This window comes from Oncorhynchus tshawytscha, linkage group LG09, assembly GCF_018296145.1.
Source record: "Oncorhynchus tshawytscha isolate Ot180627B linkage group LG09, Otsh_v2.0, whole genome shotgun sequence".
NCBI lineage: Eukaryota > Metazoa > Chordata > Actinopteri > Salmoniformes > Salmonidae > Oncorhynchus > Oncorhynchus tshawytscha.
The window spans coordinates 32,503,559-32,575,647 of record NC_056437.1 but is presented as its reverse complement, the minus strand read 5'-3'; the positions used below and the strand labels follow the sequence as shown (position 1 = coordinate 32,575,647).

General features: G+C 41.7%; 4 protein-coding genes across 4 annotated transcripts in view; all 4 read right to left on the bottom strand.

The window, feature by feature from the left end:
- Window positions 1-10,503, bottom strand: part of LOC112257825 (protein Wnt-11) — a 20,176-nt gene extending 9,673 nt beyond the window's left edge. Inside the window, exons 1-4 of the mRNA XM_024431697.1 lie at window positions 10,295-10,503; window positions 8,729-8,924; window positions 6,889-7,133; window positions 4,233-4,510 (exon numbers count right to left, since the gene is read on the bottom strand). Coding sequence (XP_024287465.1) covers window positions 4,233-4,510; window positions 6,889-7,133; window positions 8,729-8,811 — 606 coding nt within the window. The 5' untranslated portion in view covers window positions 8,812-8,924; window positions 10,295-10,503. The remainder of the gene's footprint in view (window positions 1-4,232; window positions 4,511-6,888; window positions 7,134-8,728; window positions 8,925-10,294) is intronic.
- Window positions 10,504-19,487: 8,984 nt separating this feature from the next.
- Window positions 19,488-53,296, bottom strand: LOC112257822. The gene is made up of 14 exons (XM_042327847.1): window positions 53,075-53,296; window positions 52,424-52,545; window positions 52,162-52,269; window positions 47,996-48,240; window positions 37,215-37,335; window positions 33,487-33,597; window positions 33,266-33,314; window positions 31,196-33,009; window positions 30,930-30,963; window positions 29,000-30,810; window positions 28,800-28,848; window positions 26,778-28,585; window positions 21,796-21,832; window positions 19,488-21,682 (listed from the first exon to the last, which is right to left on the bottom strand). The coding sequence occupies exons 4-14, from the start codon at window positions 48,205-48,207 to the stop codon at window positions 19,488-19,490; spliced, it is 8,241 nt and encodes a 2,746-aa protein (XP_042183781.1). The 5' UTR covers window positions 48,208-48,240; window positions 52,162-52,269; window positions 52,424-52,545; window positions 53,075-53,296.
- LOC112257824 (52 kDa repressor of the inhibitor of the protein kinase-like) lies at window positions 45,964-48,002 on the bottom strand. The gene has a single exon (XM_042326820.1). It carries the CDS (start codon window positions 47,226-47,228, stop codon window positions 46,863-46,865), a length of 366 nt encoding a protein of 121 aa, XP_042182754.1. The 5' UTR covers window positions 47,229-48,002; the 3' UTR covers window positions 45,964-46,862.
- Window positions 53,297-53,670: 374 nt separating the features above from the next.
- Window positions 53,671-59,339, bottom strand: LOC112257823 (cytoskeleton-associated protein 2-like). Its single transcript, XM_024431696.2, has 7 exons — window positions 58,938-59,339; window positions 58,499-58,566; window positions 57,621-58,402; window positions 55,201-55,555; window positions 55,034-55,094; window positions 54,605-54,875; window positions 53,671-54,438 (listed from the first exon to the last, which is right to left on the bottom strand). Exons 2-7 carry the CDS (start codon window positions 58,541-58,543, stop codon window positions 54,162-54,164), a joined length of 1,791 nt encoding a protein of 596 aa, XP_024287464.1. The 5' UTR covers window positions 58,544-58,566; window positions 58,938-59,339; the 3' UTR covers window positions 53,671-54,161.
- Window positions 59,340-72,089: the final 12,750 nt, after the last annotated feature.

Sequence of the window (72,089 nt, the reverse complement as noted above, 5' to 3'; positions counted from 1 at the left end):
CCGGTCTGCCTGTATCCCGCTATTCTCGCACTCTTTACCATTTGTAGTGTGTGAAACTACACAATGTCTTGCAGGAACCTGCACAATGTTATTATAATACATTAGTCTGATACATTGTAGCTCCTTACCACAATCAATCAGTATGGCAAAATCTCTGCTCAGAGGGCCTTAGAAATAATTTCAGCAGAGAGAGAAGCTACAGTAGTGCGGAAGGAGCATCTTCCACTTTGGAAGATGAAGACATTTCAGAATATGAGGATTAAGTCTCTGTCAATTCAAAGTCTGACAGTGAGTTGGAAGAAGAGGATGAAATTGACCCTCAGCCAGCCCCAGAACCAGCCCATCAGCAGCCAGCCCGTGGGCAACCAGCTCGTCAGCAGCCTGCAGGAGGAGAAATATAGATGTAAAAAAAATGGTGACATTGAATGGTCTTCTTGCCAAAAGAATGAGCAACCCCGCATGGCTGCCAATGTGATAAGGATGCAACCAGGGCTGACGCGGATGGCGGTTACTCATGTGCAGGACATAAAGTCTTCTTTTGAACTGTTCATCCCAGACACCACCCAGAAAATCATTCTGGACACTAATTTGGAGGGCAGGTGTGTTTTTGGAGAGAGATGGAAGGAGATGGACAAAACTAATTTACATTTTTAGATCCAATGGGAAATCCACAGAATCCCTGTGGAATGCAGAAACTAACAGATAACATTTCCGTGCAACAATGTCTCTGGAAAATGTACACATTATTTCCAGGATTATCCGCTTTCGATAACTGAGCCACCAGACCAGCTCAGCGGCAGAGAGACAAGCTAGCTGCAATCAGGTCAATGCAGAGAGACAAGCTAGCTGCAATCAGGTCAGTGTGGGACACGTGGGTGGACTGCCTTCTCCTGTTTTACAACCCTGGGCCCAACGTTACTGTTGATGAGCAGCTAATGCCATTTAGGGGCTGCTGCCCCTTCAGGCAGTACATACAGTCTAAACCTGCAAAATATTGAGTCAAGATCTGGACTGCTTGTGATGCTTCTTCATCATATGCGTGGAACTTGCAAGTGTATACAGGGAAGCCAGATGGAGGAGCCCCTGAGAAGAACCAAGGGATGCGGGTTGTCCTGGATGTGACACAGGGACTCGGTGGACACAACATCACATGCGATAACTTTTTTACTTCGCACAAGCTGGGACAGGAGTTCCTCAAGAGGAAGCTGACGATGGTAGGAACCGTATGAAAAAACAAGCCAGAATTCCCACCTCAGGCTGACACGTCCCTAGTGTCCTACGTGCCAAAGAAAGGCAAAAATGTGGTACTTGTGCTACATAGGGATGGGAGAATCTGTGGCCAGGAACAACAAAAAACAGAATTCATAATGGATTACAATGCCACAAAAGGAGGGGTGGACAATTTAAACAAGCTGGTTACAGCTGCAAAAGAAGAGCCCTACGCTGGCCCCTTGTGATATTCTTCAACATCTCGGCTTACAACGCGTTTGTCATCTGGATGGCGTTGAACCCAGATTTGAACAGAGAGAAACTGAAGAGAAGACGTCTCTTTCTCGAGGAGCTGGGCAAGGCATTGGTAAGACCTCAAATCTAGAGGAGGCAACATATCCCAATGACCCCAGCTTCTGCAGCCATCGTGAGGAGGATTCAGGAGGAGGATGCTGGTGCCCCATCCGCCCAAAACACAGAACTAACAACTCCAATACCGGAAGTGTGAGTGATGTTGTTGCATGTGTGTCTGACTCTCCTACCTTGACCTGCTGTAACTATATATGTGTGTGAGTGAGATGTTAGTAAAATTCCTGAACTGTGTTTTCATCCTTGTAGATTGCAGCCGGTAGTAACAAGAAGAAGCCCTGCGATGTGTGTGGAAGAAGGACAGGAAGACACAGTACAAATCCATCAAGAGCAAGAAATACATTTGCTACACACACACAGTAAAACTCTGTCCCTCATGTGGTGTGTAGACCGGCCTTAACTTGTGTTCAATGGGGCTCATTTATCATTTCCATAAAATACTGAAAAATGTGTCCTTTCAATTTGTTGAGTTCAAAGCAATAAACATCAATAGTGATGAAAACTTTGTTTAATTTATATTTGTTTAAGATAAACATGATTTATTCCACCCGTGTCTTGATAAAAATAGATTTCTGTTAACAAAAATGCAATTTTATTTAAAAAAAACAACAAATAGCGCTTTTTTTTATATGTATGCTGTCTATATTGCTTGTAATTTATTTAAGTCAACATCTAAGTATTAAGTATTTTTATGTAAATTGTTATGGCTGTATTGTTTTAAAAACCCAATAATATTGTGGGTCCATTCATTGGGTGAATAACAAAAACAATGAACACCACACAAGAGTTAAGACTTGTGACTCGACGTTGACTTGAGACGGATGACTTGAAATGATCTGGCTAGGTTTGTAAAATGTTTTCACTCATTTTGTGGCACTGAGTCTCTGTGGATTTACTCTCCAAGCAGCCAGAGACAGTAGCCGCAGCTACGCAGAACGTGCAACAGATTGGTGAATGAATTGGACCAGCAAACTGTTAATCAACACAGGTCGGAAGAGCTAGCGCAGTGGTTCTCAAAGTGAGAGCGTTTTGGGAGGTCGCGAGTATAAAGCTGAATGGGAAAAATACATATTTTTCATACGTATTTTAATAGGCTACACATGCATATATATTATATTTTATATATTGTGTATATATACCTTTGCCTGTTTGATCTGGTTTCTAATATAGACCTACCCTACGGTATTATACCAAAAGATTGTCTCAAAAACATCTCATCTGTGCTTCAGAACCAAAAAGTTGCAGGTCTTGATTGTTGACCAATGACCAGTCATCAGCATTGACGCACAAAGGCGAGCGTGCATATCCAGAGATAAGTGACCAGAAATAACTTTTCTCCAGTTTTGCCTGACAAAAGCACAGTATGCCTACATTTATATTATTTATCCATATAATATACAGTTTGTAAATCAACCACAGAGGCATCTTTACCAGAACAATAATAGGCTACCTGCCGATTTCATTGATCATGTTCATATTTCAGATAGTCCTAGTTTGGGTGGCTACTGGCTATATCATGTTTAAGGCTTGCTATAACATCGCACTGCCTTCAATATTATGGGATGAAAATTTTACATATTCTGGCGACTTAATTACGTTATTTGTGAAAAAGAAAAGGGCTACCCAGTTCAGGTGTCAACGAGCATTCGGCAGGCAGGCGGCCCTCCAAAGTGAAGCACTAAGCGTGTAGTGCAGACAGACAATGCTTTCCAGACGATCCTGCAACCTCCACTTTTTACAGGTAGGCAGTATTTTGCTTGCCCTGGACTCCAGAGAAGTGACATAATATCCCTAGTTGTTATTGGCTGCTAACAGGAATGGTTGTAATGGCTGTAATGACAGGCTACATTTGCGCAGCGATTATGTGCCCGTGTTAGCGTATGTGCCTCGGGCATGTGTGTGTGTGGGTCGCAAACTTTTAAACAACTATTTTTGGGATCTTGCAGGTCAAAACGTTTGAGAACCACTAAGCTAGCTAGGAAGAAAATATTGCCATAAATATATATCTAGCTCCAAATATTGTTTGGTGATCAAAAATATGAACTGTTTACTTTGCAAGCTCACCAGCAATGGTGCATCAGTCATAAATGACTAGCATAGGCCTAGCTACTGTTCTTCTGGTATGTCAAAACGGCTTGAAATGTATAATTGACTTACATTATGAATTAGTTCGAATTAGTTGCAAAGTATGTTATAACATAATCAAAATGTGTTATAGACAAAATAATGAAAAGGGCTGTCTGGAAGCCTCAATAAACAGTCATTGCATGTATAGGTTTTATTTTTATACTTGACTTGAGACTTGACTTGAAAAAACGTGTGACTTGACTCGACTTGTTCTTGGAAAGCATGATTTAGATTTGACTCGAGACTTGTTCGACTTGAGACTCAGATCTTGACTCTTATTTTACCTTTATTTAACTAGGCAAGTCAGTTAAGAACAAATTCTTATTTTCAATGACGGCAGTGGGTTAACTGCCTGTTCAGGGGCAGAACGACAGATTTGTACCTTGTCTGGGATATGAACTTGCAACCTTTCGGTTACTAGTCCAATGATCTAACCACCAGGCTACCCTGCCGTCCCACCTCTGAATACTACTACATAGAATGAACAGTAAGTCATCAGTGATCGTGATAATAAGATTACTTTGTACCTGTCTCCCCACTTCACTGTTGTGCAGATGCATCAGCTTGTTGGCGTGGGAGCCTGCCTTCTTCATCTTCATCGGGGCATCAGAGAACTTGGAGCCCATGACCAGGCCATAGTGCAGGTTGTCTGCACATCCGCCCCAGCGGTAGCCCGGCTCAGGGATCTCCCCGGGGATGGGGCCGCATGAACACAGGCGCAGGTCCCCCGACGTGCACGCCTGCGCTATGGTGTGGCTGATGGCCGCCGCAGACAGGGCATACACAAACGCTGACTCCCTCGTGCCTGTTTGGAACAAGACAAGGCCTTTTGAGTGAGGGAAAATACATCAATGAGTATAATTTTTGTAGTAGAATCTAACCTTTATCTATTGTATCATTGAACAGTTTGCCAAGTGAAACCTCAGTAAGAGTAACATCAGATAGTCACTGGACAGATATGGTTATACAGCCGGAGTGGATCATATGGATCTAATGTAGGTGATGAAGTGTGTACACACAGAGGGCAGATATGTCAATGCTGGACGATGGAGGTGGGAGACAGGAAGAACCAGCCAGACCACAAAAACATCCCTGTATGAAGAAGACCACTAGTTTATTATTGGCCAGTGGCTTCTCAAGACTGGTCTAACAATTGACAGATGGAGCTTGTCTTCTCCTGAGGCGTATCATCGTGAAGCTATCTCCTTAAATCTTTGATTAGGAGCAGCTCTTTGTTGTGTTTTATATATATATATATATATCTTCACCCCAACTCAGTCAAACTGGAACTGACATTGGCTCTGCCTGGCTCAGCAAAGATCCCTTTGGCAATGGAAATAAACCCATCAAAGTAGAAGTACAGAACATGGAAAGACTCTCAGACAAATCACTGAAAGGAGTGTGCATATAATGAGACAATGATCGATCAAAATCTGTAGGCACGTACTGTATACATTACTAATGCTTTGTACTGGAAGGAGCAACTAAGAGCCTGCCTATTCATACAACGTATGTTCAGTTGAGTTCGCTGATAATATTTAAAATTTTGCAGTACTATAGAAAACCAGATGCGTGTAGGTAATGTGTGACATAAAAGGGATTTAAAACTGAGAAGGATGAGTTGTCACAAAAAAAGATGTCTAGATCCCTTCTAATAGTCACTGTCAAACTCAATACTATCTCTCACATGAAGAATGGAATCTATTGTGCCACAAAAGAGAGTCAAGGCACTGTTAAGCTATGAAGACAACCACATCAAGTACTTGGAACATAAAGAGAAGGACTTTGTAGCACGGATATTAGGGAGGTGGGTGGCTAGGGTGATAAAGGACAATTTTCTTTCTTTCAAGGGGACACAAAGAAGAATGGTAGCCTTTGCTTGGCCCAGTCTGCTCTGCCCTCAGAGCACAAAAGACCCCCAAGGACGATGATTAAGACTTTAAACTCTCGCTTGTAAATGATCTCCTGCAACACTTGAATTAGCTTTTTGAATCCCACCAAGGACACAGAGTTTCTACTGTGCTGATAATTTGGTCTGAGATGATCACTCCTAGTTCTATTGAAAAAAACGTTTGGGTTGCACACCTAGCACAATGGATCTCACACCACCATTTCAATCAATTGATCTCACAGCACCATAAACAGTAGGGGAGACTGGGGTTTGTTGTCTCACGGGTTTTGGTATTTGGCATTTTATTAGGATCCCCATTAGTTACTGCTGAAGCAGCAGCTCCTCTTCCTGGGGTCCACACAAAACATAAAACATGACATAATACAGATAATTAATAGACAAGAACAGCCCAAGGACAATCTAAATGGCACTGTGCAATATTTGTAAGGTTAACATGTGTGCATTCTTTGAATGAACCGATCCACCTGGTCTATTCATGTCAGCATGTCAAAACAGTGAGGTTAGGAGAATTTGTGTTTTACATAGATGAGGGGGGATTTTCTTTAATTTTTTTGTTTTAATTACGGGAGTATCCATGAACAATTATGTTTGTTGAAAAGAAGAGAGGGAGAGCTATATTTCAAAACTATTTTCTGAGTTCCAAGGTCCAGCCATGTAGTAACTGACATCTTTATTAGCATTGGGGTTGGTTGTCACTATCAACTGCATTATAATAAATCTCAAGCTCTTTTGTGCTATAAAAAGTTCCCTTCGTTGCCGCTCTCTCACACACGTATTTTCTATGTCCGTGTCACCCCCCCCACACACACACACGCACACACACACACACATGCTTGTGCAAACAAACACATACACACCCAAATTTACTCAAAATGTCATATGTTTTTCTCACGGCATAAAATGTTGAATTTGTTAGAAATATCCTTAGTTCAAAGAAAGGCTTTTTCTAAGATGATGTATGCCATATTGCTTCATTTCCTGTTACAAAAAGAATAAGCTACTAGCAAACATTGTGACAACCAACAACATACTGTGTGACGTCCTATCCCACGATGGGGCTGGTTGTCACAGGTGGACAGAGTGTGTTTTGATGGCTTGTAACTCCATGTTGGAATAAGATATGAGGGTCCCCATTTCAACCCAATACCTTGGTCTTTCTCCTAATATTGAAAATAGCCTTTTAAGATATACTGGTGCTGAGAAATACACACAAGAGTAAAAAGTGTGACAGCCAACCCCGGTCTCCCCTAGATTGTGACCAGTAGGCCTACCTCTGTCAAGATCTGGTCGATACCTCGAGGAGTCACTGGGGATATCAATAGAAGAACAGTTCCAGCGCATGTCAGCGAAGGTCTTTTGGCAGGTCTTCTTGACCTCGCGGGCTGCGGCGATGATGGTCTGCATGAGCTCCAGGTTGCTCCGACACAGTTGGGCTTGTGACGACACCAGGCCGGGCAGCAGCTTGCAGTGTTGGGTCTGGTTGATGTGTAGGGACGTGGGTGTGTGAGATAGGGCCCTGGAACAGAAACAGACGGAATTATAAGTACTTCATTATGATGGCTTCAACTCAGAGGTTTCTATACTGCAAAAACGTCATCTGAAAAATTCCAAGATCAAAATATTTCACGTTTTTGATATGAAATATGACATGATTTTATGAATGAAAAAAGCCGATGCCAGAGTTAAAAGTCATTTTCTCACTTCTAACATACATACATTTTTAGGCCCATAACTATAGTTATGATACATACTGAACCATTGTGCTTCAAACATGTTTTGAACCATTCAAACAGATTATCAGAACTGTTGGAACTTTTAACATTTTTGGCATTCGTACCACTTGACTTGGAAGATACAAAAATACCAGAGAGAGGATGCCAATGAAAATCTCTCAAGAAGTCACGTACAGGTAAAACATAACAGACCACAGCTTGGCATCAGACTATTCTCCTGATTTAGTTCAGCAGAGGAGGTTCCAGAACATGCCAAATGATGAATTCATCATAGGCAAAAACCCTGACCCAGATCTAACTGTCAGCACTACGTCTATCCATCTATCATCATTTACATTCTTCATTGTTAAAAGGATTGCATTCTACCGAGAATTTTGTTTGGCATAAATCATCTGATTACGAAATCTAAAAGGGGGGCACACATACTTGATTTGCACATAGACAGAACAGAAGATTAGTTCGTAGAAAAACCACCAGAGAACCTGGTCAGTCAGTGTCTGACTCTGTTTTCTATGTCTTGTAGCAGCACTGCGAGGGAGAGAGAGTTCCGTGAGAACCAGCCAGTGCCTCCTGCACTATGGCCTGTTTCGGATTAGGAGTGAGGGGAGTGGCCACTCCATGCCCAACGATAAGTTGTGACAGACTCCCCTGTGCTCGTGGTAACCCAGAGCTCACAGGTGTTTATGGCCGCATCTGGTTCAGATCCAGGCCCCGTAGAAATATCAAGGCTGGGAGAGACCCTTTCTACTATAGGATTTAGCACAATGTCATGGAATCTCCATCTCTCTCTCTGAGGCACATTTGCTGTTCGACTGTTATAGAAATCTTACAACAACTCACTCATAGGTTTCAGATGCTACAGATGGTAAAAAAAACATCCCAAATCATGTGCAGGCATAAAATGTCAATCAATCTATGAACCAAAGAAAAATATGTACCAAAGTCAATGAGGAATTTGTATATCTAAGGGCAAAACTTCCAAATGATGTCACTCTTGGTTATAATGATGTTTAACACACAAGCTGCTTGTTGCTTTCGAGTACTCTGTCCTAATAGAGTATTCATTTTTCACTCCATAATTCCCATTCAAATCTTCTCATTAACATTCATCAGGGGACAAATTGAGAACCTGGACTGAAATAATGCACAGCCTTTCTTTTAGATTACCGGCAGAAAATGTGGCAAATGTTCATCCTCAGATGGACAATAAAGTTATATTATATTTTTCTGCCGGTTTAAAATAAATACAGTAGGAAACAAGAAGGACTTGGAGAGCCCCAGCTTCTGTTTTGCTGCCTATGCACAACACAAGCCACAATAAACAGTAAAGCAAAAGGAAGAATGCACACACATAAAAGACAACATAAAAGTTCCTTACAGCCATTTGATGCCGGAGCAGATCTGGGACAGCAGCAGAATGGTAAGCAGACAGAGTGGGAGGGTGTTAGACGTTTTCTTCATAATGATAGTGTTCCAACTTAGAGATGACAGTAATGCAGGTGGCTGTTGGCTTTTAGGCTCTTATAGGTGCAATCACAAGTCAACTGCCATGACACCGTCTCCCCCTCTTTCCCCTGTTTGGTGGAATACAAAAATACACCATTAAAGGAACACTCCACACTATTCAAAGCAAAATGTCAAAAGATAATCTATGCTATAATGGTTTTGTTCACTGCCACATTTCTTATGTATAGTGGAAAAGTCATAGAGAAATCTAAAACCCTATTTCAAGAAATGTATTAATTGTGGAACTCTTGGGCTCATCCTTCCCACTGGTGCAACAACACTCACTGCAGGGGCTATTGAGAGTTGACAGATCCCCCCCACACACAAACTGAATTGCATCAGCAGCAGACACGGTTGTACTTGTACAGGGCATTACCTCCGTCAGATAGGGTTTTTAATTGTCTTGTGATGATAAGGAAGCTCTTTGAAAATAACTTTAATTTTATGCCTCAAACAAAACACTAATCTCACTGATTATAGTGATATTTAAAGTGGAAATAATAGTTGCTTAATACGTCTCATCAACACAAATAATAAGACAGTATAATAACATTATTATTTGACTCTATTTTCACCATGTTGCAAATCTTCCTAAGCATCTCTAACCATGTGGGTAATACAAACCTATAGCCTAATTTATTACATGTTGCGAATTGTGATCTAAATTGGCTACGCTGTACAGGAGCACAACATCGGACCCTTTGGACATGTCAGCTACAGCACATGTGGTATAACGGTTATCAAGCAATCAACTATCAGCAGGCAATCCGTTTAGATAAGAATATCCGATTTTACATTAAAAACATTTTTTCAACATTTATTCAACATTTAACATTTCTTCACCAAACCTTAAAGTTGTGGTAGTTCCATTTTTCCCGATCTCCCATTTTATATAAGGTGCATTGGGTTTATGCGAGGGAAACCCCTCTATGCATGCAGAGGTTACTTTGGTATTTTGTGTGGGGTGAAACTGTCAATGAAATGAATAGGTTTCCCCATGATCACTTTCAACGAATATCTATTAAATTCCCGTTGTATAATATAGCCGTATCAGCCACTAAACCTAAACATTGGAACTGTATTCCACATCGTTCTCTTTCAAATTCCCCTCCATCTGCATGTTTGAAGCTGTCTCCTTGTTTTTATAGCCTTCTACCTCTATTCAGTCGCAGTGGGAACAATAGGTAAATAAAGTTACTCTTAAAATGTAGTTTGAGTCACGTTCAAGTTAATAAGGCAGCCTACACTCGAGTCCTTATTCGAAAATATCTTGGATATTATCTATCCAAACTCAAATCAGATATATAGTAGCCTAATCTTTGAAATAGCCTAGTTCGTGTTCAACCAATTAAAAGCTATCAAACTCTGAAAATAAGCATGTCATCGATAACTTTAGACTTTGATAGTCATGTCATGAAACTAGACCATTGCTCCTCACCTTTAATGATGATTCGTGTCAGTGTAATATCCTTTTGAATTCAATATCCTCCACAAATTCGTATAAATCCACAATTTCGCAATTCAAATGAATCCAAAGAAGTAAGCATCGTTTACTCCCCAGCAACAGTGGCTACCTCTTCCCTCTCGCAGGTTATTCAGCGTGCAGTGCCTCTCGCTGCGGAATGTGTTGGACTCATGGCAGTGGGGCAGCCTCAACTCATAAGTACTCCTGCGCCGCTTTGATCTCGCTGGTGATGTCAGGCACAATTAGCATAACAAAGCGGGTTGAATTTGGACTTCCAAGGAGAGACGTAAGATACCCACACTGTCATTGTCCAATCTTGCTCTACATGTTAGATAATTTTAACCAGTGGCGCTATAGTTTTTGTTATATATTTTTCGCAGTTTTATTTTCTAGGTTGCCCCCAACACTAATGCTCACAATAATGATAATAGTTGAATATATAATAGAAACCACGAATAGTTTCAAGTTTTAATGTCACATACACAAGTACAGTGAAATGCCTTTCTTGCAAATTCAAAACCCGACAATGCAATAATAAATAACAATGTAATACTAGAAAAAAACACATGAGAAATAAGACGAAATATGAAAAACACAATAAGTAAGTAAGTAAGCATACTGCAGAGTTTGTTCCAATACCATATTTACAATGTGCAGGGATACTGCAGTAAATACTGTATGTATAGGTAAGGTGAAAAGGCAACATTGTATAAGATTAACAGAGTAGCAGCAGCGTGTATGTGAATGACTGTCCGTGTGTGTAGAGTCTGTACAAACGTATGTGCATATTATGTGTGAGTGAACAGATGTTGTGTAAGTGTGTAGGGCCCTGTGAGTGTGCATAGACAGAGTACAAAACTAAAACAAAAGGTCAATAACGATACAAGGTTAACTCAGATAGTCCGTGTAGCTATTTTGTTAACTATTTATAAGTCTTATTGCTTGGGGATAGAAGCTGTCCAGACTTGATGCACCGGTACCGCTTGCCGTGCGGAAGCAGAGAGAATAGTCTATGGCTTGGGAGGTTAGTCTTTAACGATTTCCCGGGCCTTCCCACCACACCGCCTGATATAGATATCCTGGATGGCAAGGAGCTCAGCCTAATAGGCCCAATAATATATGATGATGATGATTATTTTTATTTTTAGTATTATGCTATTACCATAATGGGCCTGTTGTTTTATTATCAGCATCGTCTATGGATTTAAAAAAAACTGAAACGTGATTCCAACTCAATGTGGACAACTTGAATATGCTGAGTTTTGTTAAATATATTCAATAATAATAAACAAAAACAGGGGCGTACTGAAAATGTTTCATGCATATAATGATTCCACCATGGTCAACTTATTAATAATTTTACAAGCAAGGCAGGTAACTATTTCCTTATAGTTTCTGTGTTTAAATATCAGTGAATGTTCCCATGCATCGCCATATGCATTTTCTATTAACCAATAACCTGGCTCTCTTTGCTCACTTTGCCTCATGCAGAGAATTCTGTAACGCTCAGTGCTCTCCCCTCAGTAAAACAACCACACACCCAAGCGCCGTAACAACCATGCAACTAAGACACCTTCATTAAGAATGTTTCCACTGTTAACACGGTTCCAGTGTGTTGTTGTCTGACTGAGGCAGAGCTCCGCAGGTAATTTGTGTTTTTATTTTATTTATTTTATGGGGACAAACTTAATGAGAAAGGAGCGCACAACAATGTAGGCTACAATTACATTTCAGAACGCATGGACCTATAGGACCATTAACTATGAGTGTAATTTATGTACATTGGATTACGAGGGTAAAAACGCACATGACAGAATAAAAAGTAGGATGGCATTTTATTTTACTGGCTAAACCAGCCCAGAATTAAATTTAATCATTTATAAATGAAAATGTAGAAAACAACGTTTATCAAGATGAGAAATGTTTTATGACCAGTCCCACTGGAATGTTACATTACATTATGGAATACTTTGCCGAGTAATTTTGAAACCCTGATACAGTCTTTGCAAAAACAAAAGACAAACTGGAAAAGTTATTTCGTGATATTTAAACAACACCACAATTCATCAGATTTTACAATGCTGGGGTAGGAACCTAAATCACTTTAATATCCATGTTCCATTTTTTATACCTTTAATACCAGTATAATGACAGCCTTTTTCTTCTGTTTGGAAATTGTATGAAAACAGAAATGACATGTCCATTGAATATAAGTGGTTTAAAAATGATCCAGGGAGGCTCCAGTTGCTAGCTGGTGGAGCCAGAATACACGGATGAGAAATAGAATCATGACATTATACAAAAATATGAAGTCTTTTCAACGTAAAGGAAATTCTATTGTCAACTGAAACTAGTAACACTATCACAGCCGCTCTTTCTCACATCATCTGTTTTTACTCAACAGGGTCCTCTACCAAACAGTATTCTTTTTCTGGTCGGGTATCATGAAACTTGCTTGAAACGCAATAATGGGAAAGCAAATTAATACGCACGCGTGCGCACTCGCCCCCCCAGTGTAGAGTGGGCTGGGCTCCAGACTGGCCTGCAGGCATGGTTTAAACCACTGACCTTGCTCCCTGCCCCACGCCCAACATGCTAGCAGATCCTCTACTGGCTGCTCCAGAGGGGAGAAGGATTAAGATCTGTCACAGTTTCTTTCTGCCGGTTTGATCATGTGGGGTAGACACATTTACGAACCAGGACATGCCCACTTTCCCTCTGCACAGGGGGATTCTGTGGCCCAAATCTCTTTGGCAAACATGATACAATCCAAGGTTGTTATTTGACAGTAAAGTGTCTAGGGAACGCTTGGAGTTTGAGTTAACCTTTTACTGCAGTGGGCTAAATCAGGGTCACACAGAGTAGTCTTAAACAAATCCTATTTGTAGTGTGACTGCACTATGCCATGTTTCTGGTTCCAGCGGAGTGGGTGAAACGTGTTTTATGGCAGTAAACTGTGAATGGACATGGGTTGTACTGTGTGTGGGGAAGGAGGGGGCTGCAGCAGAGCTTACTGTAGCTGGAGCACTACAGCACTGTCTCAGGGTTGACCGTTTTACACAGAGGCTCTCCATTCCTGTCTGAGCCAGGATCAACATACAGGCCTTTGATCTCCCATATCACCTTTCAACCAACACACAGGGGTAAGGAATCCTTTTGGCTGTTCTGACTGGACAGCAAAGCCACACGACTTCATAAAAATGAAAAAACCTCAGTTGTTTTACCCAATAACAGCCAAACCTTCATCAAACCTTTGTTTGGATTTAGCACCTGCAATTATTCTCTGTATATGTATAACAAACTCACAATGCCTTGTGTTACCCCATCGAAAGAGCCTGAAGAGGTCTGAATACAATGCTTAAACGTTTGGGAGGAATGGCTTTTCCAGCTCACAATGTTGTGCCATTGTCTCCCCAATCACAAGTGTACCAGAGCTATAGCAAGAGGAGATAAGACCACTCACCTTTCGCCTCCTGGGATACAGGCCTGAATGGGCCCTGAGTCACAGCTACCCAGCAACTACCCCCTGAAAAGACTAACCTGTCTGGCATCCATTCAACCCTTTCCTTTTATTTCTCTATCCCTCCTGTTCCATGTTTCTAAGCATCACCACCAGACTGGCAAGTTTCATCACGGTGTTGCATAAACTTGTTTTAGCGCTCACATCAAATCAAATCGTATTTGTCACATGCCCTGATTACAACCTTATCGTGAAATGCTTACTTACAAGACCTTCACCAACAATGCAGTTCAAGAAATAGAGTTAAGAAAATATTTACTAAATAAACTAAAGTAAAAAGTAAAAAAAAAAAGAAGTAACAACAAAATTACATAACAATAACGAGGCTATATACAGGGGGTACCGGTACCGAGTCAATTTGCGGGGGTACAGGTTACTCCCATCTACAGGCACATCATTTTATTGTTAGTTCTATCAAGTAACCAATGTGAATGCCATTGTATTATTGTGAGAAAGATCTGAAAGTTGATATATGCTTATGTTTGTAGCTCCCACAATGCAGTATACCTTAACAATACAAAACAATACACAGAAATCCAAACACTAAAAAGAAAGAAATGAACTAATATCAGAACGAGCAATGTCAAAGTCGGGAATATAAATATATATATGGATATAATATTGTGTATAGACAGTATGGACAGGATATGAATAGGAAAGATGTGTACAGCAGTAGTTATATAGGATGAGCCTTGACTAGAATACAGTATGTACATATGAAGTGGATAAACATTATTAAAGTGACCAGTGTTCAATGACTATGTACATAGGGCAGCAGTCTCTAAGGTGCAGGGTAATGTATCGGGTGTTAAGCGGCTAGTAACAGTGCCTAAGTTCAGGGCAGGGTACTGAGCGGAGGAGGGCTAGTGGTGTCTATCTCTAGATGGTAGCGGGGTGAACAGGCCGTGGCTCGGGTGGCTGAGGTCCATAATGATTTTCCTGGACTTCCTGTGACACCGGATGGATTAGATGTCCTGGAGGGAAGGCACATATACAATGCAACTGAATTAAGTGTCCTCTTGTTGATGAATATTTCAAAAGATCCTCACTGTAAGCTTAACTTCTTCTGAAAGCAGATGGAAATCCTGGAAATCTCTGAGACACAGACAGACATAGCTCTTTCTGGCTTCCTGCAACATTATTCCATAAATTATTACCTCTTACTAGCTCAGACTTTGATGAAAATGGTCTATTTGAATTTTTTCATCAAATGTTTACCACCAAACACTACGGGATTCTATTATCAGTTTGTTCTGATATAAAACATGACATTTGTGTCTGTGACATCCTATACAACACCATAATCAAAAGCACCAAACTTTCCCTATAAAAAGGGAAAAAGCATCATCAAAGAGGCAGCTTACCAATGTGAAAATACTATCTTGATGTGTGGATTTTCAGCTCTTCTTTTGAAAACAGGCAATAGTGTACCTCACAGCAGGGTCCACAACAGAAACAACGATCACCATCCAATTTGTGCTCTACAGCCAGGAGAAGATAGGAGCACATCTTTTGTGTACCATTTGTTTATAACCATTCTTAAACTCTGCTTTGAGGAGCCTAAACCCTTTCAAGTGACAGATGGGTGGCACTTAATTTGGTCTTCAAGGAGTGCTCAGGCCTGTATAGGACTGTTTATCCATTCATGGACCCTTTGGCAAATGTACTTGTCTGGATCCAGAGTCCAACACCATTGGTTACTCATTTCAAAGGTGAAATTATATATTTACAGATTAATTTAAAATTAATATCATAGTTCCATACTAAAATCCAGCCACACTATAATATTAAAGGGATACTTCAGGATTTCGGCAATGACGCCCCCAGAGTAAGATGAACTATGGATACCATTTTTATGCCTGCGTGCAGTTTGAAGGAAGTCGCTAACTAGGGTTCGAGCAATTGCTAACTAGCTTTGGCGCAATGACTGGAAGTCTATGGTGCCTACTAGAATGCTAGTAGATACAATAGACTTCCATTCATTGTGCTAACGCTAGTAAGCATAGGCTACCTCTCATTTCCTTCATACTGGATGCAGAGACATAAAAATGGTATCCATGAGTTGATCTGACTCTGGGGAAGTAGATAAAGGGCTTCATTGCCAAAATCCCAAAGTATCCCTTAGAGCGATTTCTCAATTTGCTCTGCTGTAACTGTCAAGGTTTATAAAGCGCTTATAAAGCACATACAAAGGAGGCCTTCACAAAGATTATGAATGTTGTCCCTTGAAGACATTGTGAGATAAAATTAAATAACACATGAGCATTAAACTACTGAACAAAACAAATCAATATTTTCTTTAGGGTATTATGAGATGAAATTAGGATCAAAAGTACTTTTTCGCCACATGCAGATAGAGGACACGTGGCATTTCCTGTAACATGAAAAGAGATGTCAGTGTCGGCTTCTACAGACCATCCATCATACGAGAGCATATTATGTCTGACAAGGTGTTGCTGAAAGAGGAGGAAAGGGGAGAGCAGGTGATAAAGGTAGCGGAAGGATGGAGGTAAACTACCTGGATGGGGTGATGCTTCCCTTCACAGTTCAGATTCACTCTGCCAACACCTCTCAGGAAGACTGACCCAGACAAAGATGAAGGAGCCAACAGGGACAAGTGCCGCCACCACAGGACCACAGGCCTCTGCACAGCATAATAGGATCAATTGTGCAGCAGAAAGACATGTTTCCTTTCTCCTCCTCAGAATCGGTGGAGGGGTATCAGAGTACTGGAGCACTCTTTAATAATGCGTGACGCTTAAATCTGAAAGTGGAGCAGCAGTAGAAAAAGGGGTTACCAAAGAAGTAACCTGATCACAAGTTAATCGTCTTTGCCCTCTGCTGGTAAAGGGGCAAAGTTTAGGAGTTCCTTAGCTGGATGTAGCCACCAGGGTTGTGGTCAATACCATTTCAATTCAGTCAATTAAGAATGTAAACCAAATATTTTCTCATAGAGAAGCATTGAGTAAAATTGGAATTTCAGTGTACTCCCTGAATTGAAAAGGAATGGACCTCAACCATGGTGGCCACAGCTAAGGAGAATGGGCTGTAATCCAGTCTGCAAACAAGACTCTGGGCTTGTCAGTGACGACCCAGAGCACAGCAGAGACAAATCCGTTTGCTCAGCAGTTGACCGAGGACATGGAGATGTTCCTTTCACACGGAGCTGAGCCCCAACAATACATTCTTTCTTGTAGGGGAGGTTTCTGCTGTTACAGATCACAGGAAGAATACATGTCCCTTGAAGTAATAGTTGAGATGGGGATGCACTGCTCTTTAATGCATAGATGGAAAGAAACAGTTTTTTCTTGGTGTGTGAGTCCCAAGGTGATGAAAGAATCCCTGGGTCAAACATATTTCAGTTTATAACCAGTTTGTTTTTGCCAAAATACTATCATTAAATAATGGTTAATTGTGGTAATTTCAATTAGATAGAAACAAACAAGATTTCTTTGGTTTTAAGTCAGGATCTACCTGAGATTAGTAGTTATTTTACAAATCAAACACTTTCCTCAAAACACATTTTTTTTTTAAAGGAAAATATATACCTATGGGACTTACAAAATCAGTTGGGTAATCTGAAATTTGAACACATTTGAAAGCACACAGAACCCCAGTCCTTTCTGCTGAGCACTAGACACATATCTGGCAGGCAGATGACAAAAATAAAAATGTATTGCTTGTGGAAAATGTGGTCAGTACCTAGGTCAAAATCTAGAAATGACTGGGAAATTCTCTAAACGATGAGAGGAACAAGAATTTGGCGCGTCTGCACAGCGTCCATCTTTTCACAAAACTTTGAAAGTTTAGCATATCAGGAATGGTTGTCAGGATAGATTCAAAAAAGCAATCTTCTGGCTTTCAAGACTTCTCTATAGATAACAAACACAATGTAGAAAAATGTATAATACAGTGGTTTCGCTCACCCAAAATCTGAAAATGTCTTTCATGGTGTCTTTTCATAGAATATCTACATCATAGTTAAACATTAGGAAAAGCCCAAGATTCCTTTAAAAAAATACTGCATATTACAAGTGTTTTACTGATGACCTAAAATAGTTGATTTGTGAGAGCAATTATTGCATTGTCATCTTAAGATCTTTGTTCTACTTGGGTTCATAAGGCTTCTGAAGTGCCCTGCTCACAGCAGCTAACCTCAGAAAGATCATAGGTTATTGCCCCAAACCGACCCAGAGCCCAAGGTCTCACTGAAGACAGACTGATTGCCTCCCTTCAAGATTTGAAGACATCAGCTTGAAAACAATACCCCAGTGATTGATGCCCAGTCCAGAGACTAGGCTAAGGATGTGTTACAAATCAGACAAGAGGGAGTGTAAAAAAATAAAATCACCCCCACCATTCAACAGAAGATATTTACCCCGATAGTGGGAGGAATTAAAATTTGTAGAAAGTGAAGAATCAAAAGCAACCAATGGGAGGAAAAAGTTGGAAGTGCATAGGCCTACTGCACAATAAGCAATTATGAGATGAGATAATTCCTTTTGTTGTTGTCTAGACCAGTTCATATGTTTGAGATTTGTCTTCATGTTTGAGATTTCCCATTAAGATTACAAATCGGTAAGATAAACAGCAAGCTTCATGGTTTCTTTGGCTTTGGATCCCATATCAAAAGGTGTGGCAATGCTTACATTCTCCAATCCTCATCAGAGCAGTCAGCTGCAAGTCCACCCCCAAAAAAATCGAATTATTTAAATAAAATATGCTTTATAATCAAACATTTTCTTGATCAATAAAGGGGACTCTTAATATATTCCAAATTAATTGCCAAAATAATGTCGCCCTCTTGTGACTGCTTTGAACATTGATTTACTCACGATGATATGCCTGCTACAGCAATGTGAAGTCATACAATAAGAACATTGATTTACTCACGATGATATGCCTGCTACAGCAATGTGAAGTCATACAATAAGAACATTGATTTACTCACGATGATATGCCTGCTACAGCAATGTGAAGTCATACAATAAGAACATTGAGTCTTTTTAGAATTTTATTTTCATTTTTTGACAAATATATATGAAATGTTGAACTCTTAAGGAGACAGTATTTGGAGAATTCTTTACAGAAAAGGAACTCTCCTAGACAAGAAACCATCATAAAATACATCTACATGATTGAACTAACCATTTCTATTTGTGCCAAGGAAGAGAATGATACAACTTATTGACAGTGAATTGATGCAAGTGATTCTTAAATTCAGTCCAATGTTATTTGGTGCTGACAAAAAAAAGTTATTTCAAAAAGCCTGATGGGACTGTCATTTTCAGACATCTGTATTTTTATGATTCATGGGGTTGACTGTTAGTTTTGCATAAAGGCACACAAGCATTGGTAACCCTCAGGTGAGCATTGCTTTTTTTGTCAAGACATTGGTCCCATTAGGCAGTACAATTATCCAAACAACTTAAAACAAAAATGTTATAATAAAAAACAATGAATAAAATGACCAAAAGATTTAGATCATTCATGTATACAGGGAAATGTCTTCTAGTAAGTTAAAATGTTTATTGAGACCTAAATTAGGTTGGACATTTACTCAAGGGTACAGTGGGTCAGCAGTATAGGACACCAACTCAGAAACCTGCTTTATGCTAATAAGAGCTTGAGGGAACACCAACTTATTTACAGAGGATGAAGTTCAGAAAGAGACCTGGTCTCCTGTTGTATGAACCCCTGGAGGCTTCTCTTTCCCTGCCTGAAGGTACTCTCCCTCCGGGAAAATGGTAGGATGACCAGGAGTCTTAGGAGGGTTTCAATGTTACTAAAGCTCCTAATGTCTGATGCCTTCAGAGTGTCGAGCACAGTGGCTGGAAGATACCCAGACATGGGATCCAACCACTTCTCTCTCCAAGACTTCATCTCTGTTGGGAGTGAGACCAGGTCAGGCATGTCATCTTTGTACATGCGGAAAACGTGAGCATTTACACTGCTGTTTTCTAGCTTCGACATGGCGTAAGGCACAATCTCCAGGCACCTCAGGGTACTGAGGACCTTCTCTGTGAAGAACTCACTGACCTCAGCAATGGAGTGCTCTATCACCTTCTGACTCACCGCCATTTTGTAAAACTGACTCAGGGGTTCTAGCAGCGCAGAGTGCAACAACGTTATCTGCAGCTTGGAAGCTAAAGAGACAGCTTCCTTGAACCAAGCCTTGTGATGTGTGTCGATATCGCTCTTCAATTCATTGAGGGAAGTTAGGAGATCGGGCAAGCTATTCATAGCTAGCAACACATCTAGGGGTTTTCCTTGAAGAGATTGACTCAGCTTTTTGGTCGAGCTCAGGACATTCTTCAGCACGACAGCCGTGAAGATGAACTCAAAACGTCTGACTTTATCGAAGTAAAGCCGTGCTTGGCCACTCCCTAAGCTATTCTCCTCACTTTTCAGCTCATTCAAGCACAGCATGACTACCTCCAGGAGCTCTACCATCAAATCATGCATATCATGACTCTTCTCCCAGTTCTTAATAAGCTTGTCCCTAAGCTCATTACCCTTCCCCTCATCATGTTGGAATATGGCAATGATCACCTCTTCCAGTTTGATCTGTCGTTCTGCATCCTCTGTGAGCCACTGTAACATGTTTTCTACAGACACTGCACAGTCTGCTGCTGCCACTGCAGGAGATGACCTGGCTAGCCACACATTCAGAGACACAGCAGAGCTGACCATTTGCATGGCCAGGGGGTATTTCTGGGCTATTACAGCAGATACAGCCCTCATCCGAGACCCTACCTCACCAACACTTAGCAAAGCTTGCCCTCTACAGTACGCCATATTGAGCCCCCATTTCTCTGATAGGGCTGTTTCAATAGCATCAGCCAAGACAGCAGTGTCCTGGATGAACGGGATGAAAGCTACAGTCTCCTCGCATTGAGTGTCCTGTTTGTCCAAGTACCTGATGCACAGGGGGACATAGAGCTGTCCCTCAATCTCAACCTCCTGTTCCGTTATTATTGTAAAGAACTGTGAGTCCCAGAGTTCCTTAAGTATTTCCTCACGCACAGGTGGGTCATAGAAAGACATAGCCTGCCTCTGACCTACGACCCTGTCCTCTACCATTACGACGCCGCCCTGTGCCTGCCCCTGGGCCACGCCCTCCTGCGCCTGCCCCTGGGCCACGCCCTCCTGCGCCTGCCCCTGGGCCACGCCCTCCTGCGCCTGCCCCTGGGCCACGCCCTCCTGCGCCTGCCCCTGGGCCACGCCCTCCTGCGCCTGCCCCACGCCCTTCTGCGCCGCGCCCTCCTGCGCCACCAGCGCCGCGCCCACCTGCGCCACCAGCGCCGCGCCCTCCTGCGCCTGCGCCGCGCCCTCCTGCGCCACCAGCGCCGCGCCCACCTGCGCCACCAGCGCCGCGCCCTCCTGCGCCTGGTCCGCGCCCTCCTGCGCCGCGCCGCCCTCCGCCACCAGCGCCGCGCCGTCCTCCGCCACCAGCGCCGCGCCGTCCTCCGTCACCAGCGCGCCGCCGTCCTCCGTCACCAGCGCGCCGCCGTCCTCCGTCACCAGCGCGCCGCCGTCCTCCACCACCAGCGCGCCGCCGTCCTCCGCCACCAGCGCGCAGTCGTCCTCCGCCACCAGCGCGCCGTCGTCCTCCGCCACCAGCGCGCCGTCCTCCGCCATCAGCGCGCCGTCCTCCGCCATCAGCGCGCCGTCCTCCGCCATCAGCGCGCCGTCCTCCGCCATCAGCGCGCCGTCCTCCGCCATCAGCGCGCCGTCCTCTTGCAACTCTCCTGCAAGGGGTTGTTCTGCCGTATCAGCTTGGTGTTCCTCAACTGTCTGCTCATGTCTCTCATCAGGGTTTACATCAAAAGCTCTGAAATCTAAACACACACACAGTTAAATAAACACCCCTCTTTCCTTTATTTTCACTCTACTATTACATGGTTCATGTAGAATGTCATGATGAATCTTCATGATTTAAACATTCACTTACCACTTTCCAGCTTCAGACCTTTCATTTGTTTCTTCACCTAAATTACATAACAGAATTGAGTACATTTAAAACACATTTATTTGCTATGCATATCTCCTTTGGCAGGGGATAGGGGGGGGTGATCTTGCTGTATTGTTTACTGTTATTATCTGTCTGTTTGTAAAATGGACAATTCATGAATAAAATAATTGTATGCATATCTATACCAGGGATTTTCTGGATCAAAATGGGGCTTAGGTGGTGGCGTGGCCATGGGCCTGGCAAATGGTGTGGTCGATGACCGTAAATTTTAGGAGGCCCTCCTGTTGGCCGCAGTGACAAAATGTAGCCGTTTTAAAGCAAATGACATGCAATTCCACAAAAAAAGAGATTCAAACAAAACTAAATCTATGGGGGCCCCATGACAAATACTCCGGAGTTAAAAGTTTAGATTCCCCCTGACTGTCATGCTTTTATTTTGGTGATTTGTTCTCAAAGATGAACTTACTTCAAAATGTACAGGTCCATTATCGTTTCTACATACTTTATATCTGTGGTTTAATTTTACACAAAAATAATTAATCACCCCCCACCCCAAAGAAAAACAAATGTTTTGTGTGTGAGATAGATATATATACAGTGGGGCAAAAAAAGTATTTAGTTAGCCACCAATTGTGCAAGTTCTCCCACTTAAAAAGATGAGGCCTGTAAATTTCATCATGGGTACACTTCAACTATGACAGACAAAATGAGAAAAAAAATCCAGAAAATCACATTGTAGGATTTTTAATGAATTTATTTGCAAATTATGGTGGAAAATAAGTATTTGGTCACCTACAAACAAGCAAGATTTCTGGCTCTCACAGACCTGTAACTTCTTCTTTAAGAGGCTCCTCTGTCCTCCACTCATTACCTGTATTAATGGCACCTGTTTGAACTTGTTATCAGTATAAAAGACACTTGTCCACAACCTCAAACAGTCACACTCCAAACTCCACTATGGCCAAGACCAAAGAGCTGTTAAAGGACACCAGAAACAAAATTGTAGACCTACACCAGGCTGGGAAGACTGAATCTGCAATAGGTAAGCAGCTTGGTTTGAAGAAATCAACTGTGGGAGCAATTATTAGGAAATGGAAGACATACAAGACCACTGATAATCTCCCTCGATCTGGGGCTCCTCCACGCAAGATCTCACCCAGCGGGGTCAAAATGATCACAAGAACGGTGAGCAAAAATCCCAGAACCACAAGGGGGGGACCTAGTGAATGACCTGCAGAGAGCTGGGACCAAAGTAACAAAGCCTACCATCAGTAACACACTATGCCGCCAAGGACTCAAATCCTGCAGTGCCAGACGTGTCCCCCTGCTTAAGCCAGTACATGTCCAGGCCCGTCTGAAGTTTGCTAGAGAACATTTGGATGATCCAGAAGAAGATGGGGAGAATGTCATATGGTCAGATGAAACAAAAATATAACTTTTTGGTAAAAACTCAACTCGTCGTGTTTGGAGGACAAAGAACACCATACCTACTGTGAAGCATGGGGGTGGAAACATCATACGTTGGGTCTGTTTTTCTGCAAAGGGACCAGGACGACTGATCCGTGTAAAGGAAAGAATGAATGGGGCCATGTATCGTGAGATTTTGAGTGAAAACCTCCTTCCATCAACAAGGGCATTGAAGATGAAACGTGGATGGGTCTTTCAGCATGACAATGATCCCAAACACACCGCCCGGCAACGAAGGAGTGGCTTCGTAAGAAGCATTTCAAGGTCCTGGAGTGGCCAAGCCAGTCTCCAGATCTCAACCCCATAGAAAATCTTTGGAGGGAGTTGAAAGTCAGTGTTGCCCAGCAACAGCCCCAAAACATCACTGCTCTAGATGGGGTCTGCATGGAGGAATGGGCCAAAATACCAGCAACAGTGTGTGAAAACCCTGTGAAGACTTACAGAAAAAGTTTGACCTCTGCCATTGCCAACAAAGGGTATATAACAAAGTATTGAGATAAACTTGTTATTGACCAAATACTTATTTTCCACCATAATTTGCAAATAAATTCATTAAAAATCCTACAATGTGATTTTCTGGATTTTTTTCTTCTCATGTTGTCTGTCATAGTTGAAGTGTACCTATGATGAAAACTACAGGCCTCTCATTATTTTAAGTGGGAGAACTTTCGCAATTGGTGGCTGACTAAATACTTTTTTGCCCCACTGTGTGTGTGTGTGTGTGTGTGTGTGTGTGTGTGTGTGTATGTATATATATATATATATACAGTGAGCACCATAATGAAAGGATACAATGACAATGAAGTGCAGACTGTCGGCTTTAATTTAAGAGTATTTTCATAAATCGGCTGAACCGTTTAGAAATGACAGCACCTTTTGTACATGGTCCCCCCCCATTTTAAGGTACAAGTATTTGTTGAATTGGCTTCACAGATGTGTGTTGTTAGGCAGGTGTATTCATTTTTGTTGTTAGTGAATGAGCTGTTGACGAATAGTATTGATTATAGACTTTGCTATTGCCTTTGGAGGTTGTTGGGGTGTTACAACATGAGGAAGACAGCAGTGTCGATGCAAATGAAGCTGGCCGTAATAGGGCTCAGAAATTAAAATCAATCAATCAGGAACATTGCAAAAACCCTGGGCATGCCCAAGTCAACAGTTTGGTTCATCATTAACAAGAAAAAACAACCGGTGAACTCAATTATGTCAAAAGACCCGGTAGACTGAGGAAGAACACTGTGCTCTCTCTTTAGCCTCCAAACTCATTGGACGGCACTTCATCGTGCAACAAGACAATGACCCTAAACATAGTGCTAGAGCAACGAAGGGGTTTTTGATGGCCAAAAAGTGGAAAATCCTTGACTGGCCGAGTCAATCACCACATCTGAATCCAATTGAACATGCATTTTACATGCTGAAGAGGAGACTGAAGGCAATAAGTCCCAGGAACTGAAGATGGCTGCAGTACAGGCCTGGCAGAGCATCACCAAGGAAGATACCCAGCATCTGGTGATGTCGATGCATCGCATACTTCAAGCAGTCATTGCATGCAAAGTATATGCGACCAAATATTAACAATGAACACTTTATTCTACATTATGTTAAACTGTCCAATGCTTTTTGATGCCCGAAAATGCGGGGGACTATGTATACAAGCTTCTATGATTTCTAAATGGTTCATCCGATATGTATGAAAATACCCTCAAATTAAAGCTGATAGTCTGCACTTCACCCGAATTGTCATTGTATCCATTCAAACTCAAAGTGCTAGAGTACAGAACAAAAATAACAACAACAAAAAAGATCACTGTCCAATGAATTATGGTGCTCACTTTATATATCAAAAGTTTGGACACTCACTCATTTCAGGGTTTTTATTTATTTTTACTATTTTCTACATTGTAGAATAATAGTGAAGACATCAACACTATGAAATAGTACATCATGTAGTAACCACAAAAGTGAAACTATTCTTCAAAGTAGCCACCCTTTGCACACACCTGTCATTCTCTCAACCAGCTTCACCTGAAATGCTTTTCAACAGTCTTGAAGGAGTTCCCACATACGCTGAGCACTTGTTGGCTGCTTTTCCTTCACTCTGCGGTCTGACTCATCCCAAACCCTCTCAATTGGCTTGAGGTCAGGTCCTCTGATACAGCACTCCATCACTCTCCTTCTTGGTCAAATAGCCCTTACACAGACTGGAGGTGTGTTGGATCATTGCCCTGTTGAAAAACAAATGATATCCCATCTGGTTCACGCTTAGCGGGACTGGCGTATCGCTGCAGAATGCTGTGGTAGCAATGCTGGTTAAGTGTGCCTTGAATTCTAAATAAAATCACTGACAGTGTCACCAGCAAAGCAACCCCACACCATCACACCACCTCCTCCATGCTTCACGGTGGGAACCACACACGCAGAGATTACCCGTTCACCTAATCTCACAAAGACACAGCAGTTAGAAGTAAAAAATCTCACATTTGGACTCATCAGACCAGACCAAAAGGACAGATTTCCACCGGTCTAGTGTCCATTGCTCATGTTTCTTGGTCTTCTTATTGGTGTCCTTTAGTAGTGGTTTCGTTGCAGCAATTCGACCAAGAAGGCCTGATTCACAGTCTCCTCTGAACCGTTGATGTGGAGATGTATCTGTTACTTGAACTCTGTGAAGCATTTATTTGGGCTGCAATTTCTGAGGCTGGTAACTTACGAATATATCCTCTGCAGCAGAGGTAACTCTGGGTCTTCCTTTCCTGTGGCGGTCCTCATGAGAGCCAGTTTCATCATAGCACTTGATGGTTTTTGCAACTGCACTTGAAGAAACTTTCAAAGTTCTTGGCATTTTCAGGATTTACTGACCTTCATGTCTTAAGTAATGATGGAATGTTGTTTCTTTTTGCTTATTTGAGCTGTTCTTGCCATAATATGGACTTGGACTTTTACCAAATAGGGCTATCTTCTGTATTCCACCCCTACCTTGTCACAACAGAACGGATTGGCTCAAATGAATTAAGGAAAGAAATTCCACAAATTAACAAGGCACACCTGTTAATTGAAATGCATTCCAGGTGATTACCTCATGAAGCTGGTTGAGAGAATGCCAAGAGTGTGCAAAGCTGTCATCAAGGCAAAGGGTGGCTACTTTGAAGAATCTCAAATATAAAATATTTTGATTTGTTTAATACTTTTTTGGTTTCTATATGATTCCATGTGTGTTATTTCATAGTTTTGATCTCTTCACTATTATTCTACAATGTAGAAAATAGTGAAAATAAAGAAAAAAACCTGGAATGAGTAGGCGTGTCCAAGATTTTGACTGGTACTGAATATAGATTTTTTTTTTTACCGTTTGGACATAGGCGGCCCCCCCCAAAAAAACACTCAAGCGGCCCGTCCAAGACTTTTCTATGCAGACAAAAACCAGTGTATCAATAAAATCAGTCTTTAAAACATCAGCTTTTGGAATGCTAGAATGAGTATTGCTTTTAATTTACCTGCTCAAGACATGGGATGCTTTCTGGGTCAACTTCGATGCACTTCTCAATGACCTCCCTTAGTCTTTGAACAGTTGGGTAATGCATGAGAAGCATCACGGTGTCGGTTTTGCTGCCCTTGCAGACAGTGTTCTTCAGCAGAGCCCTCATGGAGTTCAGGGTGGTCTTCATCAGGTCCCACTCCATACTGACACTCGGTAGAACAGCCACCAGTCTGAGCAGCATTGTCACTGTGGGATGGCTTTGAGATTCTGGGTGAAGCAGTATCTCAGAGATAGAAGCTGGGGGTGACATGTCCTGATATTTCTCTTTCCACACTGTGGCCCAGTTACTGATATCCTGCTCTACTGTGTCAGGATCAGGGAGGTCAGACAGGTAGAGACTGTATAGCTTGTCTGTGGACTCTGCGCGGATTGGCTCTGAAATGGGCTGTGGATTGCAGGTGGGAAGAAGAGACAGGAGCTTCAAGGCTTTCAAATGACTGTCGGAGAAGTTGTACTTCATTTCGTCAATGAGGCAGCGCAGTACAGGAACACTAAAGTTGTCCCTGTAGTACACCTCTGGAGACTCATAAGAGTTAGCTTCCTCTGGGAAACATACTTGCTGAGGGGCCACCTTGGATGCTAGTTGGAATGCCTCTTCAAACCAAGGTGTGTGTACAGTGCTTATGTTCTCCAACATCTTGTTCAGTGTCTCTATGATTGGTACGATCTTCTCTACCTCACAGATGATGTCAGCAGGGTTACCACAGCGGAAAACAGTGCTGCAGTTTCGAAGAGGAGAACATGCGTTCTTCAGGATCACAAGTGTGACAACAAAATCCATCTCTCTCAAAGCAGTGGCGAGGACCTGTGCATGTAGCGACATAGTGCCCGTGGCGCTGGAACTAACTGAATCCAGGCAACTCAAGACTCCCTCCAATGTGTCGACTAGGAGATCAAAAAAGTCCTCCCTCTTCTTCCACCTGGAGCAACAGGTTTCTGGAATCTCCTCCAAGGCCTCCCGAGGTGTATTCAGTAACCCATCCACGGCCTGTGCTAGCTCTGCCTCCAGTTCAGGTGACTGGTCAAAGAACAGTAGAAGATCTTCCACAATTCCCAGCATCTTTGTGGCAGGTGGGCAGTGTACACTTCCTGCTAGCCAACAGGCAAGACCACAAGACTCACTGGGTGTGATGACAGACAGAGGATAGCTCTCGAGGAACTCCAAAGACATCTTCTTCAGGCTGTGACAACCTGAGCCCATGCGCATGAATGCTTGTCCACGACACTGACTCATCGGCAATCCCCAATCTTCGGTTATAGTTGCTGAAAGATTCTTGACTTGAACATCAACATCACAGGTTTCAAAAAATCGCAAAAAACCAATGAGCTCTACCTTGGGGGCGCATTCCCCAACATATCTGACAAAGACAGGCAGATAGCTCTTATTAGCAATTACAACAGGTTTATCTGTGATAAGAGAAAAGAAGGGGGACTCCTGTATTTCTAAGAGTATGACTTCCCTGATGGATTTTGTGAGAAGCTCTACCATTTCCTCCTCTCCTACGTTAAGCGTGAACTTGCCATCTCTTCCAAACCAGTGGCACAGGCCGAGATCCTGGATGAGAAGGACTTGATCTTCTTTGGAGAGTTCGGAGAGCTGGCACTTCTTTTTCCCTAGACGTGCAGCCAGTCTGAAAACCATTTCCAAACTCTGTCGATTATCTCCAGTGTGCCCATTCTCATCCACCGCTTTCATTTCCTGGTTCTCTTTCTTGTCAGAAGACTGATTCTCAAGGTCCTCTGTTCCATCTTTGCCATGATCAACTGAAAATATAAAAAGGTAAATTATTGAATTCAATTTACTCAGTTCAAGTTCTATAATTTTCTATCAGAGAGTTAATTTATTTAGTCACTTGACAAAACCTAGGTCCATCCATATTACCGACATACTAAATGGCAAGTGTTATTACATATTTAGTACCTTACAATTACATAGTCACATGGGGATTCATTGTAACAAATATTTTCTATAACATACCTTCCATGTTGGCTTCAGAGTTCTTCATCAGACTTTTGGATTCTTTATCCTAAAAAAAACAAAATAAAAAGACATTAAAAGGAAATCATTTATTTTAAAATGACAACATTTCAGTATAGGCTGCTCTGAAAGACTACATAGGTTTAACGTATTAGACAAAGTAATAATCATGGACATTTATTTCAACAGCAAAAACTTACCAAGCAGATGCCCTCTAAAGCCTGGGGAGTGACCTTCAAGCACTTAGTCACCATCCGGTCCAGATCTCTGCTGAAGTTGGTTCCCACCTGCAGCATGGCCAGACATGGGGACCTGTCCTTGGGGCTGGTGTTCCTCAGGTATTCCAGGAACATCTTGTGGCGCATCACTTCCCCACAGTTCTCCAGTACTGTGCTGGGTAGCACAGACATGATCCTCAGCAGTGTGTTGATGTTCCCAAAGTACTGCATGAGTGGCAGACGGAGAGTCTGAAAGATGGTGTCTGGGATGGTCACGGATGCAACTTTGGTCTTCCACTTCACCCTCCAGCAGCACAACTCAGTGAAGAAGTTGTCGGAATCAGGCAGATCACTGGCGTAGAGAGGAGGCTTTGACCTCAGGATCTCAAACATGTAACTCACAGTCACAGAGCAGGGAACCAGGGAGAGGAAGTTTAGGGCCTCCTTGTGGTCCTCAGAGAAATGATCCTTAACAGCATTGGTGAGGTTGTCCACTAGGGGCACACTTAGTGCATCTTTGTAATACAGAGCTGGTTTCATCATGCTATCCCTGGACGCAGAGGAATTATCAGGCACTTTTATCTGCACACCTAGACTCTGGGCGAGCGCACAAGCTTCATCAAACCAATTCTGGTGAAATACTTTGATGTTTGTTTTGACCCTGTTAAGAGTAGCCACTATACCACTGATCTGGCAGAGTTGGGATGCTGCGCTGAAATGATCCTTCTGGAGTCCTGCACTCAGTTCCCTGGTGAAGGACGAGGTGTTCTTCAGGGCTACCATGGGCACAATAAAATCAAAGTCCCTTATCAAACGCAGCAGTGCTCCAGCTTTTAGAGAGAATGAGGATTTCCACCTCTGTGGGTTGCTCTTGATTTTCTCCAAACATTCAACAAGGGGCTCCAGCATCTGCACAAAAACTTCATAGGAATCATGCTTCTCCTGCCAGACGGTACAGAACTTCCCCTGCAATTCTTGAACCTTTTCATAGCTTTCCCTAAGACCAAATGCAATGACATGATCCAGTTGTTTCTCAAGCATAGGCATGCTCCCAAAAAACATCAAAACCTCTTCAAAAACATCCAGGGCCCGTTTGACTGATGACACAGGGGTGGATTTTGACCACCATATGTTAAATGAGTAACAAGAGCAGTGTGTGCATATTGCAAGGGGGTACTTCTCTTGGATTTTGCAGGCAAACGCTTTCAGCTTGTAGGAGACATCACCAGATCCTAGGTAGGCCTGACCTCTGCAGTAACACAAATCGAGATGCCACTCTTTGGTGACAATTTCCAATATGCGCTCTGACATGGCATCACAGTCAAGATCCACATCCAGAAATCCCATGAGCTCCAATCGCATGACATCAAAACTGTCCACAAACCTGAGGAAGAGAGGAAGATGTTTTTTCTCCCCTAACTTCACAACGCGGTCGATGAACAGAGAAAAAAAGGAAGTGCCCACCTCCACAAGAATTCCCTCCCTGACAGCATCCTCGCATACTCTGAGAACTTCTTCCATCTCAGACTTCGACACATACTTCAATGAGTCTTCCACCTCGCCATCCTGTTCAGCAGAGGCCTCACCAGGCTGTCTGCTCTGGCTGTTATATGCAGCTGTCACAGCAACCTGCAGAGCAGATTTGAGTGCCTCCTTATTAGTTTCTGTGGCTGGGAGTTTCGGTTGCCCCACTCTCTCGGTCTCCATCTCAGAGGGTATGTCCTGTGGTTCTTCTTGTGTTTCTTGTACATTCTCTTTTAGAGTGTGATTCCCATCATTCTCAGAGACAGGTTCTGAAATAAAGCAGTGAAGAGCATGAGCCAAGAAGGAATAATTAATAAATGTTTTGATATTTACATAATACTGCAATAAATATTATACAATTATTATATTAATAATTGTACTTCCTTACCAGCGTCAGGCTGCATCTCTATTACCTCATCATCCTATGAACAGAAAATAAAAGCATTAGCAAAATAACGCTTTTGTTCAGTAACTGAAACCTACAAATGCAAATATTAGTAAGAAAACAAGTTAAGAAATATCCAACATCCACTTACAGTACTTTAATTTAGTTTAGTTTTTCAAATTATTTGAAATCTTCAGTTTATTTGATTGCGGCACAAAGACTTTAAAAACAACAAGAAGACAATAACTGTTATATTTAAATAAACTTACCATATGCAAAAACTGCAATATGTCAATATGCTTCTCCACATAGGACTCAACCATGTCTTCCACATTGAAGTGCACATCTTGATTGACATAGACAAATGCCATGTTGCACAGTCTCTTTTCCTCCGGTGTGGCTTTCAGGTAAGACTGGTACCGCTCCAGCACCATGTTGTACTGCCCATACACGTCTGCCTCTGCATTCACACAGGGGATGGTGCCCAAAACTCTCAGCAGGCTCTGCACATTTGGGTAAAATGCAATGTCTGGGATTTTCAATGTTGCAAACACTGTTGTGGGCAGGATCCTCCGCTTGCTAGCATGTCTCCACTTCACCTCCCAGCAACCAAGCTCATCGTAAAACGTGTCGGGCCGAGCGAGGTTGTTCAAGTTTGCGTCCGCCACTTTATCCCTGCGGATACTGAAATTGTGGTCAGCCATGTAAGACGGCACCAATGAGAGCCATCTCAGAATCCGTACCATCTCCGTGCTGAACACCCTCTTTACCTCCGCAACGAGGTACTGTAAGATCTGCCTGCTCAGAGTCTCTCTGTAGAAATCCTCCAGAGGGGTTTCAGTTGCAACTGCCTCGCCAGTCTCAGGTGAGCTCTCATCCGGCCTAGCAACCTCCACTCCCAGCTTCTTAGCCCTGCCCACTGCATCAGAAAACCACTTCCTGTGGAATATTGCGATCTCCTGCAGATGTTTGTTGACCAGCTTTAAGGCGTTGGAGATTGTGTACTGCAAGGTGCTGCTGATGCTGATGGCTCCCCTGAGACTCGGGTTGAGGATACTCACGCAACAGAGGGTATTCTTCAGAACTACCAGGGTGATAATGAAATTGAAGTTCTTCAGGATCGGCTTGAGCTTGGCCATCTGCTCACAAGTAGCGGTGTCGGCATTCGCAGCCGAGCACACCTCGTTGATGCAGGCGAGGAATGGTTCAAGAATGTCCAACATGGTCTGGAAGGCATCAACACCATACTCCCAGGTGTTCTGGGAAGCCTCTATGATCCTGTCCACTTCACCTTTAAGGTGGCTGTATGAAGACTTGATTTTCACCTCCAGTCTTTCCCAAAGATCTGGGGATCCTCTAATTATTTTGGCGACCTCCTCCACTGTGTTCACAACCTTCTGTATATAAGGTATGGGCATGGAGCGGATTAGCCACATGTTAAAGGCATATGGGTCACTAGGTGCTAGCACTACCTGAGGAAACTCCTGCAGAATCCTGCTGGTGAGATCCTTCATTTTCTGACATAAACCACCTGTGGTCAGGTAGGTAAGTCCTCGACAATGCTCCATCCGCAGCCCCCACTTATTCCGAATTTCTGAGAGGAGCATGTAAAACAGGCCCTCAGCATCTGCATAACAGGGCAGGAAACCCATGAGGTGTTTCTGGGGGAACCCTGCCACAGTGACAGACCTGATGAAAACTGGGATCTGATCTTTTCCCTCAATGTTTGTCACATCTTGAAGCAGGATGGAGAAAAAGCGTGCCAACCTCAAACTGTTCCGGATCTCCTCCCGCATGAGGTCCTCGCTGAACTGGAGGACTTCTTTCTGGTCGATTTTTTCAACACAGATGGGGTTGAGAGACTGTTGTCCTCTGTGGTCTCCCATCGGTTCATCTGTGTTGGGGTTTGCATCGTTCCCTATGCTGAATCCAGTGAAGGCAAGGGTTTCCTTAAAGTAGACTTTAAGGATTTCCTTTGCTTTGGAGTTAGCGACATCCTCTCTCTTTTGTTCCTCTTGCTGTAAATCACATGTTGCGCTATTCTCTCCTGGCTTATCTTTCACCTCAGATGGAGCATCATCTTCTGTAGTAAAGGAGAAAACATGGACAAGAAATTGAAAAAAAGTGTTTCTACAAATACCCTATCAAAAGGTGTACTTTCCTAACTTAACATAAAGCCTATGACAATACAGACCACATTACTATGCACTACTAGTTGCTACCCAATTACACGTAATTTCTGGTAGGAAAATAGATATAATTTTGCAGCGAGTGGCCAAATATGGAAATATTTTATTCTTATGGTAAAACAAACAACAAATGAGAAGAAATAGATTTACCAAACCAATCCCCTTTAGCTTTCTTCAAGGATGCAAGCTCTGCCTCAGCCTAAATGGATTAAAGACATACTTAGATGTAAACTGGAATTAATGCAATAGTATCAGATTATACACTTACTGAGATCAGGTTAGGATGACTATATTGGGTACAACATTCAGGGTCATGACCTTATAAGGGACACTATAAACCACTTGTGTGTTTTAAACGTGACAATACTTACAGGTTCTCTTATTCTTTTATTCCGGTTGTGGCCTGATGGATTGTTCAAATGGCTTGTAAAATCAAATCTGGTTGGAATAGCACCCTCTTTCAAGGATGTTCTTAAAGTGCTCTGGAAAAGAAACAAGCAAATAATTATAACAATTTCAATGCCACTCTTTTGCATGCCTGAGTAAGAACCTACAGGGAGCAGCATGACCTTCTAATACAGACCTACTAGTGGTCTTCAGATAGACCTAGTGCATTATGATTAAGCTAGTCCCAACAAAGGTCTATATGACTTACACATCACACAGTATGTGGGAAACCTATTCTACAATAGTTTTTGATTCCCCTAAGCATGTGACAAGACATTATTTCTAGTGTGCAAGATATTTTATTCTGAGAGCAATGTACATAATACAAGGTGCAGTGAAATTTGTCATTTTACAGGGTCAGCCATAGTATGACATAGCCTACATCCCAAACCCGGTCAATGGGTCTATTTGCTAATGCATAGATGAGTCACCACCTGAACAGGTCATCTGTAACTCAAGACTCCGCCCTATTCCTGAACAATATAACTGACTGAAAACGTAAAATTAATGTTTTTTTTTTTGCAATATACAGTGCGTTTGGAAAGTTTACGGACCCCTCAACTTTTTCCACATTCTGTTACGTTACTGCCGAATTCTAAAATAGATTCAATAGTTTCCCCCCCTCATCAATCCACACAAAATAACCCATAATAACAAATCAAAAACAGATTTTTTTTTAAATGTTACACATTTCTTAAGAATAAAAAAACTGAAATATCACATTTACATAAGAATTCAAACCCTTTACTCATTGCTTTGTTGAAGCACCTTGGGCAGCGGTTACATCCACGAGTCTTCTTGGGTATGACGCAACAAGCTTGGCAAACCTGTATTTGGGGAGTTTCTCCCATTACTGTGCAGATCCTCTCAAGCTCTGTCAGGTTAGATGGGGAGCGTCGCTGCACAGCTATTTTCAGGTCTCTCCAGAGATGTTCCTGACATGTGCCTTCTACTGCGGTAAAAGGCCTGATTGGTGGAGTGCTGCAGAGATGGGAGAATTTTCCAGAAGGACAACCATCTCCACAGAGGAACTCTGGAGCTGTCAGAGTGACCATCAGGTTCTTGGTCACCTCCCTGACCAAGGCCCTTCTCCCCGGATTGCTCAGTTTGGCCGGGCAGCCAGCTCTAGAAAGAGTCTTGGTGGTTCCAATCTTGTTCCATTTCAGAATGATGGAGGCCAGTGTTCTTGGTGACCATCAATGCAGCAGAAGTTTTTGGTAGCCTTCCCCAGATCTGTGCCTCAACACAATTCCTTCAACCTCATGGCTTGGTTTTTGCTCTGACACGCACGGTCAACTGTGGGACCTCATACAGTGGGGCAAAAAAGTATTTAGTCAGCCACCAATTGTGCAAGTTCTCCCACTTAAAAAGATGAGGCCTGTAATTTTCATCATAGGTACACTTCAACTATGACAGATAAAATGAGATAACTTCTTCTGTAACTTCTTCTTTAAGAGGCTCCTCTGTCCTCAACTCGTTACCTGTATTAATGGCACCTGTTTGAACTTATCAGTATAAAAGACACCTGTCCAAAACCTCAAACAGTCACACTCCAAACTCCACTATGGCCAAGACCAAAGAGCTGTTAAAGGACACCAGAAACAAAATTGTAGACCTGCACCAGGCTGGGAAGACTGAACTGCAATAGGTAAGCAGCTTGGTTTGAAGAAATCAACTGTGGTAGCAATTATTAGGAAATGGAAGACATACAAGACCACTGATAATCTCCCTCGATCTGGGGCTCCACGCAAGATCTCACCCCGTGGGGTCAAAATGATCACAAGAACGGTGAGCAAAAATCCCAGAACCACACGGGGGACCTAGTGAATGACCCGCAGAGAGCTGGGACCAAAGTAACAAAGCCTACCATCAGTAACACACTACGCCACCAGGGACTCAAATCCTGCAGTGCCAGACGTGTCCCCCTGCTTAAGCCAGTACATGTCCAGGCCCGTCTGAGGTTTGCTAGAGAGCATTTGGATGATCCAGAAGAAGATGGGGAGAATGTCATATGGTCAGATGAAACCAAAATATAACTTTTTGGTAAAACCTCAACTCGTCATGTTTGGAGGACAAAGAATGCTGAGTTGCATCCAAAGAACACCATACCTACTGTGAAGCATGGGGGTGGAAACATCATGCTTTGGGGCTGTTTTTCTGCAAAGGGACCAGGACGACTGATCCGTGTAAAGGAAAGAATGAATGGGGCCAAGTATCGTGAGATTTTGAGTGAAAACCTCCTTCCATCAGCAAGGGCATTGAAGATGAAACGTGGCTGGGTCTTTCAGCATGACAATGATCCAAAACACACTGCCCAGGCAACGAAGAAGTGGCTTCGTAAGAAGCATTTCAAGGTCCTGGAGTGGCCTAGCCAGTCTCCAGATCTCAACCACATAGAAAATCTTTGGAGGGAGTTGAAAGTCTGTGTTGCCCTGCAACAGCCCCAAAACATCACTGCTCTAGAGGAGATCTGCATGGAGGAATGGGCCAAAATACCAGCAACAGTGTGTGAAAACCTTGTGAAGACTTACAGAAAACATTTGACCTCTGTCATTGCCAACAAAGGGTATATAACAAAGTATTGAGATAAACTTTTGTAATTGACCAAATACTTATTTTCCACCATCATTTGCAAATAAATTCATTAAAAATCCTACAATGTGATTTTCTGGATTTTTTTCCTCTCATTTTGTCTGTCATAGTTGAAGTGTACCTATGATGAAAATTACAGGCCTCTCTCATCTTTTTAAGTGGGAGAACATGCGCAATTGGTGGCTGACTAAATACTTTTTTGCCCCACTGTATAGACAGGTGTGTGCCTTTCCAAATCATGTCCAATCAATTGTATTTACCACAAGTGGACTCCAATCAAGTTGTAGAAACCTCTCAAGGATGATCAATGGAAACAGGATGCACCTGAGCTCAATTTTGAGTCTCACAGCAGAGGGTCTGAATACTTATGTAAATAATGTATCCGTTTTAATTTTTAATACATTCGCAAACATTTCTAAAAACCTGTTTTCACTTTGTCATTATGGGGTACTGTGTGTAGATTGATGAAGGAAACATTTTTCATTAATCAATTTTAGAATAAGGCTGTAGCTTAACAAAATGTGGAAAAAGGGAAGGGGTCTGAATACTTTCAGGATGCACTGTAACTAGTGATGAGGGGGAAATCTATATTTACATATCACAATTTTATTTTGGACGATATTATATCAATACTTTGACTCCAGGCATCAATTTGTAAAAAACAAACAAACATAGGTTGCGTTAGTCAGTTGTACCTCCTATAGCTTGTTCTCCATCTTTAAAAAAAAGTGAGCCAATAACATGTTTTCAACACTTATTTCCATGACTGATCAAAACAAATTTTCTCATGCTCTCTCGTCTCTCTGCAGCAGACAGATATTGAGCAGAAGTTTTCCCCCCAAAATCTTAATCTGCTCAGAATTAAGATAGAATATATTCTGTTTGCATCAATATGTTTGCAAGATCAAATTGCAGGATCGAATTGCAATATATATAGAATTGGGAGCGTTGCAATATTACTCGTATAGGCACCTAAGTATCGTGATAATATATTATTGCTAGGTCCCTGGCAATTCTCAGCCCTTGATAACTGGTCTCTTCAGTAAATAATAATACTTACGTCACGACAAATCAAGGAAGGCTCAAAATGATTTGCACAAATTTGGAAGGAATTGTGTAACTCCTCAGGGGTTTTTGGCTCCAAGTCAGATCGATGACAATTATTTAACCATTGTTTACATCTGAAAGTAAAAATTCACAGGATTAGATTTCAAAACTGCAATAAGGATAGGCCTGCCCCCATGTTATAGACCGATGAAAAGGTCTATCTGCATATCACTAGCAAACCGTCCTGTGACTTTTTAGCGACATGGAAGGTAGGTCTACTACCGTAAACCACGGTAATGGATTTACACTGAGATGTATTTTTTTCACACAAAATGCCAAACAAAAACATTTATTTCAAAGTTAAACTAATCATACAACTCTATGAACAAGGCCTACTTTTAATAGAATTTACACAGACATGTTTACAAAAACGCATTACTGGAAGAACTGTGCAGATGCAAAGTTAGGTAACAGAATTTCGGGACATTCTCAGTTTTTTTCATGACCAAGTTTTCCCTCAAAAATCTTAAATCTGCTCAGAATTAAGATACAAATATGTCTGCAGATGGAATGAAGTGTCAGCTATTATATGAAACCTTTGGTTTGAGAAAAAAATATTTTGTTTATTGAACTACAGTAAGTGAAGTGGACCTACACCCAGTAACAGAATTGTGGTAATGAATTGTAGTGTAATTTGTTTAACACTGTTTTGGTTACTACATGATTCCATGTGTTATTTCATAGTTTTGAAATAATGTAATGTACAATGTAGAAAATAGTAAAAATAAAGAAAACCCCTTGAATGAGTAGTCGTCAAAGGGGAACCACTACTTCAAGGTCTCAGAGAAAGTGACTTCACCGATTGAAACGCTATTTAGCGCGCACCACCGCTAACTAGCTAGCGGTTTCACATCAGTTACATATATAAATAAATCTTTCTGAATGACAAAATATTACATCAATGTACCTCAAAATCGTTTTGATGGAGTGACTTAAAAAGTTGATGACACAGAAACAATTTTTTGTTGATCAAGGCCACTTGCATCCAGGGAAAGGGTTCAAAACAATTGTGACAAAGTGGTTTTCCCAAGTTACCTACGTTTTAAGGAAAGGAGAAATATTTGCTAGTGTCTGACATACGCTGGTGGCTTTGATTAAAGGGTCCTTTTACCGGTTTGTGTGTGTGAGTTTGCGGATTCTCTACAGGCCTATATGTTCATTAAGAACGTTTCCTAAAGTAGCCTGTCTGGACTGTCAATCCTTTGTCTTGATCACGTTGAAGGAGAGGTTGTTGTCCTGGCACCACACTGACAGGTATCTGACCTCATCCCTATAGGCTCTCATTGTTGTCGGTGATTAGGCCTTCCAGCATCGTGTCGTCTGCAAACTTAATGATGGTGTTGGAATCATGCTTGGCCACACAATCGAGGATGTACAGGAGGGGACTAAGCACACACCCCTGAGTGGCTCCCGTGTTGAGGATCAGCGTGGAGATGTGAAGTTGCCTACCCTTACCACCTGGGGGGTGGCCCGTCAGGAAGTCCAGGATCCAGTTGGAGAGGGAGGTGTTTAGTCCCAGGGTCTTTAGCTCAGTGATGAGCTTTGAGGGCACTATGGTGTTGAACGCTGAGCTGTAGTCAATGAACAGCACTTTCACATAGGTGTTCCTTTTGTTCAGGTGGGAAAGGGCAGTGTGGAGTGCAATTGAGATTGCGTCATCTGTGGCTCTTGAAGAGGGTTAAACCAAGGCCTCATACCTTTTAAAAGGTTAACAAATTGTGTTATGATTAACTTTAAGGTCTTCTCTTCTAGGAGATCTGTGTGTGTATTAACACCTGTTTGAGTGTTGTGCCCTTCAGACAATATCAGAAGGCGGAAACCTCCTACGTTCATACATACTCCTCCTGTCTGGGCCCCACCTGGCTATCTGAGGTTCTGAGAATACGACTGCTTTTCCGAGAACAAGGCTGCCGCAGGCCTGATGAAAACAGCCACCGGTCAGAAGATGCTTGGACTCATTCACCTTGTTATGAACCTATACTTGTGATGAAAGATCAAGTTTCGGTCAAACCCACTTCTGAGCTTTTAATTGCTGAGAAGATGGTTGCTGCTGTCAGGTGGAGGTTAGATTTATTCTAATGTTGTTGCCAGGGAAACTCACGCAAGGAGGACTGGAAGTGGCTATATGAGTTACAGGATGTCTTAGTCATTTTGCAGAACCTGGGGAGAGCTATCATATACTGTACTCTGTACCAACTTCTGCCTACAATTGTATTACTAAAGGATCATTTTAATACTTAAACAGAGTGTTTCCTTTCCATTACTAATGTATGTTCGATAATTATATAGAATTGATCATTGGTTGAAGAAATTGACCAACAATCTGTAGGATGCGGGTCTAGGGTTTATCATGATGGTGCTGATGTGAGCCATGACCAGCCTTTCAAAGCATTTCATGGCTACAGAGTGCCACAGGTTGGTAGTCATTTAGGCAGGTTGCCTTGGCGTTCTTGGGCATAGGGTGGTCAGCTTGAAACATGCAGGTATTACAGACTTGGTCAGGGACAGGTTAAAAATGTCAGTGAAGACACTTGCCAAATGATCCTATTTACACTTTGTAGTCAATTTTGACACTAGAATAAATGTTGACTCATATCAATGCCACATATGTCGTTTTCAAAACGAGAAGTTGCTTTTTAGGGGCAGTTGACCTCTAATTCCAATGCTTCTCTAGCGCAGAGACCCTTAGAGTGCATAGTTCTTCCTGATGTTGTACGACCTCCTCTAGGTGTCGGCACAGTGAGCCCAGCCAGTAATACACCTGTCCCCCCCATGGACCGGCTTGTACATAAAACATCCTCCATTCAAGGCTGAAAAGGCGTTGGTTTTCTCCTTAACTCGATTTAATGGCTTGTCAGTGGGAAAAGAAAACGGGCAAAATATGTATACTGTCTTAAAACATTTTCCACCACCATGCTACAGTGGCTAATACTACATCCTGATGTTGTGGATGCGCATTCAGACAGGGGTAAACGGACGCTGTGTGTAACACCCAGGAGTTGTCAGAAAATCCGAAAACGGGCGGGGAAAATTGTGTTTTATTAAGACCGTACACAATTTCCCACTGACCCATTAACCTGAGTTAAGGAGGAAACCGACGCATCCTGAATGAAGGATGTTTTACGTACGAGCCGGTCCATGGGGGACGTGAGTGTATTATCGGATGGCCACATTAAAGTCGGATGTAACAAGACAAACAATGTAAAAGGAATAATAGAGCCATCTTGCGGCTGGTAGGCTTCTACAATGTTAAGACAATGTTATGGTTAAAATAACTGTGCTTACAGTTATTAACTGTATACATGACAAACTTGTGGGGCTAGGCCTGCCCTGACTTCTGTAAGGTCAAATTTTGAATCACCATTTTCAGGGAGCTTATATTCATGAAGCTCACACACTTGATGCAGTGATTCAACATACACTCAGTGGCCATTTTATTAGGTACACCCATCTAGTACCGGGTTGGACCCCGGTTTGCCTACAGAACAGCCTGAATTATTTGGGTCGTGGAACCCAATGTTTCAAGAGACCTAACGTGTGCCAGGAAAATATCCTCACCAGCACACCACTGCCACGAGCCTGTATCGTTAACACCAGGCAGGATGGGGTCATGAACTCATGCTGCTTACACCAAATCTTGACATTGCCATAAGCATTATGCAACAGTGAACGGGATTCGTCGGACCAGGCAATGTTTTTCCACTCCTCAATCGTCCAATTTTGATGATCGCATGCTCACTGGAGCCACTTCTTGCCTTTAGCGGATATGAGTGGAACTCGGCGTGGTCGTCTGCTGCAATAGCTCACCCATGACAAGGATCGACCAGCTGTACGTTCCGAGATGCCGTTCTGCACACCACTGTTGCACTGCGCCGTTATTTGCCTATTTGTTGCCCGCATGATTCTTGCCCTTCTCCTTTGACCTCTCATTAACAAGCTGTTTTTCGATCACAGGACTGCCGCTGACTGGATGTTTTTTTGTTTGTCATACCATTCTCGGTCAACTTTAGACACTGTCGTGCATGAAAAGCACAGGAGGCCAGACGTTTCTAAGATACTGGAACCAGCGTGCCTGGCACTGACGATCATACCACGCTCAAAGTCGCTTAGGTCATTAGTTTTGCCCATTCTAAAGTTCAATCGAACCATAACTTAATGCTTGATGCCCGTCTGCCTACTTTATGTAGCAAGCTAACGTCACGTGACTCACTGTCTGTAGGAGAGAACCATTTTCCTGAAGAGGGTGGTGTACCTAATAAACCGGCCTGTGAGTGTATTTAGACCATCGTCAACATAGGGAGGGGGTGTAACCTGCTATATCAAAGCTAGATAGCCTGCTAGCTAGTCTGATTAAACAAGCTGTAATACAACATTTGTATTTACAGCCGGAAACCCATGCCTTCAAAATCATGTAAATGTTCCTTACAGGTCAGAATGTTGAATAAAATTACATTTAAACTTTACTGGTTGTGTGTACGATTTGTCCTTCACCTGCCCAAAAATGTAGACAAAATATCCACAGGAAAGTATTGTTTACAGAACTTCTTAGAAAGCCGGTAGGTATATGGTTCGGCACCAAAGTAAAGTTAGTTTTAAATACACACAAAACTCCTTGTGTATAGTCTTGTTATTGTGTTGCTATTTCCTTTTTTATTGAGCAAATATTTGTCTTACCTTTTAACTCTGTATTGTTGGGGGATGGGCTCGTATGTAAGCATTTCACTTAAGTCTACACCTGTCGTATGACACATGATGTGACCAACAAAATGTTATTGGATTCAGTTCTCTTGTCAATAGCTATTGAACCAAGCATGCCATGACAATGAAAATGGTATATTCTGAATCAGGAAAGGATGGAGAACAAACCTGCGAATTTACATTTTCTTATTTGGATTTCAATTGTCAAAAATATTTTATCGAAAACATTGTTCTCCATCCTTCCCTGATACAGAATATACTACTTGCCATGGCATGCCTTGTTCAATAGCTATTGACAAGAGAAAACCAAACATCCAATATAAAACAAACTTTACCTCGGTGCAGAATGAGTCATATAGAGAGCAATAGTAATGACTAATTCCACCATGGTTCGTTGGACAAAACCTATGGGGAAATTGAGTTTTTGGTTAAATGCCCAAAAAGATGGTCTGTAGTAAACAAGCTTCAGAGATCTTATACATTTTGTTCACAGATAAATCTTCATCAGCTGTCACTGTGAATTTTGCAGCATTTATGTAATTAAAAAAAAAAAAGCACAAAAAGGATTCATAAATCATAAGATCTTTATGAATCCCTTTTGTGCTTTTTTTATTACATAAATGCTGCAAAATTCACACTGACAGACTGATAATGTCATAGAAGAAAACGTATAAGATCTCGCAAGCCTGTGTTAAACATAAGGTCTGAGGTTATCATAAAACTCTCTATTTTCCCCATAGGAATGGCTGAACTAATGTTTTATTGGGACTACAAGCTGGCGACCTTTATAGACGGTTTGGTTGTTCAGCAACAAAACCGACGCATGCGCAACTATGGGGCAAAACAGACGGGGTTGGCTTACATTTTTAACTATATTTTGTATCCAATGCTTATTGAAAACATACATGTGTTACATGCACCTGTCTGTGTTACATGCACCTGTCTCAAATACATTGTTATAGTTGGTTTGCTAGCTATTAGTATTGACATGAAACAGTCAAAATACCTCAAAACAAGACATGGTATCAAAAACAAGATGAAACGAGTCACTTACGATTTCCCACATGGCAGTTTGTCATTGTTGTAGCCATCTGGCCATCCAGAATCACAACAACTCACGGACTTCTGCTCCACTGAAGCATGCGCATTGTTTTCGTGAGGTTGTCAGCTTACCCATCTATACCTACCCGCCCTCTAAAAAGTTTGGTAAACAATAACTAGCTACTTTGCTGTGGATATTTGATCTCAAATTTCAAGCAGGGGAAGGACAAACCGTGCAGACAGTCCGTAGAGTAAGTTTAAATGTAATGTATTCAACATTCTGGCTTGTAGGAACATGTACACGATTGTGCAAGCATTGTTTTAGGCTGTATATAGACCCATTTGGGATTTAGTAGTGGGTAAACACAGTGTATGCATCTCTTTATTTAGTTAATTAACGCTCACACACGTTTTATTGCGTTCCCAGCGTTGATCAACGGTCACAATGTTAATTTTCTTGATCGGAGTTAAAAATCGCGACTGCCTCTCTGCGAAGAGTGGACTCATGATTCAGGTATGCTCGTTATGTTCGCCTACCCCCCCGGATTTGTCGTGTTAGAAGCACCTTCATTCACCACTCTGTCCAAAGTCAACCCCCCCGCCCAGGCACAGACGTGAAACAAACTACCTCAGCCCAGACCAGTGGTGTAAAGTACTTAGGTAATACTTTTAAGTATTTTTACTTAAGTAGGTTTGGGGAGTATCTGTACGTTACTATTTATATTTTTGATGACTTTTACTTTACTACACCCCTAAAGAAAACAATGTACTTTTTACTCCATACATTTTCCCTGACACCCAAAAGTACTTACATTTTGAATTCTTATCAAGACAGGAAAATTGTCAAATTCACTCATTATCAAGAGAACATCCCTGGTCTCCCTACTGCCTCTGATCTGGCGGGCTCACTAAACAGACATGCTTCATTTGTAAATGATGTCAGTGTTGAAGTGTGCCCCTAGCCATCTGTAAACTATAAAAACAATGGTGTTGTCTGGTTTGCTTAATAAGGAATTTGAAATGATTTATACTTTTGATACTTAAGTATATTTGAGCAATTACATTACACCCCCCAAAAAAACTACTGAGAATGAGTGTACAACTGGCAAATAGTCGCTGATATTTCAGTCAGATGGCTATCTGGCTAGAAGGATGGCGTTAGAAGCTAACATTAAACAGATCTTGACCTCAGCAGGAGCAATTTAATTAAATTAAGCTAGGTATATTCTTAACAAAAGATGGGCTACATAGATTCACATAAAATAACTTTGCTTTATAGCGAGTAGTGAGAAACAGTGGTGAGGCAGACTGGGGTGAGGCAGGCTGCAATGCAGAAGGCAGCAGAGTAGACACACAGAGAGAGGAAGCAAGCAGAGGTTACAGTGGTTACCAAACTTGGGGTCCTCTGAAATTTAAAATGGGATCCCTGAGAGAATCTGTAAATGTTCTATTCAAATGCATATAGAATACAACTATTTGTATTCTGTTTGGCATTTTACAATACAGAATTGCAGTGCAGCTCACATGAGATACTAAGAACATGATTAAAAAGATAACATTTCAATATAAAGATCTCCACATCCTATTTCTCTGGAATTTCCTAGTGTCCAGTCCAAATAAATATTTTTCTGAGGGCGACCTGATGTGCATTGTGTAACTACATAAAATTACATTAGGCCTTCCCTATTGACCTGCATGAAAATGGAATCAAACAATGCAGTTCTAAAATTGTAATGTTTTGGTTTATATCGGTGGTGGTTCGTCTGATCTCGATCGCCCACTGGAGTTTATAGTTTACCCACCTTTGTTTTACCACCACATCACTGATACCAATTAATTGTGTATTACAACTTGATTAATCTGACTACCCAATTTAGCTAGCTAGCTACAGTACAACATATGAAGAGGATGTTGTCAGATTAAAGATAACTTTCATAACTTTGAGGGATGACCAGGGACCACCATCTCACTAAAACATACTTCTAATTCATCCTTAACGTTACGCAATTAATACGGTTTCCTTAACCACAATGTAGCCTTTTAGCAAGCTAGCTAGCAAACAACCCATCTTTGCCATTACCATCAACGTTAGCACAAGCTAGGCTAACTAGCAAGCTCTAGAGGTTTCAATGGATCAGCCAGCTAGCTAGTTAGCTAATTAAGAATACCAATTTTACTTTAAAAAGTATAGTTTGTTGTGGATTGTACACTATTTACATCTAACGCAATTACATTGCACTTACCGCTCCGAGTCCAATGGAAAGCTGAAAAATGGGACGTCTGATTTATCTGTATAGATATTACAATTTGGTGCGGCACAGCGGTTGGGCATTTTGGGATCCATGCACTCACTGGTTCAGAATAAATCGTGCATCGTGCAATTAATCCGAAATCCACCCGTATTGAATCTTTATCTTAATATTTGTACAAAGTCTTTAAATTAACTTTGTACCTAGCTAGGTTATTTAATTATTTCATTCCGTAAAAAGTTGATTTGTTGAGCGGTGTAGTTGCCCGAGTGTTCCTAAACCAGGAAGAACACCTTTGTAAAGCGGAAATCGACACCGCTTGGCGCATTGATCTCTGATCTCAGTACAATGTGCACAATTGTATATCTTTGTATTTTTCCTACTATGTGTATGCAGTGGCGTATCAGTACGATTGTAATAACAAATGTATTTTGATAACTGTATTTTTTAAAGTTCCGCATATGACAACCGAGTAAATTATATCGGAATACCACGAGGCCTCATAAAACGCCTACTTGTCACGTGATAAGATGACTGAACGAGTTCATGGTTGTCAAAAAAGCCTATTAAAAGCTTTGAAAACTGTGGTTATAACAGAAATAGCTACATCTTATAGACATACATTGAGAAAAAAAAGCATTTTACTGTGAATTGTGTGATCAAAGTCAATGAGGAAAGAAACATTTTCAACAATTTATTTTAGAAATGCAGCTATCACACAATAAAATGGTGTAAATAAATGTATGACAATAATAGCAATTCTTATTAGACTGAATCAAAAACGTTGATATTTATTTGTAATCATTCTTACAAGAAAGAACACAGTCTTAGATCAAAGCAGGTAGCCTAACAGTTAAGGGCGTTCTGCCAGTAACCGAAAGGTCACTGGTTTCGAATCGCCCCAAAAAAATCTGAAGATGTGCCCTTGAGCAAGGCACTTAACCCTAATTGCTCCTGTAAGTCGCATTGGATAAGATCATCTGCTAAATGACAAAAATGTAACTGTATTTCAAGCACATTGGTCTTAGAAGAAAGTACTTCCAGAAGACTTATGTAATAAGAATACATTTTCAGTTCTGTAATTTACATAACCAGATGCATAAACATTTAAAAAATGACCTATACATAAATTCAAATAACAAAAAACTTTAGTTGAAAGTGTTTTGGTGCATACTAAATCTAATGATTCCCTCAAACTTGCAATGGTCATTGATCAACTTTATACAGCCAAAATAAGTGGTTTCAAGTCAACATGTCAAACATCCAATAAGTAAGAGGTCAGCTCGTCACAAATGCTGAAGACAGACTACAATTTATACAAGAACAAGTCAACAGGCTGGCATTCTTGCTCATTAGGGTCATGAAATTAATTGGATTTAACTTTCATTGTGAGGGTACATCGTAACGTAACTATCAACCATAAAGTCCAGGTCATGTCTGGCATTATAATGTATGTTTAGAAATGCCAGACTCTTGGAATCTGTGTTTGTCAGGTGTGTTCTGTAGGTACATCTGAAAACGTTTACGAGAAGCATTGCCGTCGACATCCTCAAGGCCCAGGACTGGCAGGTTGCTGAGCACCCTCAAGAATGCAAGCACATTGGGGAAGAACTTCACTTCAGCGTCTCATGGACGGTGAAGGGCAGGGTCACCTTGCCCCTATGCTTCCACTTCACCTTCCAGCAGTGAAGCTCAGCAGGGGGAGTGTCTGCGTTGGGAAGGTTGTTCCTGTACATATCCACGTTGTTATCTTCAGACATGTTGAATTTCAGCTGTCCCATGACAACAGGGACGAGCGTCAAATATCTCAGGGCGTTAAGGTGGTTCTCAGAGAAGAGGTTGTTCAGTTCTTTGATGACCTGGCTCACCACTGGGGCAGTCAGGTGCTCTTTGAAGTAGCTCTCGGGCTGGATTTCTGTTCCAGCTTCTGGGCGGTGCTTTCTCAAGTAGGTTAACAGCCTCTTCGAACCAGAAATCATGGTACACCTCAATGTTATCCAAGACCTCGTTCAGCAAGTGCAACACAGCGGTCAAGCTGCTTGCAGCAAAGTAGACATCTATCGTTGGCCCTTGCAAGTTCTTGCCGAAGGCTCTTGTGAATGACGGTGTTTTTCAGCACAACCAACGCTGCAACAAACTCAAAATCAGCCAGAGCCTATGATATCTCCAAGGCATCATGTGTGTCTTGGTCATTCCACCTCAGATCTTCATCGTCATGAACACTATCTACGCAGAGCAGTAGAGATTCCACGACGTCGACTGTCACCTCAAATGTATCATGCCTCATTGTCCATTTGGTATGGCAGGCCTCTTTCAGATCACTGGCCTTCTCTTCATTGCCCTGATAGAAAATGGAGATGGCATTCTCCAACTCCAATTGCAGTGAAGGTGACTTGTTGAAAAAATAATCAATATTCTTGAAAGTAGACATGACAATCTGAATGCCTGTCAAAGCCACTCCACTTGCCAGTGAGACATTCAAGGCACAGGTGGAACTTGGTGTGTGCACTGCTGTGAGTTTGGTTGCAATGGCTTTCATTTTGCAAGAATGCACACAGGAGCTTAAGTGGGCCTGCCCTCTGCAGTAGTCCATATTCAAGCCCCATTTTTTTCTCCCCTCAGTCAGCAGCCTCTCCATCAGGGTCTCCTCATCTCCCTCAAAAGGAAGGAATCCCACAAACTTCTCCCGCAAGCAGTTGGCCTGGTTAAAAAAAAAAACATAAGAATATGGGGATATGGCACTCACCTCATTCGGTACTCCAACAATGCCTGGAAGTTGCTTGGAGTGAGACCATCGCACTCCTGCACCTCCTCGGTATGTCTATTCAGAGGTATGTTCTGTTTCCCCAACACCAGAAGAACTTCAAATAGTGATTTGAGATATTCTCTGTGCTTCTTCTCCTCAGAGGTCAGCTGAGGGGTGGTTTGTCTCAGAGTCATCTTGGCCTTCACCACCATCTTTGCTAGTCTTTGATTGGTCCAGAGAGTCCTCTATAGGAAAATAAAGTAATATTGATTAAAAATAAGATTAGTGTAACGTTTTGCTTATGTGGGTCCTGTGATATTTTTTATTTCACCTTTATTTAACCAGGTAGGCTAGTTGAGAACAAGTTCTCATTTACAACTGCGACCTGGCCAAGATAAAGCATAGCAGTGTGAACAGACAACAACACAGAGTTACACATGGAGTAAACAATTAACAAGTCAATAACACAGTAGACAAAAAAGGGGAGTCTATATACATTGTGTGCAAAAGGCATGAGGAGGTAGGCGAATAATTACAATTTTGCAGATTAACACTGGAGTGATAAATGATCAGATGGTCATGTACAGGTAGAGATACTGGTGTGCAAAAGAGCAGAAAAGTAAATAAATATAAACAGTATGGTGATGAGGTAGGTAAATTGGGTGGGCTATTTATCGATAGACTATGTACAGCTGCAGCGATCGGTTAGCTGCTCAGATAGCAGATGTTTGAAGTTGGTGAGGGAGATAAAAGTCTCCAACTTCAGTGATTTTTGCAATTCGTTCCAGTCACAGGCAGCAGAGAACTGGAACGAAAGGCGGCCAAATGAGGTGTTGGCTTTAGGGATGATCAGTGAGATACACCTGTTGGAGCGCGTGCTACGGGTGGGTGTTGCCATCGTGACCAGTGAACTGAGATAAGGCGGAGCTTTACCTAGCATGGACTTGTAGATGACCTGGAGCCAGTGGGTCTGGCGACTCATATCAAACATCTCCAATTAGAATATGTAGCGAGGGCCAGCTGACTAGAGCATACAGGTCGCAGTGGTGGGTGGGATAAGGTGCTTTAGTAACAAAACGGATGGCACTGTGATAAACTGCATCCAGTTTGCTGAGTAGAGTATTGGAGGCTATTTTGTAAATGACATCGCCGAAGTCGAAGATCGGTAGGATAGTCAGTTTTACTAGGGTAAGTTTGGCGGCGTGAGTGAAGGAGGCTTTGTTGCGGAATAGAAATCCGATTCTAGATTTGATTTTAGATTGGAGGTGTTTGATATGAGTCTGGAAGGAGAGTTTACAGTCTAGCCAGACACCTAGGTACTTATAGATATATACACATATTCTAGGTCGGAACCATCCAGGGTGGTGATGCTAGTCGGGCGTGCGGGTGCAGGCAGCGAACGGTTGAAAAGCATGCATTTGGTTTTACTAGCGTTTAAGAGCAGTTGGAGGCAACGGAAGGAGTGTTGTATGGCATTGAAGCTCGTTTGGAGGTTAGATAGCACAGTGTCCAAGGAAGGGCCAGAAGTATACAGAATGGTGTCGTCTGCGTATAGGTGGATCAGGGAATCGTCCGCAGCAAGAGCAACATCATTGATATATACAGAGAAAAGAGTCGGTCCCGAGAATTGAACCCTGTGGCACCCACATAGAGACTGCCAGAGGACCGGACAACATGCCCTCCGATTTGCCACACTGAACTCTGTCCGCAAAGTAGTTGGTGAACCAGGCAAGGCAGTCATTAGAAAAACCGAGGCTACTGAGTCTGCCGATAAGAATATGGTGATTGACAGAGTCGAAAGCCTTGGCCAGGTCGATGAAGACGGCTGCACAGTACTGTCTTTTATCGATGGCGGTTATGATATCGTTTAGTACCTTGAGTGTGGCTGAGGTGCACCCGTGACCGGCTCGGAAACCAGATTGCACAGCGGAGAAGGTACGGTGAGATTCGAGATGGTCAGTGACCTGTTTGTTGACTTGACTTTCGAATACCTTAGATAGGCAGGGCAGGATGGATATAGGTCTGTAACAGTTTGGGTCCAGAGTGTCTCCCACTTTGAAGAGGGGGATGACTGCGTCAGCTTTCCAATCCTTGGGGATCTTAGACGATATGAAAGAGAGGTTGAACAGGCTGGTAATAGGGGTTGCGACAATGGCGGCAGATAGTTTCAGAAATAGAGGGTCCAGATTGTCAAGCCCAGCTGATTTGTACGGGTCCAGGTTTTGCAGCTCTTTCAGAACATCTGATATCTGGATTTGGGTAAAGGAGAAGCTGGAGAGGCTTGGACGAGTAGCTGCGGGGGGGGGGCAGCAGTTGAGAAATGCTTTTTGAAGTTTTCGATAATCATGGATTTAAATCGGTGGTGACCGTGTTACCTAGCATCAGTGATAGGGTATTGTCTCATGATGAAAAGGGAAATGCATCCATACTAGTCATTCAATTTAAACCTAGAATATTGCATTGCAATGCATTCAGAAAGTATTCAGACCCCTTGACTTTATCCACATTTTATGTTACAGCTTTATTCTAAAATTGAAATAACCCCCCCCTCAATTTACACCCAATTCCCCATAATGACAAAGAGAAAACAGGTTATATTTTTTGTTGTTGATGTATTACAAATAAAACAATAGCATATTTAAATAAGTATTCAGACCCTTTGCTATGAGACTCGAAATTAAGCTCAGGTGCATCGTTTCCATTGATCCTCCTTGGTGTTACTGCAACTTTATTGGAGTCCACCTGTAGTAAATTCAATTGTTTGGACATTATTTGGAAAGGCACAAACCTGTCTATATAAAGGTCCCACAGTTGACAGTGCATGTCAGAGCAAAAACCAAGCCATGAGGTTGAAGGAATTGTCCGTAGAGCGCAGAGACAAGATTGTGTCGAGGTACAGATCTGGGGAAGGGTACCAAAAAAAAAAAATCTGCAGATTTGAAGGTCCCCAAGAACACAGTGGCCTCCATCATTCTTAAATGTAAGAAGTTTGGAACCACCAAGACTCTTCCTAGAGCTGGTCACCAGGCCAAACTGAGCAATCAGTGGAGAAGGGCATTGGTCATAGAGGTGACCAAGAACCTGATGGTCACTCTGACAGAGCTCCAGATTTCCTCTGGAGAAGGGAGAACCTTGCAGAAGGACAACCATCTCTACAGCACTCCACCAATCAGGCCAATACAGTGGCCAGATGGAAGCCACTCCTCAGTGAAGGGCACATGACAGCCCGCTTAGAATTTGCCAAAAGGCACCTAAAGGATCATGAAAAACAAGATTCTCTGGTCTGATGAAACCAAGATTGAACTCTTTAGCCTGAATGCCAAGCATCACATCTGGAGGAAACCTGGCACCATCCCTACGGTGAAACACAGTGGTGGTGGCAGCATAATCATCATGCTATGGGGATGTTTTTCAGTGGCAGGGAGACAAGTCAGGATTGAGGGAAAGATGTACGGAGCAAAGTACAGAGAGCTCCTTGATGAAAACCTGCTCCATAGTGCTCAGGACCTCAGACAGGGGCGAAGGTTCACCTTCCAACAGGACAACACAGGAGTGGCTTTGGGACAAGTCTCTGATTGTCCTTGAGTGGCCCATCCAGAGCCCGGACTTGAACCGATCGAACATTTCTGGAGAGATCTGTAAATAGCTGTACAGCGACGCTCCCCATCCAACCTGACAGAGCTTGAGAGAATCTGCAGAGAAAGAATGGGAGAAACTCCTCAAATACAGGTGTGCCAAGCTTGTAGCGTCATACCCAAGAAGACTCGAGGCTGTAATCGCTGTTGAAGTTGCTTCAACAAAGTACTGAGTAAAGAGTCCGAATACTTATTTAAATGTGATATTTCAGTTTTATTTTAAATAAATTTGCAAACATTTCTAAAAACCTGTTTTTGCTCTCATTATGGGGTATTGTGTAGATTGAGGAAAAAAAGAATTTTAGAATAAGGCTAATGCAACAAAATGTGGAAAAGTCAAGGGGTTTGAATACACTGTACATTGAAACAGCCTCAACATAAGATGCACAACTTCCTTTTCCTCAATTTCATTTGCCTTGCTTCATCTTCACTCTGTAGAATATAATAGCAAGAGAGAAACAATAACAAGCTGTTTGATTTCAATACATTGAGTATGACTAGAGATTTGTTAAATGGAAAAGAAACCCCTACCAGCTCTTTAATCCTCTTGTGTTGCCTACTTTGTGGCTTATTGAGCTGGCTTGATAAATCAAAGATGGTTGGTGTGGCATTATCCTTCAGCCTTGTCCTGTAGGAACTCTGGAAATATGAACGATTTATTAAACTACCTATTTGATGGGTGTGTGTAGCACTAAATAAGTACACATCTCTGTTCAACTACATACATTTCAAATGTTAAACGTTTCAGCTAGGCCAAAACAAATGCCAAGCAAATTGCATCAGTATCACTTACTGCTTTACAAATCACGGATGGTTCAAATTGCTTAGCACAAAAGTCTGTAGTGTCTGTTCAGCTGGTCAGGTGTTTTATCTTCAAGATCCTTGCCATGACAGTTTTCCACCCACTGCTTGCATCTGTGCACAACAGACAAAACAAACCTTTCTCATTCATACATTTAGCTTCATTGAATGAGATTGAACATTAAGAACGAGTTATTCAAACACTGACGTCAGTGACCAATGAGAAAAACGACCCTCTCTGACTTCCTGTAAGAGCTCCTCATGGATACAACTTCTTATTTATAAAAAAAAGTTCTCATTTATATATTTAGCGATCATTGAATGAGATTGAAGAACTAGTTATTAAAATACCGAAGACATGATTGCTATAGTTAATGGTATAATCACACAATAACATTGTGTGCTGTGTTGACAATAACATGCAAACTAAAACATTGTATCACTAGCAAGCAGCTTGCTGTATGTTTTAATAACGTACTGATTTGCAAACCCCAAAAGTCTGGTTATATAATTATTCTGCAAGCATGCTGCAAAACTAGCTACAAGCTAGCCAAATAGCTTGCACAGTGCACATATTTAGCTGACAGCTAACGTTAGTTAGCTTAATGTGCAAAGTCAAGCATGGAAGACCGTCATAACGTACCTTTCAGTGTCCATTGGAAACCTGAAGAATAGCGATGCTGACCGATTACTTTTTATGGTGCAATTTGGAGCTGCGCAAAAGTTTGCCATGGTTTGCTTATGCTAGTATAATGCTTTTCAAAAGTAATTTACTTCAATATTAACTTATCCAGAAATTAGTAAAGAATGGACTCGCACGCAACAGTGCTTTATGTGGCCTGGAGGAATCAACGCGACGCGCGATTAAATCACGACCTTCCCACAATGCTTTGCTAACATAACTCAGTACGCATGTTTGTCACTGTCCTTCCTGTTCATATCACCTCAGGGTTCCAATACTGATATTAGCTTTCCTTGCGCCCTTCGGATCAACACATGCCTGCACAATTATCCACACAAGACATTTCAAAGGAGTTTTGACATGGTTCATGTTTGGCCCTCCGAAACTCGTTAGCCAGGTATAGGACAGTATTTTCTAACTTACCATATCCCTATTTGACTAAAATTAGTCCAACAGAAGGGAAGTTGGATCCAGTGAGTAATCAATGAATACATTTCTTTGTTAAGGTATGTTATTGCATGATTTCACATTTCAAAGGCAATAATTCCACCAGAGAACCATGTTGATATAATTTTATTGAATAGTGTCACTTTTCCTGGATGTACAACACACATTTCTTTATTTCCTACCAGATGATTTGAAGGTGATAAAAGGTGTGCTGTACATAATGTATCTATGGTAAAACCTAGTGATAGATAAATGATCAACTCTGCATTAAAATAAACAATACATTCATAAAAAACACAGTAAGACAGTAGAGAGAATGCACACAGCGAATAAAAGTGAAGGTGTAGCAGATCAAGCTATGGCAAATGTCCCTTCCTTATGAGAAGTAACAGAAAACAGAAAACAAAAGGCATGCCAAATTGAGGCACCCAGTCTTATTGTATTAGTAAATCTTGCCACACAAAGCCCATATTATCACAATTTGGATTAACAACCATTATGGATGGTAAGACAGCAAATAATCTATTTTCATTATTTTAAAACCCCTTTGTAAAGTGCCCATCAGTTCCATATTCATTTTCAGGCCTCCTCATCCAAAGACTCAGATCCTCTCCAGGTCTTTGGGATGGTCAGGCAGGTCGTCCAGGAGAGCAGGGTTCCTCCTGTAGATGTAAGCGCTGGCATCGTCATCCAGATTCACCAGCTCTGCCAGTGAGGACACACAGGTGTCATGGTCTGTCAGCATCCCAGGCAGGTGGGATGACTTGCGCTGGATACGACAGGAACGACGGACTGGTGTCAGGAACTTCAGATCCTTGATGGTGTTTTTTCGCTTGGAACCACTTGCACATGCTTCAGTGTTGATTGTTCTCTTAACACTAGAAGGGGAAAGATAGAATTGTGTGGTTAGTTGACAGCCATGTTCAGTTTAATATACATTTCAATATAGAGATGTGAAGTAGTGATGTTCCCCATGACCTCCAGTATTTCCAATAATTGTATGGAAGGGACTTTAAAATAGGTATTTAAGATAAGAAACATCACCTTTGAAGGTATGGAGTTGTCTTCAGATTGTATTTCACTATGGAGGCTCCCTCTGGTGTAGTCTCCATCAAGCATTCGTCTTCATAATCACTATCAACTTCCTCAATATAACCCTTCCTTACTTTCTGCTCTGAAGCTCCCTCTCCTACTTCACTTTTCACTTCCTCAGACCTGTCAAAATTATTCTCAGCAAACTCATTCCTCTCTTCAAATCCATAACTTGTCTCAACCTCCACAATTTTCTCTTCAGATTCCTTTTTCTCATGTGGCTCTAAAAGGAAAAAAGAACACACCAATGAATAACACATGAATAAAGTTTACATGATAAAATGTTACTCTTACATGATTTGAATCAGGCAGATGATGCCAAGTGAGCAAATAAATTTGACTGTTTGCTGTGAATGTAAATGCACTGACCACAAAACTTACCATCCACACTTGCTGAGGGCGTCTCCAATGCCTCCAAAGCATCACAAAGGTTGACCACAACCTGTGATAAGACACAAGACAGTGGTGGTTAGGTTATATTTAAGAATTTTGATGAATAAAATTACAGTACCAAAAAAATAAATTACTAAACAAAGAATGTTTCTTACATCATTCATTTGAACCTCTGGGTCAATAGGGAGAAAATATGTATCAGAGTTGTCAAGCAAGTCCAGCGTCGTGTTCATTATCAGTGGAGTTGAGGCACAGGCTGCCTCCTGCTCAGGGACCACCTGGTCATTTTTAGGCCGAACAGTCGGTTCAGGCTCAGGACCAGGTTGTTGTGACGTCTGATCAGAGAAATGAGGCTCAACATTGGTCTTTTGTGTTGAGAAGGCTGTGGATACTGCGTGGACTTCAGGCTCGGGCTGCACAACTGGTTTATACTTTGGGAGTGCCACTGCCGATATGGGAGGCCTTTTCAGAGTCTTTCCCTTGGATGCCAGCCACTCCGCCAGCTTTGCTCTGGCAATCAATGATTAAAAACATCAGTTAAAACCAGTGGTGGAAAAAGTATCCAATTGTCATACTTGAGTAAAAATAAAGATAACTTAATAGAAAATGACAAGTAAAAGCAAAAGTCACTCAGTAAAATACTACTTGAGTAAAAGTCTAAAAGTATTTGGTTTTAAATATACTTAAGTATCAAAAGTAAATGTAAAAATAATTTCAAATTGTATATATCTCAAAAAAATAAAGGGAACACTTAAACAACACATTGTAACTCCAAGTCAATCATACTTCTGTGAAATCAAACTGTCCACTTAGGAAGCAACACTGATTGACAAATTTCACATGCTGTTGTGCAAATGAAATAGACAACAGGTGGAAATTATAGGCATTTAGCAAGACACCCCCAATAAAGGAGTGGTTCTGCAGGTGGTGACCACAGACCACTTCTCAGTTCCTATGCTTCCTGGCTGATGTTTTGGTCACTTTTGAATGCTGGCAGTGCTTTCACTCTAGTGGTAGCATGAGACGGAGTCTTACAACCCACACAAGTGGCTCAGGTAGTGCAGCTCATCCAGGATGGCACGTCAATGCGAGCTGTGGCAAGAAGGTTTGCTGTGTCTGTCAGCGTAGTGTCCAGAGCATGGAGGCGCTACCAGGAGAGAGGCCAGTACATCAGGAAACAGACTCCATGAGGGTGGTATGAGGGCCCGATGTCCACAGGTGGGGGTTGTGCTTACAGCCCAACACTGTGCAGGACGTTTGGCATTTGCCAGAGAACACCAAGATTGGCAAATTCGCCACTGGCGCCCTGTGCTCTTCACAGATGAAAACAGGTTCACACTGAGCACATGTGACAGAGTCTGGAGACGCCGTGGAGAACGTTCTGCTGCCTGCAACATCCTCCAGCATGACCGGTTTGGCGGTGGGTCAGCCATGTGTGGGGTGGCATTTCTTTGGGGGGCCGCACAGCCCTCCATGTGCTCGCCAGAGGTAGCCTGACTGCCATTAGGTACCGAGATGAGATCCTCAGACCCCTTGTGAGACCATATGCTGGTGCGGTTGGCCCTGGGTTCCTCCTAATACAAGACCTCATGTGGCTGGAGTGTCAGCAGTTCCTGCAAGAGGAAGGCATTGATGCTATGGACTGGCCCACCCGTTCCCCAGACCTGAATCCAATTGAGCACATCTGGGACATCATCAGACTGTTGCACCATCAGACTGTTGCACCACAGACTGTCCAGGAGTTGGCGGATGCTTTAGTCCAGGTCTGGGAGGAGATCCCTCAGGAGACCATCCGCCACCTCATCAGGAGCAAGCCCAGGCGTTGTAGGGAGGTCATACAGGCCACACACACTACTGAGCCTCATTTTGACTTGTTTTAAGGACATTACATCAAAGTTGGATCAGCCTGTAGTGTGGTTTTCCACTTTAATTTTGAGTGTGACTCCAAATCCAGACCGCCATGGGTTGATAAATTTGATTTCCATTGATAATTTGTGTGATTCTGTTGGCAGCACATTCAACTATGTAAAGAAAAAAGTATTTAATAAGAATATTTCATTCAGATCTAGGATGTGTTATTTTAGTGTTCCCTTTATTTTCTTGAGCAGTGTGTGTGTGTATATATATATATATGAACTAAAACGGCACAATTTAAGTAAAAAATAATGAATTTACACATAACCGGGGACACACTACAACACGCAGACATAATTTACAAATAAAGCATGTGTTTATTGATTGACCAGATCAGAGGCAGTAGGGATGACCAGTGATGTTGTCTTGATAAGTGTGTGAATTGGACCATTTTCCTGACCCGTTAAGATTTCAAAATGTAATGGGCACTTTTGCGGGTCAGGGAAAATGCATGGAGTAAAAAGTACATTATTTTCTTTAGGAATGCAAAATTAAAAGTTGTCAAATATATATAGTAAAGTACAGATACCCCCAAAAACGACTTAAGTAAAAATACTTAAGTACTTTACACCACTGGTTACAACTATTTTGAGCAGTTGACAAAAGTACCAAAAATATCAGTTATTGGACAATTCAAGAATGTTAAACAAAAATTACAAACCTTTTCTCTTCAGCAGTCTCTGTGTTAGCCCTGTACTGGCTTAGGGTGCTGGCAACAGGAGGCTTGCGAACTTTGTCAGTTGTCATCTTAGGCTTGGTTCTCTGTGGCAGCTCTTTCCCCTTTGATGTCATGGCAGACCTACTGGAACTTTGGAGAGCTGTGGTAAGTAGAGCCATTCTGGCAGGAGGGACTGCAGAGCAAAAGCCTGTTGGACGGCATGTGGCTGGGCACTTGGAGACTGGAGGAGGCCCATTGGACACAGACTTGGATTTTGAGGGTTGACATATTTGAGGGGGCTTGAACATGGAACGCTGAGGAAAGTCAGCAACAGCTTTGGGCCTGATCTTTGTCAAATTCCCAGGCTTTTGGCTTTCAGCTTTGGGTGCCGAGGTCTTGGTAGCTGCTTTGCTTTCTACCCCTCCCTCCAGGCCACTAGGCTTCCTGAAGGAGCTTATTTTGGATTGGACAACTTTGCCTTTGTAGGTGCCAGGGACAGGTTTAGCTGGGACGGTAGCTGGCTCTGAGGCCTCTGCAACCAGTTTTCTCTGTCTGACAGCCTGTTTGGAGAGTAAGGTTTGGCTGAAAGTGTTGCGTCTCTTTGTATCGCCAGCTGTTGCCATCTTGACCTTCTTCAGAGCATCTTCTCCCTTTCCCAAGTCCTCCTTTTTATTGCTCTTGGAATGCAGAGGGGCAGATGGAGCTGCCACTGTTTTAGTAGGAGCAGCTCTGGTAATAAAGGATTTAGTGGGTCCACTTGTTGGTCTGGCATTCTCTTTGTTACCCTAATAATAGCAGACAGGACAAAGAAACAAGAAATAATACATCGTACAAAAAAGTAGTAGGCCTAACAGAAAAGAGAAAAAAAAGAGCTACATTACCTTTTTGAAGTTGGTGTTCTTTCGTGTAACTGTATCCATTGTCATTGATGTCACAAATGGCAGACCCCCTAAATATTTACAAATATACTTGTTCAGTAACAGAGCTTGAATAAATGGTTAAAAAGCCAGGGGAAAAAAAATTGTTTTACAAAGGAATTCAGCTTGTATAACGTTAGCTGGCTACTAAAATGTCTTCTCTGTTTAGTCATCTATATGGCTAGTTACCCACCTAACTAGCAGCTTAGCCTCTAGTAATAATAATAATCTTTGATATTAGTATTGTTAGATAGCTAGCCGAAAGCCGTTTTTTCGACCACGTTGGCTTGCAAAACGTAGATTAAACTGGCTAAATGTATAGTACGTTAGCTAGCTGGAAAACTTCAAAATACGGGTGTCAATTTCAATAGCAAAGTAGATAACAATTTCAAATCGCGCTTACCTTCTGATTCAATGTATTGTAGACAAAAATAAAAACCGCCAGCCAAAATCTAAAACGTCCCTCGCAAAACAAACACCGATTCAACGTTGGCGCTGTATTACGGAAAATGAGATTGGTCGAGATGTTGTCGGGAAAACTCAATTTAGCCAATCGAATGTCTCGAGATTAGGTCATAGGACAATTTGGAGGAGGGTTTGGGCGGGTTCATCTGCGATGAAGGCATACGTCTGTACTTTTGAATGTTTGAACCATAATAGAATTCCTAAAATACTGTCTGACTGCTACACCCAGACCAGAGAGGAAGACAACATTTGATATAACTTTTATAAAAAAATGTATAGACTGATTTAACGCCCTAACGGCAATCCAACTTCAGAATCACCTACACGCTGCTTTATTGACCGAGATCAATTGTGTATTGCTGCGTTCATAACCAAGTGTGAAGATGGTAATTACAAGTATGCTATGTTGTTTTAATTGATTTTAACATGTACTTTTTAACTAATTTAAATGTTAACTTTCAAATGCTGTGTTTTATGCTTTGTTGCCGTTTTTATGTGTATGAAATTATGTAAAAAATGTATGAGCTGTTTTTAAAGGAAATGTGTTAATAAAATTTTCCAAAAGAAAAAATGAGACTTGAAATTGAGCTCAGGTGCATCCTGTTTCCATTGATCATCCGTGAGATGTTTATACAACTTGGAGTCCACCTGTGGTAAATGCAATTGATTGGACATGATTTGGAAAGGCACACACCTGTCTATGTAAGGTCCCACAGTTGACAGTGCATGTCAGAGCAAAAACCAAGCCATGAGGTTGAAGGAATTGTCCGTAGAGCGCAGAGACAGGATTGTGTTGAGGCACAGATCTGTGGAAGGGTAGCAAAACATTTCTGCAGCATTGAAGGTCCCCAAGAACAGAGTGGCCTCCATCATTCTTAAATGGAAGAAGTTTGGAACCACCAAGACTCTTCCTAGAGAGCCTGGCCAAACTGAGCAATCAGGGGAGAAGGGCCTTGGTCAAGGAGGTGAATAAGAACCCAGTGGTCACTCTGACAGAGCTCTATAGTTCCTCTGTGGAGAAGGGAGAATTTTCCAGAAAGACAACCATTTCTGCAGCACTGCACCAATCAATCCTTTGAAGACTCCCAGACCATGAGAAACAAGATTCTCTGGTCTGATGAAACCAAGATTGAACTCTTTGGCCTGAACGACCCTAAGTACACAGTGAAGACCACGCAGTAGTGGCTTCGGGGAAAAGTCTCAATGTTCTTGAGTGGCCCAGCCATAGCCGGACTTAAACCCGATCGAACATCTCTCGAGAGATGAAAATAGGTGTACAGCGACGCTCCCCATCCAACCTGACAGCGCTTGAGAGGATCTGCAGAGAAGAATGGGAGAAACTCCCCAAATACAGGTGTACCAAGCTTGTAGCGTCATACCCAAGAAGACTTGAGGCTGTAATCGCTGTCAAAGGTGCTTCAAAGTAAAGAGTCTGAATAATTATGTAAATGTTTTGTATTTGCAAACATTTCTTAACCTGTTTTTGTCATTATGGAGTGTAGATTGATGTGGGGGAAACTATTTAATACATTTTGGAACAAGGCTCTAACAAAATGTGGAAGAAGTCAAGGGGTCTGGATAGTTTATGAATGCACTGTATATGCATCTACTCAGGAGAAACAAGTTTCCCATAAGGATCTTTAAGCTCTGCCAATTCACAAAGGTGAACACATTTTGAAAGGGTGTGTAGAGTATCTATTGGCACTGTAATGCTGTATAGGTAACAAATAATCTTGGCAATGTTGATTAACTTGGAACAAGCATATCTCCTGTCCTGTTTTAGTAGCGCCAAAAATAAGGGGTCTAATGTATATTTTTTTATAAAGCCCTTCTTATGTCAGCTGATGTCACAAAGTGCTGTACAGAAACCCAGCCTAAACAGCAAGCAATGCAGGTGTAGAAGCACGGTGGCGAGGAAAAACTCCCTAGAAAGGCCAGAACCTAGAGAGGAACCAGGCTATGAAGGGTGGCCAGTCCTCTTCTGGCTGTGCAGGGTGAAGATTATAACAGAACATGGCCAAGATGTTCAAATATACACTACTGATCAAAAGTTAAACACCTCATTCAAGGATTAATTTATTGTTACTATTTTCTACCTTGTAGAATAGTGAAGAACAACTATGAAATAACACCCGGAATCATGTAGTAACCAAAAGTGTTAAACAAATCTAAATATATTAGAAATTATTCAAATAGCCACCCTTTGCCTTGACAGTTTTGCACACTCTTGGCATTCATTCAAACAGCTTCATGAGGTAGTCACCTGGAATGTATTTCAATTAACAGGTGTGTCTTGTTAATTTGTGGAATTTCTTTCCTCAATGCGTTTGAGCCAATCTGTTGTGTTGTGACAAGGTTTGGGTGGAATACAGAAGATAGCCCTATTTGGTAAAAGACCAAGTCCATATTATGGCAAGAACAGCTCGAATAAGCAAAGAGAAACGACAGTCCATCATTACTTTCAGACATGAAGGTCAGTCAATCCAGAAAATGTCAACTACTTTGAAAGTTTCCTCAAGTGCAGTCGCAAAAACCAAGCGCTGTGATGAAACTGCCACAGGAATGGAAGACCCAGAGTTACCTTTGCTGCAAAGGAGAAGTTCATTAGAGTTACCAGCCTCAGAAATTGCAGCCCAAATAAATGCTTCACAGAGTTCAAGTAACATACACATTTCAACGTCAACTGTGAATTGCTGCAAAGAAACCACTACTAAAGGACGTTAATAAGGAGAGACTTGCTTGGGCCAAGAAACACGAGAGATGGACATTAGACCGGTGGAAATTTGTCTTTTGGTCTGTAGTCCAGTGCTGATTTTCTGTCCCAACCAATGTGTCTTTCTGAGACGCAGTGTGGGTGAACGGATGATCTCCGCATGTGTATTTCCCACCGTGAAGCATGGAGGAAGAGGTGTTAAGTTTGGGGGTGCTTTGCTAGTGACATTGTCTGTGATTCATTTAGAATTCAAGGCACACGTAACCAGCATGGATACCACAGCATTCTGCAGCGATATGCCATCCCATCTGGTTTGGGCTTAGTGGAAATATCAATTGTTTTTTGACAGGACAATGACCCAACACACCTCCAGGCTGTGTAAGGGCTATTTTACCAAGAAGGAGAGTGATGGAGTGCTGCATCAGATGAACTGGCCTCCTGGAGTCCAATCAATGAGACAAGATTGGAGATGTTGGTTTGAGCTGCCTTGCCCTATAAAAAAAATCCTCACAAAATTTGAGTTTGCAATTCACAAGAAGCATTGCCTGATGTGAACCACAAGAAGCATGCCTAGAACAAAAGAGATCTCAGATTTTGTCATTTTCTGCAAACAAATGCTCTAAATGACAATATCTTTATTTGGGAGAAATGTTGTCAGTAGATTATAGAATAAAACAAAAGTTCCTTTTTCCCAAATACATACCTATTAATAGTAAAACCAGAGAAACTGATAATTTTGCAGTGGTCTCTTAATTTTTTACAGAGCTATGTGTGTGTGTGTGTTTCCTTATCTTATATCTCTCAGATATAGGACAGACACTTCAGAACAAATTTCCCTTAGATTTATTTTTGTGGACTATCTGTTGTTCCATGTAGGAAATCTGTTTTTCAATGCGTTTGTAAGCAGTAAGGCCAAATTAAAATTTTCATCAAATCAATTTGAAATATTTTTTGACACTTCATTGGGTCTTGAAATTCAAAATCACATTGCAAAATTATCCTTGGTAAGACCTTAAAACAAGTCCATGTACTATAGCTTAGTAGAACCCAAACTTTAACTACTAAGATGGATAATAATTTTGACTGCATGAATTCATTTATTTTTCTATGTCGTTCACAAGATTGAATTAATGAACAGAGACAGTGTGGGCCTGGGGAGGAGGGCCTGCCACAGGGTATGTGTTCTAGCGGTTTCAAAATAGAATCTGTGTGACTCTATCTAACGTTACTTACCTGACCATCACTCAAGCTAGCTTTCGCCAGGTTAGTTATAATAACGTTAGTTATTTAGCTAACTAGCTAGCTGCATGCCTTCAATGCTTGGTAGCTGTATTGACAGACAAGACAGGGAGCTTATATTAAAAACCACCAAACACCGAGCTAAAGCTAGCTAGCTGACAGGTGTGTGTGTGTACACTGTCCAAGGATCGCTCAAGACTATCCAGCCCCAGCTAACACGGCTTGGCTTACCACGTTTTGAACATCACCCTCTCTCATCTCATCAGATGAGTATAGATTCATTATCAATTGTCTATATGGTGTATGTAGCAAGCTATAGCTGGTCCTTCCCTCCACCTACCAATGGCAGAGATTAAAGGAATTAAGATAGATCGCTGAATTGTTCAATCATTCAATTATTCTCAATGGTAATTAGTATAGAGAAATAGGTGGGCATACTGCGTATGGGTGAGATTGAGACACATCACATATAGGCTGGCACAACACTGCTGCCCTTCCTTGCCTTGCATGGTATGGCTCTGTATATACAAGAGTATAATGCCAGATTTCCCTGTTTTTCTAGAGAGAGACAGGTGCAGTGTGTAATGTGCGATTAGCTAAATTGACTTTGCATTTGACTCTGTGTATAATCTTCATTCTCCATAGAGACGCTGGATTTACAATCCCTCATATCCCACACATGTTCAGTAGAGAATAACATCCATAGACATGGAGCTGCTGCATCATCTAGACCAATTCCTACAGGTAACACGCACACAGGAATGGATGAACTCACAGAAAGGCTTAAATTCTGCACAAGAATCTTATGAGCTTTATTTCTGTGTGTGTGTGTGTGTGTGTGTGTGTGAGAGTGAGGTAAGGGGGCAGTGTGTGTTTCCCAATATGTACCTGGAGGGTCTAACCTCTGTGTGTGTGTGTGTGAGAGTGAGATGTGGCAGACTGTGTCGGGGTTAAAGGTGTTGCATGGTCAATCCAACGTCTGCATTGGCTGTGCAGCATTTACAGTGGTACGGCCTCTGCAGAAGTCAAGGCATTCATACTTCTCGTGCTTTGCAGAGCAGCACAGAGCTGCTGTAAAGGAAGTTGTCAAGGAAGTGAGTTCTTTATATAGGACTTCTGGCCCTCACCTACAGTCAACCAATCATGTCAATGAGGAGCCCTCCGCATTGTTAAAAATTTGGGAGGAAACAGCAATGTGGTATGGTATGGAGCTCAATTTGGCCTCTGCATGCCTCCGGATGCTCCGCAATTGCCATCCCTGTGGATTAAGCATAAATTGGCTTTAAATATAGCATGCACACACACACCTTAAATATATAGTTTGTTTATAAGAGCAACACACAAAGTGTATAGATGATCAATAGATAAACAGAATAACATTATATATATATGTGTGAGTGTGTAATACTGAACATAGAAATCCTAAAATGGTAAAGTAGCGTACATGAGTCTGAAAGTGCTTTGTCGGCATTAAAGTGCTGAAGTCCATTGGCATCATCAGACAGATGAGTGGTTTTGGTTCATCAGGCTTGCTTCCTAACGCTATATGTTTCGCGGAGTGGAACAGGGGAACCCAAGAGCAGACTCAGATGAGGAGAGTGAGATGATGTAACCAAGGTATTTATTGAAACAAGGCAGAGATGGAGTGCAGGTCAGGGGAAGCTCTGACCTTCAGAGGCTGAGGCTGGAGTCTGGAGCAAGAAGGGTTGAGACAGGGTAAGCAGGTCCGGAGGGGAATCCAAGGGAGTAATAGAGTTGGGAATCCAGGACAGAGTAGCAGGATGACGAGACGTAGAACTGGAGACAGGGACCAGAGTCAGAGCGGGCAGAACTGTTGCGGAGAGGAAAACAGCGTCAGGCAGGGAAAACGGGCACAACAGGATCTGAATAATAACATATGGCTAGAAACCGCCTGACTGAGCAGAGATTACAATCTGGCAGTGTGGAAGTGGCAGGGCTGAGTATTTGTAGAGGTCTTGATTACGGAACAGGTTGCAGCTGGTGGGGATCTGCTCTGACTCCAGCACACCTGTCTCCCCACACACAATCACACACACAGAGGGAGAGAGTACTGGGGAAGTGGCGGCAGGTCAAGGAGACACAGGATGAGCAGTAGAGGGTGTTGCAGGAGCAAATGTGACACTATAATACAGTTTAATTTACACATATCTCATTTGCTACAATATTGTATGAGCCAGTACATACACTTCCTACCTAACACAAATTACACATCATCCCAAATTTGCAAGATAGCAACCTCTTAACTACTTGGCTCCTGTTTAAAAAACTCTTATCATGTCCATTTACAACATTAATATACTCCAACCTTCATCTACAAATACACATACCTCCTAGATATCCTGACCAAACCCTCCAATGGATTCTTCCAGGTTAATTCCCAAATCCATGCATACAACACAGAACACTGCGATAACCTTCACCTTCCCCACTGCCACACCACACATAAGCAATTTTCTATCAGATACAGAGGTTCCTACTTTGGAATTCCTATCTTCACATTTCCAAAACATAATCAGCCCTCAATATATACACTACCGTTCAAAAGTTTGGGGTCAGTTAGAAATGTCCTTGTTTTTGAAAGGAAAGCACAATTTTTGTCCATTAAAATAACAGAAAATTGATTACAAATACAGTGTAGACATTGTTAATGTTGTAAATGACTATTGTAGCTGGAAATGGCTGATTTTTAATGGAATATCTACATAGGCATATGGAGTAGAGGTTGACCGATTATGATTTTATCAACGCCGATACCGATTACTGGAGGGCCAAAAAAAGCCGATTGTTACGGTTTTCTTCCGTCGAAAGAGAGTCGGACCAAAATGCAGCATGGTAAGTTAGATACATGTTTAATAAACGAATAAACACGAAATACAAAACAACAAACAGAACGTGAAAACCTATACAGCCTATCTGGTGAAATACAAAACACTGAGACAGGAACAATCACCCACAAACACACAGTGAAACCCGGGCTACCTAAATATGGTTCCCAATCAGAGACAACGATAATCACCTGACTCTGATTGAGAACCGCCTCAGGCAGCCATAGACTATGCTAGACAACCCTACTCAACCACAATCCCAATACCTACTAAAACCCCAATACAAAAACACACCACAAAATAAACCCATGTCACACCCTGGCCTGACCAAATAAATAAAGAAAACACAAAATACTAAGACCAAGGCGTGACACCGATACCGATTAATCGGCCTAGTTTTTAATTTTAATTTATTTGTAATAATGACAATTACAACAATACTGAATAAACACTTATTTTAACTTAATATATACATCAATCAAATCAATTTAGACTCAAATAAATCATGAAACATGTTCAATTTGGTTTAAATAATGCAAAAACAAAGTGTTGGAGAAGAAAGTAAAAGTGCAATATGGGCCATGTAAAAAAGCTAACGTTTAAGTTCCTTGCTCAGAACATGAGAACATATGAAAGCTGGTGGTTCCTTTTAACATGAGTCTTCAATATTCCCAGGTAAGAAGTTTTAGGTTGTAGTTATTATAGGATTACTATTTCTCTCTATACCATTTGTATTTCATTCCATTTGTATTTCACCTTTGACTATTGGATGTTCTTATAGGCACTTTAGTATTGCCAATGTAACAGTATAGCTTCCGTCCCTCTCCTCGCCCCTACCTGGGCTCGAACCAGGAACACATCGACAACAGCCACCCTCGAAGCATCGTTACCCATCGCGCCACAAAATCCACGGCCCTTGCAGAGCAAGGGGAACAACTACTCCAAGTCTCAGAGCGAGTGACGTCACCGATTGAAACGCTATTAGCGCGCACCCCGCTAACTAGCTAGCCATTTCACATCGGTTACACCAGCCTAATCTCGGGAGTTGATAGGCTTGAAGTCATAAACAGCTCAATGATTGAAGCATTGCAAAGAACTGCTGGCAAAACGCACGAAAGTGCTGTTTGAATGAATGCGTACGAGCCTGCTGCTGCCTACCATCGCTCAGTCAGACTGGTCTATCAAATATCAAATCATAGACTTAATTATAACATAATAACACACAGAAATACGAGCCTTTGGTCATTAATATGGTCGAATCCGGAAACTATCATTTCGAAAACGAAACGTTTATTCTTTCAGTGAAATATGGAACCGTTCTAACGGTTATCTAACGGATGGCATCCATAAGTCTAAATATTCCTGTTACATTGCACAACCTTCAATGTTATGTCATAATAACGTAAAATTCAGGCAAATTAGTTTGCAACGAGCCAGGCGTCCCATACTGCTGCATATACCCTGACTCTATTGCAAGAGAAGTGACACAATTTCCCTAGTTTAAAGAAATTCATGTTAGCAGGCAATATTAACAAAATATGCAGGTTTAATAATATATACTTGTGTACTGATTTTAAGAAAGGTATTGATGTTTATGGTTAGGTACACGTTGGAGCAACGACAGTCCTTTTTCGCGAATGTGCACCGCATCGATTATATGCAACGCAGGACATGCTAGATAAACTAGTAATATCATCAACCATGTGTAGTTAACTAGGGATTATGATTGATTGATTGTTTTTTATAAGATAAGTTTCATGCTAGCTAGCAACTTACCTTGGCTTCTTACTGCATTCGCGTAACAGGCAGGCTCCTCGTGGAGTGCAATGTAAGGCAGGTGGTTAGAGTGTTGGACTAGTTAACCGTAAGGTTGCAAGATTAAATCCCCGAGCTGACAAGGTAAAAATCTGTCGTTCTGCCCCTGAACAAGGCAGTTAACCCACCGTTCCTAGGCCGTCATTGAAAATAAGAATGTGTTCCTAACTGACTTGCTTAGTTAAATACAGGTATAAAAAAATGTAAATAAAAATCGGTGTCCAAAAATACCGATTTCCGATTGTTATAAAAGCTTAAAATCGGCCCCAATTAATCGGCCATTCCGATTAATCGGTCGACCTCTAGTATGGAGGCCCATTATCAGCAACCATCACTCCTGTGTTCCAAGGGCACGTTGTGTTAGCTAATCCAAGTTGATCATTTTAAAAAGCTAACTGATCATTAGAAAACCCTTTTGCTATTATGTTAGCACAGCTGAGAACTGTTGTCCTGATTTAAAGAAGCAATAAAACTGGCCTTAAGACTAGTTGAGTATCTGGAGCATGTTGGGGAAAAATCAGAATTAGTTGGTAACATAGGTAAGATGTTTTATATTCATCATATGTTTATAAGTTACTTCTCATCAGAATATTTATTTTTGTATAATACTGTGGCGGGGTTGCAGTATCTGTTCTCTGTCAAGACTAACTAAGTTGCTTGGGCCGGAGCGAGGGGAGAGGTCAAGCGTGTATCTCTTGGCTCCACAATGTCTGTGTGCCAGTCAATGTGTCTCTGTGATCTTGTCAAGATAGGATGGATTTGATTTATGCCTGTTGATGTGAGGATTTGTTTAGGCTCTGAGTTTGAGAAAAGAGCATAGTTTAGGAGACAAAGCTGAATGATAAATTATGCCAATGCTGTCTGGCTATGTGTGTCTTTGCTATAAAGGATATCAGTTGCAATGTGTAAGGGACTCTCATAGAATTCATTTATAGATACTGAATTGATCTGAGAGTCACCGGGTTGTGATGGAGCTCATATAATTAAAGATGGACTTTGTGATAACTAACTCTGACTTGTGTGTGGTTTGCTCTCATGATTTGGTAAATACAGGAAATTTCCACGACAAGCATCAGCATTTGTGGGTTCGATTGCAGGCTCAAAATGGCCGGAAACAAAGAACTTTCGAGCCCGTTTGCGCTGTTCTGTGAAGGGAGTAGTACACAGCGTTGTGCGAGATCTTCAGCTTCTTGGCAATTTCTCACATGGAATAGCCTTAATTTCTCAGAACAAGAATAGACTGACGAGTTTCAGAAGAAAGTTATTTGTTTCAGGCCATTTTAAACTGTAATCGAACCCACAAATTCTGATGCTCCAGATACTCAACTAGTCGAAAGAAGGACAGTTTTATTGCTTCTTTAATCAGAACAATAGTTTGCAGCTGTGCTAACAATTGATCAATTAGCCTTTAAAATGATAAACTTGGATTAGCTAACACAATGTGCCATTGGAACACTGGAACACAGGAGTGATGGTTGCTGATAATGGGCCTCTGTACGCCTATGTACAGTGCCTTGCGAAAGTATTCGGCCCCCTTGAACTTTGCGACCTTTTGCCACATTTCAGGCTTCAAACATAAAGATATAAAACTGTATTTTTTTGTGAAGAATCAACAACAAGTGGGACACAATCATGAAGTCGAACGACATTTATTTGATATTTCAAACTTTTTTTTCTTTCAACAAATCAAAAACTGAAAAATTGGGCGTTCTCGCAAAATTAAAACCAAATCGCCAGTCTGTGTTTGGAAAATGATTAATACTTTTCAATAGCACCACCTTTTGCTGCGATTACAGCTGTAAGTCAAATAAGATTTTATATGTAAGATGGTTAAATATGTTATTATATCAGTTTTGCACATCGAGAGACTGAAAAATTTTTAGTGTGTGTTCCTCCTGATGCAAAACAGCTTTGAGAGTGCGAGCTCAGTGAGGTTGGATGGAGAGCATTTGTGAACAGCAGTTTTCAGTTCTTTCCACATATTCTCTGATTGGATTCAGGTCTGGACTTTGACTTGGCCATTCTAACACCTGGATATGTTTATTTTTGAACCATTCTAGATTTTGCTTTATGTTTTGGATCATTGTCTTGTTGGAAGACAAATCTCCGTCCCAGTCTCAGGTCTTTTGCAGACTCCATCAGGTTTTCTTCCAGAATGGTCCTGTATTTGGCTCCATCCATCTTCCCATCAATTTTAACCATCTTTTTAACCATAGTCCACTGATATCCTGTACCATTTTGTCCAACAGGTGGCCAGTGGAATTTTACTGGTCATGACCTTCTTCTTCATCACTTACACCTTTCACTCCACCTGGGTGACCAGCGAGGCCTACTCCTCCCCCTCCATCGTCCTGTCAGATCGTGGCAGAGACGGCAGCCGCGTCATCTTTGACGACTTCATAGAGGCCTACTACTGGCTCAGGCACAACACCCCAGTGGATGCTAAAGTGATGCCATGATGGGATAATGGCTATCAGATAACTGCCATGGCCAATCAAACAATTCTAGTGGACAACAACATGTGGAACAACACGCACATCTCCAGAGTGGGCCAGGTGAAGTGTTATTATTTTTTGTATTGATGACTTAATTAAGTGGGATAAGTGGGAAAATCCTATCATCTGTTAATGGCTGCTTGGTACCTGTGACTGCTGAATTTCAATTAAACTGTGTTTCTATTGAACGGTAGGCCATGACGTCCACCGAGGAAAAGGCCTATGAGATCATGCGGGAGCTGGATGTCAGCTATGTCCTGGTGATCTTTGGTGGACTAACGGGGTACTCCTCAGACGGTATGTCTACAAAGCCAGTGGAAACTATCAATGCCCATCACCCTATGGATAATCACTTTGTTGAATTATTGCAGCTTCTTATTATTACAGCATTTTAACATATGTATTTCAGATTAAGTTATTGAATTAATGATCATTAGAGTTGTCAATGTCTAATACATAGATTAGATGGAGCACTTTGTGCATGTCCATTAATACATTTCAACTTGAGAATGTTACTAATGCTTTAGATCTGCTAACACTTCCAAGTTCCTGTGGATGGTGCATATCAGGGGCCATATTACAACCTATGTATTGTGATAATTACTTTGTATTGTGATAATTACTTTGTTTGCTCTATAACCTGTTAATTCATATGCCTTGCGACCGTGATATATAGGCCTGCAGGCCGAGAAAATAAGAACACATAGTGGCAGAATGAATTCAATCATCCTTTTTTATTTAAATCACAACACTGGATAACAACCTCTGTCCAGTGAAGTCCATAAAGCATATTGCATGTACAGTAACAGAGGGTTACATGACCTACAACATGGTCAAGTAAGTTAATGTCTCCAACATTTTCAGACCACAAAACAACTATTGATTTAGAACCACAGAGAGTTAACGCTAGTCGCAAAGAAAACAGGAGCTGCCTCCACCATTCCAGCACCATTTCAATTTCAACATCATCAAGCCACCTCTGCTTAGTTTAATACAGTGACAACTAAAAGATACCAAAAACAATTTAGGTCAATCAAAGTAATCTGTGACTGTCCCTAATTCTGATTTGTGTGTGTGTGTGTGCGTTCCTGCAAGTAGAAAAACATGTTGACTCACCCTACTTGTAGAGAAACACCAATACCATCCTTCTCTCTTTCATGTTGACGAAACGGTCTATCACTCTGTTAAATAGTACACACTATTATTTTTTGCTGTCCTAGGTTACCTGGCTAAAATGCTTGCTCGCTAGCCTAACTTCCATTCATTGGCAACGTTAGTTAGTTAGTTAGTTAGTTAGTTAGTTAACGTTAGCCTTTTAGGCCTACATCTAGTTAAATACTGGACTTACATTCTCTCAGGCCAGGGGCAAAACAATGCATGAATTATTGGTTGGATCAGAATTGCCGTTGCAACCATTGGCCGGTACGGAGAATTAAGTATAACCACAAGTCCAAAGCCCTATCTCCATCCATGGCTAATTTAGGAAAAGGCTCATTTTAGCTAGCTGGCTAGCTAGCAACCGGAGGACAATAACACGAGATGTAACAATTCAAGTTTTTCTGTCAATGACGTAATACTCTGAATGGGATTTGACAGGAGTGACGCCAAAATCCAAGCTGGCTTCCCTTGACACTTTTTTTTTGCTGCACCAGGACCATTTACAGTTGAGCCAGTGGCGACCCGTCATTTGTTCTGTGCCTGTTTTGCATGTTATTTTGCCATTAATACGTTTCACATATCAGTTTGCAAACAATCTGAAATATATATATATATCATTGAGTTAATTAAACAACATACAAACATGTTCTCTTTTTCGCTTTCTTGACTAAGGCATCTCCAAAATGCATTTGTTTCAGCCTAGCTCAGTGCTTTATGTGGTGGTGAGGCAGCCAGCAAACAATATAGAGTGTATGGGTTGGTAATGTTCTCTAGTTGTGTCGTGATTGGCTCAGTGTTCTTTCTCTCATGGAGACACTACGTCA

Excerpts from the sequence above, each read along its gene's own strand:
- LOC112257824 (XM_042326820.1), bottom strand. The coding sequence starts at position 47,228 with ATGATTTCTGGTTCGAAGAGGCTGTTAACCTACTTGAGAAAGCACCGC.
- LOC112257823 (XM_024431696.2), bottom strand. The coding sequence starts at position 58,543 with ATGACAATGGATACAGTTACACGAAAGAACACCAACTTCAAAAAG. Across the intron at positions 55,556-57,620 it reads GAGACTGCTGAAGAGAAAAG|AGCAAAGCTGGCGGAGTGGC; the intron begins GTTTGTAATTTT and ends ATTGATTGCCAG. Across the intron at positions 54,439-54,604 it reads ACAACTCCATACCTTCAAAG|TGTTAAGAGAACAATCAACA; the intron begins GTGATGTTTCTT and ends TTCCCCTTCTAG.
- LOC112257822 (XM_042327847.1), bottom strand. The coding sequence starts at position 48,207 with ATGGTGGTGAAGGCCAAGATGACTCTGAGACAAACCACCCCTCAGCTG. Across the intron at positions 37,336-47,995 it reads TTGTTGGAGTACCGAATGAG|ATGTAAACAATGGTTAAATA; the intron begins GTGAGTGCCATA and ends TTTTACTTTCAG. Across the intron at positions 30,811-30,929 it reads AGAGATGCAGCCTGACGCTG|AACCTGTCTCTGAGAATGAT; the intron begins GTAAGGAAGTAC and ends GCTTTATTTCAG.